This window comes from Chelon labrosus, assembly GCF_963514085.1.
Source record: "Chelon labrosus genome assembly, chromosome: 7".
In the NCBI taxonomy this organism is placed as follows: domain Eukaryota; kingdom Metazoa; phylum Chordata; class Actinopteri; order Mugiliformes; family Mugilidae; genus Chelon; species Chelon labrosus.
This window is the reverse complement of record NC_140343.1, coordinates 8,874,765-8,946,853: the sequence shown is the minus strand read 5'-3', so window position 1 is coordinate 8,946,853 and position 72,089 is coordinate 8,874,765. Positions and strand designations below refer to the sequence as shown.

General features: G+C 41.8%; 2 protein-coding genes across 2 annotated transcripts; one reads left to right on the top strand and one right to left on the bottom strand.

Moving 5' to 3' along the window:
• Positions 1 to 27,974: 27,974 nt before the first annotated feature.
• ebna1bp2 (EBNA1 binding protein 2) lies at positions 27,975 to 38,682 on the top strand. The gene is made up of 9 exons (XM_084547904.1): positions 27,975 to 28,163; positions 28,421 to 28,504; positions 28,603 to 28,775; positions 35,161 to 35,284; positions 37,069 to 37,158; positions 37,292 to 37,367; positions 37,566 to 37,656; positions 37,749 to 37,920; positions 38,028 to 38,682. The coding sequence occupies exons 1-9, from the start codon at positions 28,068 to 28,070 to the stop codon at positions 38,073 to 38,075; spliced, it is 954 nt and encodes a 317-aa protein (XP_084404030.1). The 5' UTR covers positions 27,975 to 28,067; the 3' UTR covers positions 38,076 to 38,682.
• A 5-nt stretch (positions 38,683 to 38,687) lies between these two features.
• On the bottom strand, positions 38,688 to 63,243 carry cfap144 (cilia and flagella associated protein 144; the record flags this gene model as incomplete). The annotated part of the gene is made up of 4 exons (XM_084547905.1): positions 38,688 to 38,796; positions 39,525 to 39,628; positions 39,748 to 39,807; positions 63,123 to 63,243. 4 exons carry the CDS (start codon positions 63,241 to 63,243, stop codon positions 38,701 to 38,703), a joined length of 381 nt encoding a protein of 126 aa, XP_084404031.1. The 3' UTR covers positions 38,688 to 38,700.
• Positions 63,244 to 72,089: the final 8,846 nt, after the last annotated feature.

Sequence of the window (72,089 nt, the reverse complement as noted above, 5' to 3'; positions counted from 1 at the left end):
CAGTAAAGTCGCTATCATTCTGTTTTTTTTCCCCTCTTCTGTGTTTTTTTTAAACCCTATTGGCCTCCTCTTGTGGGTTGAGAGGTGATATTCAGCATATACTAATTTGATATTGGCTGTCTGCTGATAATGATGTAATGAATGAGATGGCTGGCTCTGTGTCTTGCTGTCTGTCTCTCTTAACTGCAGCAGCATATTGTGGTTAACGGTAAGACTTTCCCTCTAAGGCCACCATGACAATGATATGGTTTCGAGTGAAATACAATTGCAAGCAACTGGACATCCATGAGTTCCTTGTAGATATTTCACATCATGTGAAGAAGAAGAAGCCTTTTGGATGAAAGTGAAAAGAAATCAATTAAGTCCTTTGTTTAAATACTTATATAAACTCGGCTACCATGATCTGGATGACTGGGAATCTTCACAGGCCGTCAAATAAAATTTTATTATTGACATGCTTTCTTGCTATAAGTGAGATTAACAGATTGACACCGCTGTGATTTTTGCAAGCTAATCTCGAAGCTTGGGCCAGCAGCTAGCTAAATTAGCTTAAAGTTGGAGCTTGAAGGTAACAAAATATGCACACCTGCACATTAGTGTTTAGCATATTAGTTCTTGCCTGCTTAAATGTTTTAAAACCTTTTTGAAGCATGTTAAACATCAACTGTTACTATACTACCTACTATACCTAAAATTGCAATGTTAGCATTGTATCTGGACAGATGCTAGCATGTTAAAGTTAGCATTTAGCCACAAAATAATCTCGCATAGTTGCTAATGTGGCTAAAGGCAACAGGGACTGTGATAGATATGTGGATATACGGTAAATGCAGAATGTTAAATCATCCTCAGACGATAGCCATTTGAAATTCAAGATTGTTGCTAATGCAAACCGAACGTTTCCTACCACTACAGCTTCATATTTAAAGCATTTAACGTCAAAACACAAGTTGACTTTTATCATGAAGTAGTGCGTTTGCCAGCAAGGTTAGCACATGCCACTATCATGCATCAAAAAGGTGATAACAAAACAAGAAGACTAACAGCTGATTCGTTTGATATTCTTTCAGGGAGTAACATAACAAGGAGTGTCCACAGTGAGCTGTTAGGTGAAGAGCTGCAGATAACCGACTCCTCTGCCAGGTAACCGACTCCCTTTCACTGCGGCCTGCTATTCACAGACTTGTGCCGTGTGCAGAATAAAAATCAAGCTGCTCGCAGAATGATGGGAAAAGGGGCAATTATCTGTCTCTTTTACTGATATGAAAATAGTTTGTTTGGATGCCTTCAACATTCTGAGAGCTGTGGCATTGAACTGCAAAATCAGCCGTCACTGAAATCCTTAAAGTTGCAATTAGCAATTTGAAATGAATAGAGAAGCCAGAATCATTTGTGTGAACACAAACAGGCTTGTCGGTGAACGTGCTTGTTGTCCAGGGGTGGACGCGCAGCTGCTACTGATGACACACTACATGCTTGACTTTGTGCATCTGCTGACTGTGAAAGAAAAAAAAAAAAAACAATCCTGTCGAGGACATTTAAAATTCTGTCCTACACTACTTCGGTGTGTGTCTGACGTCTGTCACACATACAAACACACACCTACACAGCTTTCATAACGCCACCACTTCGCACGGTTACCACGGCCTCAATCACTTTGTTTTCCTCCTCTTGTTCTTTCATTCTGCTCTCTGTGTTGACTTCATTGACTTCAGGCTCTTTTGTAACGAGGTCTATCACATGTTGTTTTCAGCCTGACTTGTTTTTTCTTGTTGTTGTTTTTTTTTGTTAGTTTTTTCATCTTAAAAGATCCTTAAAGTGGTTTTGGTGTATAGCCAGAAGTGACAGCATGTAACCTACTTCGGATGCCCCGTCACGATTCATGTCTGGTCTTTATTAGCCGTAGTTACGCCAGATCTATATGAGCAAAGCAACACGGAGAGAGGGCTGGGCAGCATACTGATTTGTTCCGCTCGCAATAACTTGAATACAGCTTCAACAATATTCCCATGCTATCAGAATCAGAAACAGAATACTCCACTAATCCTTCAAGGAAATTGTTTTGTTGCTGTTGCTCCCAAATATTGCACAAGTATTCACAATATACAGAGGTAAGTGGCTACAAATAAATTAAAAAGAGTCTGAAGTGTTATGAGTGTTAAGAGTGACAAGAGCTCATCAGAAGGAGTTATAAAGTTTGATGGCCACAAGCAGGAATGATCTCCTGTGGCGTTTCTGTGGTGCATTTGGGTATGATGAGTGGTGTGTGCGGTTTATGGATTTTCCACGCCGCAATAACTGATCTCTAAAGACAACAGCCCTGTAAATGTTTGTTTCCTACACTATCTGAGTTCTTTACCGTAACAAACCCTCCCTTGTAACCATGGGCCAACCCACTGGTGCAAAGGTTAAACAGAATAAAACAATGTTAACCTTTTTTATTTCCTCATTTTTCTGAGACATTTCATTCTTTTGGGAAAGTCCAGAACAGATAAACATTTTAACGCTGCATGCAGCTGTGGGAAAAGCAGGAACAACACCCAGACTCCAGTCTAATCCATAGAGAGGCAGTGATTTTTTTCTGCTGGAAGCCGCAGTCCTTAGTGCTTCTCCTTTTGATTTCATATTCAGTCAAAGGTTATGCTGCGTGAACAAATAGAGGCATTTGTGTTTGAAGAATATTAACTGATACTTACAGCAAGTCCTTACACAAAACAGAGGTTGCTTTTCATTTTGGTACTTTGGGTGACTTTGAAGATAGCAGAGTAATATTTAAAAAATGCAGTTTTGTTCATAATTAAAGATAATAAAAGCTTTAAAAGAAAATAAGAGGAAGGAAAGGTGCGTGTGATAATAACAATGACTGGTCAATCTAGACTATTCTACTGTTATTTTATTTGGGAAAAATTGAGAACATGGATAATTTGACGCTTATAATTCACTCATAAACAAGTTTAAATTGGAAGGAAGGATTGCGGATTTCAAAAGTTGCATTGGAGCAACTCCTTTCCGTCTGGGTCTTGTTTATCAGAAGCGTCTTACCTGTGCGCTCCAGATGACCAGACTGGATCCGGTCCTCTATTCCGCACCGCGCTGCTCCGTTCCGTCCTCAGTCCTTAATTCCCAGCCTGCGTCCGCGCTGACAAAGTCTCACACAAACCGCCTGTCGTTTGCATAGCTCCCTCTTTTAGATTTGAGGATCCGAAACATTTTGACTGGAGCCGCTGTAGGTGCTCCGCTTCCTGCCTCCTCTCTCTCTCTCTCTCTCTCTCTCTCTGCAGCCCCGCGGTCTCTCTGCCTCTCCGCCGGACGGACTTCCCCGGTTTAATGCAGGTGTGGCCGCGCACGGCGGCGGGGGGACGCCGAGGGGAGGGGACAGAGAGAGAGAGTCTCTGATCGACCTCCGCGCCGCCGTTGGACCCCCCGGGGGAATCCAGCGCATGACACGCGGTATGAGGGTCCCAGTGCATGAAAGTAGTGTGGTTGTGATATCAGGCGACGGGCTGGAGGGGTGTCAGGTGTACAGAGCTGAAGTAGTTTAACCCCTGCAGTCCTTAAGGAGGAAACATGTCTCTGCTAATCAATAAGATGATCAATAACAACTGTGCTCGTTATTAACCGATTAATGTTAATATAGTCGATTAACAATAAGGTCATGGGATGGAGTGACCTTACTGATTTGATTTTGTTGTTGTTTTTTGTTTGCCATTTGTCCCATAATGATCTTGCACTTTTTGTCTTCCTGAACAGTTGTTTGTCAAATTTTCATGAACCTGGGCAATTTTGGAGGTAGCCATGGCAACTGTATTAATGCTATTTCATCTTTATTACACAGATAATTATTATCTGGTTTATAAGTTCATCTTTCTGCTGTGTTTAACGTGTATCCAGTGTATTGACGCTTCACTGACTTTGTAAAATGTTCGTTTCATTTAGGTGAGAAGTAAATAACACTGACCATCTTGTGACACTTCAGTGTTCTGCTGGGAAACTTTTGAACCTGGCATTCATTCATATGGATGTTACTTAGACATGTAGCACCCACCTAGACCAGACCAGGCACCCCCAACCCATCCCAAGTATCTGTGGGATGCACTGGAACAAGACTGATGCACGGAGGCCCCTCCCCTCAACCCATAGGACCCAAAGGCCCCTACTAACAACATTGTGTTTTCAGACACCACAGGACACAATCAGAAGGTCCATGGGTCCATGTCCATTCTCTGATGAGCCACAACTGTTTTGGAGGCACAAGGGAGACCTACACAATATTAGGAAGGTGGTCATAATGTTATGCCGGATCGTGGTATATGCTAAAGTAAAAAAAATAACTGTTCCATCCATCCAGTTTCTAGTTTTTGTCAGATATGGTATGAAATCAAATGCTTAAACACAGTCACTACTACAGGAAAAGTTAATTCATGAATCATCGTGTGTTTAGAACAATGTGTACAGTAGGCATGCATCAGGAGCATTACATGCTGGAGTATTATTGCACAAACTTGCGCCCCTACTCGGAGTCTGGATCATATTCAGCACTTCAGCAGGTTTTCCTTCTCGCAGCGCAGCCTTCCAGCACTTCTTTTGCTTCTCCTTCTTCTTCTTCAGGTTCGATATTTTCATCCTCTTCAGGGCCGCGATCCAAAATTAGATCAAGTGCTTCATTCACTTCCTTATTGTGGTGCTACCACAGACTGGCATGTGCAGACAGAGGGGCTTTATTTATAGACCACAGCTGATCAGAGCTAAATGGGTACAATACTGTGTACGTGAGAGAGAGTGTGAACGGTGCGAGTGTTAGTGTAAGATCTTTGTTATCTTCTTATTTGTGCATTACACATGTCTGAACGACACTTTGTGCAGCTTAGTATGCATGTATTTCAACTTTTTTAGACATAAACACCTTCAGAGTCAATTGTTCCATCTAATAAATAATCTCTCTGTGATATCTCACATTGATCACAGCATCTCTGACACCAAGATTGATTTGATATGTCTGTGCCAATGAGTGCCTCACATTCATTTAGCTTCTCTTCAGCGCTGTGATGCATCATAACTCGACAAATGCAAAAATAACATTTTAAACTTCAGGTCAAGGAAGGTCACAAGGATAGGGTGAATGTGGTGGCATATGAAGAGTAGGGGATGGTCTTCAGATTGAGGAGCTCCTTGCTTTCCAGGTTCCTGTAATGAGAGGACGAAGAGAAGGAAAGAAAGGATTTTTTGGGGAAGGGATTTGGGAACAGAGTCAAACAGAGATAGGAGATAAGGTACAGGCCTGAATGTAGCGCCATCTGATGTCGCCTGCATCGCCAAAAAGTTGCACTTGAACGCACCACAAAGACGACCGCTAATGGCCAGATGGTACATACATTCTGCCCCTGTCCTATCAGGAGAGCAGCCAACTGCTGCTGATTCAACATGCTAAATTAGCAGAAAAGCTGCAAAGAGGGGTCCAACTAGGAACAAACTTGCAGGACGCACCGGAATAACTAGGGTCAACAATGCTCACCAATGACCAGAAAGTGGCCAACTGTTGGCTTGGTCAAACTACATGAGCCATAGACTTTATATAAAGCCGAATGACGTGACAGCACACCCAAAATACTCCCCATGCCTCCTCCTTGTCAGTGTTTTCCCTGTGAATACAAGTGATGACTATTTTTCCTGTAGACTTCGGAGATGCAGCTTTCACATTGCTGTGTCTAATAATCTGTTTCAAACTAACAAAAAAAGTTTTGCAGAGAACTGTACTGACCGAAGGGCGGCACAGTGGTGTGATGGTTAGCACTGATGCCTCACAGCAAGAAGGTACCGGGTTCATATCCAGGCCAACTGAGGCCTTTCTGTGGCTTCCTTCCACCGTCCAAAGACATGCGTGTTAGGTTAATTGGTGATTCTGTCTTGTCTGTCTCTCCGTGTTAGACTTTCAACCTGTCTAGGGTATACCCTACCTCTTGCCCAATGACAACCCTCCAGAGGGCAAGCAGACACAGAAAATGAATGAATGAATGTACTAAACAACATAAGAAATCTGCATTTGCTGAAAGATTGTTGTGTTTTTTCTGCAAGTCAAATTTGTGTTTTTAGTGTAATGGTGTTGTACAACAAACAATCTAAAATGTGGTCTGTAGCTAGCAGATACTAGATTGTTTTTTTTTTTAACTTTGGAAAATAATTAATGCAAAAATCTGAATGAACTTACTTGTACTGTGTGAACTATGATATACACAGTATTCTGTGTTTTAAGATTTGCAGTGTTTTAGTGTGAGGCTGTCTAAAAACATTACCTCAACATTTATTCCCATTCGGTCATGTCGACCTTTGTCATTGTCTCATTTGCGTCTGAGGTGTTGGACAGTGAGACCACACCCTCCCTCAGGATTAATCATTAAGCGTGGCTGTTTTCGACCAGTCATACACGTGTCCTCCGTCTGCGTCTCATCTGACTGTCTCTTTCACCACTGTGGTTTTGAGGAAGTTCTCAAGAGTCGCTTCCTCCTCAGAATTAATAGCTAAGCGTGATTTAATATCAGCCTTTATGAGTGTTTACATGCGCTGTCAATTTGCCTCGTCTCAGGAAAACCGAAGTAAAGCTAAACTATTTTTTGAAACGTGTCTTGCAAAAAGACATTTTGAAGCCGATGATCTCGTGTTTTTCATCTACTAATTCCTCTCAGCCTCACTGTGGCACAACGCTGTGTTGCTGATGATCACCCACTCGGGGAGGTAAAGGGGCACGGGTGGTGGTGGAGGGGGGCAGCTGACAAAAACAAAGACGGTCTATCATTTGGTTCCATTAGCAGCTCTCTTTTGTTTCTGTGATTTTTCATGAATGTTTTTCTTTTGCAGCTGCATTGTGTGGCCCCCTACTGAAGTAAACTAAATATCAACAATGACTGAGTTTAATGTGGCTGCCATCGAATGGCTCGAGAGATGGAAGCTGGAAAAAAAACAAAAATGTTTCTGATGTGTTCTCGCAGCAGAATACGTTACTACTCAAAGTCAAATTAAATTCCCAAAAGGTCAGATTTCCTTTAAACGGCTTCTCACACACCCAGCAGTATTCTGACACATTATATTGATCAAAGCCGTGGTCCTTCGATTGGTAATTGCTATTCAGAAGTCACTCATCCTGTGTGAAGGATTTGAAGCCATGCTCGTTTACTGACTGGCTTTTTTGACTGGCCAAATCCCTGCTGATTTGCTTACAGATAACCTGCCTCGATTAAGTTCAATATAATTTTATTTTTATGGCACCAATAAAAATCTTAATTGTCTAAAGAGGCTTTACAGAAGTGAGAGCATCCCAGAGCAAGCACTAGGGCGACAGTGGCAACGAAAACCTCATATTTTAACAGGAAGAAATCAGTGCTGTCTTTAGATACAACCTTGATAATTCAAACCCTCCTTAATGTGACTGATAGGGTTTTGAAGCTCAGTGTGGTGGCTCTGGACGTTGCCATCTTGGATGTGCCTGACTCTCAAAAGAGAATGGACATGGGCCTTCTGATCAGGCATAACATTATGACCACCTTCCTAATATTGTATAGGTCTCCCTTGTGCCTCCAAAACAGTTGTGACTCATCAGAGAATGGACATGGGCCTTCTGAGGGTGTCCTGTGGTGTCTGGCAACAGGATGTTGATAGTGGAGGGCCTTTGGGTCCTACGGGTTGAGGAGAGGGGCCTCTTGGGTCATCCCACAGATACTTGATCAGTTTGGGATCTAGTCAATTTGGAGGCCAGGTCAACACCTTGCGCTATTCTTCATGTTCTTTTGAGTTGTTCCTAAACTGTTTTTGTGTGTGTGCCTGTGTCAGGCTGCATCCTGCTGGGGATGACTGCTGCCATCAAGGAGTGTCATTGCTATGGGGTGGGGGTGTCTGGTCTGGTCTAGGTGGGTGGTACATTTCTAAGTAACATCCACACGAATGCCAGGTCCAAAAGCCTCCCAACAGAACACTGTAATGTCACAAGATGGTCAATGTTATTCAGGTCATATGTCAGTGGTCACAATGTTATGCCTGATTGGTGTATAGATGCCAAAACCAAATTTGTGCATCTCAACATGGATGTCTATGAATATTGACCCCCTTTTTTGAGCCGGCATCAAGTGGTCATTAGAGGGAACGTCAGTTTTTGGACGGTCGCCGCATGACAGGGACAAATTGTTCCTCGAAAAATGAAACTTACACGAAGGTCTTTTCACCGCTGCCTGCACACACACCTCACTGCATAGAGGTCGACATTCTGTGAGTCTCAATAACTTGTTTTTCATCATGTTCCTCTTCACAGCCACCGTTTCTCTCTCCAGGTGGTCCCCGCGGCAGGAAAACTCCATCTGTGTTTATTATGCCTCGAGCTTCACCTGGCAGAAAAGGGGAGTGTTCTCAGGAACAGATGTACTACAATCTGTTAATAGTGGTGACACTGGCACAAGAAAAACATCTCCGTCTTCCTCAGACGCAGACAGAAAATATACCTGCATCCCGAGAATAGTTGCATTTTATGGAAATGCGAATCGCAGTCGTACACGTTCGTCTTGGGCTTTGAGTCAAGTGGGTAATTTGGTTGATCATAACTTTGATTAGGAGATAAGATGGTGGAGAAGAAATCAGAGGAGAGACGGGGAGAGAATGGGAGATGACCGGGGACATTGCCACTGATATATGGAAGTAGTTAGGGATGCAGGCAGAAAGGAATGCAGTCACGCCTGAACGCACCGAGGATGAGATTCACACCTGCACACACTTTGCAAATTTTTAGCCAGTGGAAAATGACCCGACAAACACCCAATTTGTTTCCTCATTGAAATCGATGGCTTACATTTATTTCCCGTACGCTTAATCCAACCTTAAAGGGACATACACACGGGAAGATCATGGCATGTTGATGCAATTCAGTGAGTTGTAGTAACGTGGGGCTTGGGGCGTCAGATGAACCCAGACAGAGTGGCGACGTTGACGGTATTATCTTTTCAAATTGAGAATGGCAATAAGTACTTTATCCATCCATGCAATTGAAATAATTTTATGCTTTACTTGTTTCACTCTGGAGCATTTGAATGGGAAAAGTACAAGCGAGTCACCGAGGCAACATGGAGCTTTGGAGCATCCCCTAGCAACCAACCCCTACCCTAGCTACAAAGCAATGGACAATGAGCAAATTGCTTTATGTGTGGACAGGACTTAAATCAAAACCGCCGTAAGCCTCAACTCTGATCTAAACTACACAGATCAAGCATAACATTATGACCACCTGCCTAATACTGTGTCTGTCTCCCTTGTGCCTCCAAAATAGTTGTGACTCATCAGAGAATGGACATGGGCCTCCTGAGGGTGTCCTGTTGTGTTGTTAGTGGGGGGCCTTTGGCTCCTATGGGTTGTGAGGAGGGGCCTCTGTGGATCATCCCACAGATACTTGATCACTTTGGGATTTAGTGCATCCTGCTGGGGATGGCTGCTGCCATCAAGAAGTGTCATTGCTATGGGGTGGCGGTGCCTGGTCTGGTCTGGGTGGGTGATTATTGATTTCACTGTGGAAAAAAAGTGCAAACCTTACTTTATGGTGTAATTCATGATGCTTTATTTGACCTTACTCTGAGAAGCTACTGTATATTAACAGAAATACCTAACTCTACACAAACCTGAACCTAAAGCTTGTTTTTAATTTAACACTGAAACCGAGTCTTAACCATCAAACGCCGTGTTGGGAAGAGCGGCCCTCGCTTTCCAAGCATGCACCCGCCCTCAAGGTCTGAATCACACAAAGATCACGGTTCAAGTGCGCGCACACTCACCGACTGCATACCGAATGAGAGGAGAGGCCGATCGAGCACTGATCAGCCACCTGATCCTCGATCTTTACGAACCAGTGTCTCATTTCCATTTAAATTAAAGATAACCTGAGCTGGCAAGACGATACAAAGTATCACCAATAATGAGGCGGGCGTAAACTTTTCTTGCCCAATAAAAGCCGCAACATGAGCTCTCGTGATCAATAACAGTTTGTTCTTGCTCTGTCTAATGATCGGACGAGTGTTTGCCAAGAGTCTATCTGTTTTTCAGTTGTGGCAATGAAACATTCTTTATCAATTTTACAAGGAAAAAGCAACTATGGTGATGTGGCATAGCTTATATTATATCCAAAGAGGATGATGCAGCAAAAAAAACTTTGTGCAGTGTTGCCTGTAGCACAAATGTACACGGAAAAAGAAAACGTCTCTACACGAATTCCTGACATGTTACTGATACCTTTTTTCTAAAGAGCGAAAATTAAGTAGAAACCTAAAATTTCCATTTTCCATCTCTTATCTGGGTTTGCAGGTTAAACAATGAAGCTGACACATTCATGTCCTAGATGTGTCATCTTGCACTTTCTAGGGGGGAAGGAGTGTTAGCAGGCGAGACGGGACAGATAACCTCTCTGCAATATTAAGGGCATGCCTGTGGTCTCGTCCCGTTTGGACACCTCACACTGAGGTGTTAAGCAGATGCCAGTACCACCTCAAAGTTTAGAGTAGAACTGCTTGTTCTAGATCTCCATATTTAAGGTGGAAGTACACATACTGCTTTTCCGCAAATGTTCTACGAACCAGAACAGAAATCATTGTGTGTTGGTTGAAATACTCCTGCAGAGACTTGCCAGGAAGTTCTGACTCTTCCCACGTTTGACCTTTTTCGGGATGAACCTGCAAGGAAGTCTTTGTCTGCTCTGGACACCCATCAGCTATAGTCTGATGACTCTCGGGGTATTGGCAACCATTTTAGTGCTTCCAGTGCAGGCGACAGATAACCCAACCGAAACTTCATGTTGCGTAGACTGGTCATCTTTAAAGCCCGATTAGCTATATCAGACATGAGAATGAGCGAAAACGTCTATGAATGGACAGATTTAAAACCACAACGGTGGCTTTGTTTAAGGCAGGGGTGTCAAACTCATTTCAATTCAGGGGCCACATACAGTTCAATTTGATCTCAAGTGGGCCGGACCAGCAACATAACAGATATTTTATGTTCATTAGAGAGATTGATAGATGCTTTATTAATCCCAAACTAGGAGATTTCACTCTTACATTTAATGAACTATCCTTTCACAAAACATTTTATGAACAACATAAAATTTCTTAGGAAAAGTGCAATTACGTTTAGTTCTGGGTCTCAGTGTTGTTTTATATCAGCTGTTCTTACTAAAACAGCGTGACCCTTAGTGGACAAATTAGGAATAGGTGCCAATTTTATTTAAAAGTTGCAGTTAATGTAATATTTGCATTTTGCAAATTCAACCTGTGGGCCAGATTGGACCCTCTGGTTGGCCAATCTTGGCCTGAGTGCCATATGTTTGACACCCCTGGTTTAAGGTATGTGCACGACAGGCTGGCTTCCCAACATATCGTGACAGGATTTTCTGCCACTTTTGTTCTCCACACGGACCGTCTATCTGCTCGCAACCAACACCTACCCAAACTCTATTTGTTCTTGGACTACGAACGGAAACCAGAAAGCTTCTGGTGTCCATTCCTCAAGGATTCTACCACATATACAGTGAATATATGAAGATACTTGTTTGCAGAGCTTGGCATTTGGCAGTCATGGTAAATATAGCTTTTGCAGGGGTGCAATTTTTTCTCTTTACTGGAGATTCACTGGAAAAGTAACTGCCTGGATCGGTTATCAATTTTTCTTTACTCAGAATCCGTTGGGGTTGAAAGTGGATCGACGAGTTTTGACTTCAAGCTCAGCAACCCAGGGAAACTAAACACGTATTTATGAGATCATAAAGTCAGTAGGCCATTAAGCTAAACTGCAAGTAGCATTGTTCCATTTAAGCTTCAGAAAACATTCACACAAAGAGATTAATGTACCTTTTATCTTTTTTTTTAATCAGTGTTTCTTTGATGTGGCTCTCTTGGGGTCTTCTTTGGTTGTATGTTTTTTTTTTCGGTACTCCAGTAGAAAAAGTCCCGATCCCTTTTCCCTCATCACGACTCACATCAGACATCTCCTGCAGGAATAAGCCACAAACATCTGTCATTTCAGTGGCGTTCTGTCAGAAAGCTGTTCAGGTTTATTTTAAACAACTTGAGTACTGCATTTAAAGAAAATGCATTTATGAAAGGACATCACTTCTATCTTACTGACACGGCTCTCAGAAGGTCCAGATCCAGCGGTATCATCATATCCATCAGACGAAGCCCAGCTGAAATGTAAGCAGTGGTGTCCAAACGGAATATAATTAGAGAGAGCCGCAAACCAATCTGACAACAGAGCATGTGAACAGCAGCTGCTGCACTCCGAGCAAATCTTTATTCATGAGTCAGCTGTGGATGTACAAACTCTCGCTTTCTGACACACACGTACGCAGACATGCAGAAAAGACAGGCGTGCCTCCTCTTCGCATTCAAACCACAGAGACAGAGAGTCACATTTATTTATTAGTTTTTATCAGCATCAGCGAACACAACCTGGGAGTAAATCCTCCTGTACAGTAGCACGGGGGTAATGAAATATGGACTTGCTCTTTGAAAGGAGGGCAAATACCAGATTGTTGCACGCACACACAGCGACAACAGACAAAAGTGAGCTTTGTTACAGAGGATCTGACTTCTGCAAAGCCCCGTGATGAATGGATAAAGTTTTGGGACAATATTAATGAGCTGTATCGAGCTAGGAGTCTGCACAGCAGCGCCGCCTTGCTTAAAGAGGTTGATTAAATTGACTTTTCGTTGCCACAATCAATTTTAACCTTTTTTTTTATGTTTTTTTTTTTTCACCTGCACGTCAGATATCAGATCAAGAGGAGGAATTCAGATTAGGTTTAAAGCAGACATGGAAAACCAAAACCCAGGCTCGTTTTACATGCATTCCACCCCCTCTCCCCGTGTGTTTGTGTTGATTCAGTGTGATCATCCATGGCCCAGACTGCAGCTCAGTCACCTTGCCAGCTGTGATGTACGAGGACTGTGGCTCATTGAGCTCAAACAATGAGAAAACTTTATTGAGAATTTGGAAACGTATGCACAGATGAGATGGGCGATGATCTAATGAGATAAAATAGTAGTTTCTTATTTGTTTTTACTTTCATCCAAAGAGACTTTATTTAACACCGATTTCAAATTTCTAATATGGTTGGAAAGAAAATGAAAATGTGGTCAAACACTCCTCAGCCTCCACAGACATGCACATATGACACGATATTGGCAGTAACTCAGAGGTGCCGTTCACCGTGGTTCGTGCCTTGCAGCCAGTTACAGGCAGGTGTCCAGGTGATTCTGCAGAGTTCGTAAACTGAAGCCGTTGTCATAGAAGGTCTCATCTGTCCAAGTGATCTTTACCTTCAAAGTCCGGATCCTTCTCTCCTGAGATTTTCTGATATTTTCCCGCTTAGCCTTCATCTCGTCAGTTGTCACGTTCCAGTCCATTTCAGTCTGACGAACTGCAGCACGATCAAAGCCAGGATTCGGCCAAGAAAACTTGGCTCGTCGTGGGCAAAAGGAACATCCCAGCCTGTCAGGTTCAAAGAAGACCAGAGGTTTAACTGCACACAGGTTTAATTTGGGGTTAGTTAGTCTTAAACAATGCTGTAGCACCACCAAAGATGGCATTTCTGCTTGGCATTTACCTGGAACAAATAATTACACATATGGATTTTCTTCCAGTACTAACATTAATTCAGACTTCAGACAAAGTAAAAGACAAAGCACGTTCCTATTTGAAACACCAAAAAAAAAAAAAGAGCAAACAATAAGAACAGCCTGTACTCTCTCTATGTATAGATTACTTGTTTTGCAGCCACGTGTTTTCTAATCCACTGCATGCACAAGCTATTTCCTGCCGCCACAGAAATCTAAACACACTTTACATTTATTCAGCAACTTTGCCAAAGGCACCGGGGATTGATTCTGTCATTTGACACCGTTCTATCTGCTTGTTTGGCAGAAAAGTCTCAATCTCAATGACTGGTTATGAGACAGTGAGGAAAATATTAATTTGCTTTTGCCAACAATTTGTCCGTCAGCAGGCTGAGAGGGGAAAATAAAATCTGCATTACTGGCCAAATCAAGCAACAAAGGGGTCACTAGAGAGCTCATTGTCTCAGCGCTCAGATTAGATGCATACATATTAAGGATTTTAAATGTTACTCATGACTCCATGTTGTGCTAATGAGCTTGGAGCACCTGGCACACTCACACAGGTGTTTTCTATTCTGGGCTACTCAGACGTCTGATGATGATGAAGCTAGGTGGTGCTGTGCGGATAAAAAACAAAACAAAATAATGTCGGTATAAGTGATTCTGTCTCATTAGTCTCCTCGAAAAACCAGGTCGCTTGAGGGTCCAATCTGGCTCAAGTGTAAAATAAAATTACACAGAGGGCATTAACTGCAACTTTACAGTAAAATTGGTACCTATTCTTAATTTGTCCACTAGGGGCGCACTGGTTAAGTCAGAGCTGTAGATGGCAGCAATGCGCTGAAATTGCACTTATTTTTTTCAAAGAAATTCAGGTTGTTCATATAATGTTTCGTAAAAGGATATTTCATTAAATGTAAGCATTTCCATGATGTACTCTTCACTAAAACAAAGGGAAAAATCTGGAGTTAATTATAGGTGCCGGTCTGCATGTGGGCCCCCAAACTAAAATGAGTTTTACACCCCTGGATTAAATTTCTGCCTCTTGTCCACGATTAAGATGAAAAGCGGCAGCAGCAGAAATGTTTCTTTGAGCAATGAGACAGCTTGTGTTTCTAAGGTTGTGGACACATTGTGTCCAAGGGCGTGTACACCGATCAGCCAAAACATTATGACAGGTGAGGTGAATAACACTAATTATTTCCTTATCGTGGCACCCGTCAGTGGGTGGACAAGTGGTCATTTTGTCTTTAAAGTCGGTGCGTTAGAAGCGGGACACGTGGGCGTGTGGAGGGATTTGAGCGACAGCGAAAAGAGCTGGTTTAACGACTGGGTTAGAGCATCTCCGAGACTGCAGCTCTTGTGGTGTGTTCCCGGTCTGCAGTGGTCAGTGTCTATTAAAAGCAGTGAACCGGCCTAGGATCAAACATACACGTGGGGAGTAAAGGCCGATCCAGTAGACGAGCCACTGTAGCTCAAACTGCTGAAAAGGGTGAGCCGAGTTTGTTGAGTATGTGCATTCGGTGGGCATGTGAGCATCAGAACTGGATGAATGGGAGGTGGTGGCCTGGTCCATCATATGGATGGCCGGGTGCGTCACTCAGCTGAGCAACAAGTTCAAGATCTTGTCTCAGCTTTCAAATTTCAGATCTCGGTCCATTTGAGCATCTGTGGGATGTGTCGGACAAACAAGTCCGATCAAAGTTCGGACAAAAACCTTGCAACTTGCAGGACTTAAAGGATCTGCTTCTAGTGGAGTCCATATCTTGCCAGGTCAGGGCAAAAGGGAAGACCCACAAAATATTAGGCAGGTGGTCTTAATGTTATGGCTTATCGGTCTGTAAAACCTTGACATGAAAATAATGGCGGAATACAAAAGATCGTCAGTATAAAACTGGCTGGAGGCTTTACAAAAACAACAACAACAACACAGAAGGAGCGATAAGTTGTTGGGAGGCATGGAGGGGTGAAGAAACCCGATTTGCAGAGCGGTAATCAGAAAGATAGGGAGACGGGAGATAAATGAGTGGACAATGAGTCACTGAGGAAGGCAATTATTTAGGGGGAGGAACACACTGAAAGGAGGGGAGATGGATGGCGACGAGAGGGCGAGGAGAGGAGGACAGGCAGCGGTAGAGGAAGGCTGAAAACAAAGACGAAGGTGTTGCGTTGATAGGAAAATGTCATCAACAAATCCCACAACTGCCTCTGCTCCACAAACGCTATCTGACATATATTCTAACACGCAAAGACAAACTCACACACACACACACACACCTTACAGTCGGTGCTCTGGTGTGGCGTCCACGCGTGCGTTCGAGTCTGTGCCAGGACATGCATTCTAGTTATTCCCCACAAATGAGAGCGATCTATTTGCTGTTGTGAGAGAGTTAGAGGAGCACAGAAGGCCTAAGCGCGGCCAGATGGACTAACTGGCTGGCTGGCAGGAAGTAACAGGCTGCACGCTTCTTTTTGATTGGCTCTAATTATGATCTACTGCCGTGCCTCCCAGAGAATTGCTGACTGGGTGATGCATGTTGTGCGTGCGTGCAGGCTCTTCTGTGGCGAATCCAGAGTTTTCACGGCGGAAAAATAGAACAGGCTAAGGTGTTGAGCACGTCTGTGTTGACGTAGATTGGCCATATGGTGATATAACTAACTAGTGTCTGGGAGAAGAGGCGGTTGAACAGTTCCACAGTGATTTCTTTTGGTTTATTTAACAATCTCGTGATTGTCTAGAGCTGAACAACTCCAAGGAAAAGAAAAAATAAGATCATACACCCATCAGGCATAACATTATGACCACCTTCCTAATATTGTATAGGTCTCGCTTGTGCCTCCAAAACAGTTATGTCTAATCAGACAATGGACATGGGCCTTCTGACGATGTCCTGTGGTGTCTGGCTACAGGATGTTGTTAGTGGGGGGCCTTTGAGGGGAGGGGCCTCTGTGGATCATCCCACAGATACTTGATCAGTTTGGGATCTAGTGATTTTGGAGGCCAGGTCAACACCTTGAGCTGTTCTTCATGTTTTTTGAGTTGTTCTTAAACTGCTGCCATCAAGGAGTGTCATTGCTATGGGGTGGGGGTGCCTGGTCTGGTCTAGGTGGGCGCTACATGTCTAAGTAACATCCACACGAATGCCAGGTCCAAAAGTTTCCCAGCAGAACACTGTATTGTTACAAGACACTAACAAAACCCTGCAATTGTTTCTCTGATTTACTGTTTGCAAATTCATTTTTTCTAAAGACTTTAAAACCTGTACTGTACATCCAGGTTTATTTTTCTTCTTCCCTGTCTTTGCTGGCTCTTCTTTGTGTTCCCATGCACTTCCACGCCACCACCTTCCATCAGCAGTGATCCTAGACTACTCGTGGCCCTAGCCTAAGTAGAACTTGGCCTAGCAAACCAGTTTTCTTTGTTCGGCGCTCTAAGTGGGATACCTTCCACTACCATCTCATAGGTTAACTGGAAAGGGGGTTTTAAGGGATGCTGCGGTTCCCTGTAAAGCGCCTTTATGGGACGTTTAAGGGGTTTATAATTCATTTTAGATAGGTATAGAGGAAGACGAAGAACTTTACTGACTGAAAAACCAAGATCCACCCACTCTTTCAACATTGCTGCCTACACTGATCCCATCGTTTCCATCTGTTTGAGCAGCTGCTTTTTTTTTTTTTTGTGCTGCCGCCATGTTTCTGTCCATCCAGGAAACCTGTCAGGTCACTTGATGTTTACCCCACATGGAGCCGTCTTGGCCTGCAGTGCATAATAACTCACCTGTAGTGTTGTCACTAACAATTTTATTCATTTCCAAACTCTCATGTAACATGCATAAGCTATATCTTTTGCTTGTATCACAATTAGTGCCTTATGGACGCTTTAATCAGACGTACTGTATAATGCTGTTCCTCCTGCTGTCTCCTGTCTCTAACCGGCTGGCCTCAAACACATGGGTACCCCCATATCAGCTGGGTTCTTCTTCTTATTAAAAGGGAGTTTTTCTTTGCCGCCATGCTTTTTTTCCCACCATGCCTTATTGTCACTATGTGTGGGTTCTGTCCGGGTACTCCGGCTTCCTCCCACCGTCCAGAGACATGCTCGTTAGGTTAATTGGTGATTCTAAATTGGCCGTAGGTGTAAGTGAGTGAGAACGGTTGTTTGTCTTTCTGTGATAGACTGGCAACCTGTCCAGGGTGTACCCAGCTGGGATGGGCTACCAAAGATTTAGATAAACTCCATCTTATGCACTTTATTATCTTTGTTGTTGAGTCTGTTATTGACCTTGAGGACTGCCACTATGGCCAGAAGTGCTAACGACATTTTTAACTATTTCAAATTAACTTCAAACCCATCTGCTGCTCTCAAACATTAAACAGATCTTTGGCGTGGTTGTTGGATCAGATAGTTTCACTGGCTTTTGTACAAAAAAAAATCCTGTCGCTCCTTATTCCTCCCTGCTCCTCCCTTTGTTTATTATTCCCCTAAATTTCTTTTCCATCTTCTTCACCTTTTGGCCTCCACTTCCTCCTTCCTTTCCCTCTTTATCCTATACCCTTTTCCTCCCTCTGCTCCTCTTTTCCCTTCTTTCAGCTGGAGCTGCTCTGCATGCCAGGCGTCTCTCCTCGCCTTCTCTCCTCATCCAGCCTCTAATCAGATCAATTCACTATTCCATTCACAGGGATATAATAAGGTGATTATGCATGGGCCCTGTGCAGCTCCTGCCCATACTTTTCCCTTGCGCGCGCACACACACACACACACACACACACACACACACACTCCCTGCCCCCTTAGCGCTGATGGAAGTTGACGTTGCATTTCCCCTAAAAATTCTGTGGATGTCCTCCGTCAGAGAAAGCTAGCAACCTGGCGCTCCCCGATTAATTTGTCTCTTCGCTTCTAATCAGTGTCAGGGTGGAGGAAGAAGACAGAGAAGGAGGAAGGAGGAGGAGGAGGAGGAGGAGGAGGAGGAGGAGGAGGAGGAGGAGGCCAGGAAAGAGGAGAGCAAGCAAGGAAGGGTGGAAGGTGCCTCTAAACGTTTGATTAGAGTCCACCAGGAGACCTCTTCAGATCAAATCCCAAAAGCAGATGAATGAACATGATGAATAACCTTTTACTGCTGCACTTCAGCAGCCACCTCAGCTGATTTATATTACCGTCTAAAAAGAGTACGTCAGGTTTTGGAAGGCTTGTCTTTTTACCTGTGGTTCAGTGAGAACACAAAAAACAATAACCCTTCATTATCAGGCTGATTACTCCTTGCCTAATTTTAGCACAGAGGTTAATCGATAAAAGAGGATAAGGTAAAGCTGTGGAAGTGGTTATGTCACGCCGCCTGTGTCTGGAACAAAATTTTGCATTGAGCACACCACAAAGACCAGATGTCTGTGAAGGCTCTACGTCATCCAGTTCATGCTACACCGATCAGGCATAACATTATAACCACCTTCCTAATATTGTCTCCCTTGTGCCTCCAAAACAGTTGTGACTCATCAGAGAATGGACACGGGCCTTCTGAGGGTGTCCTCTGGTGTCTGGCAGCAGGATGTTGTTACGGGGAGGCTCTGGGTCCTATGAGTTGAGAGGAGGGGCCTCTCAGCTGTGGTTCCTGTAAATGAGTGGCTTCATAAATCTTGCCTGCTACTAAACGCAACTAAAACTGTATGATGTTCACAACGCAACCACTGTACATCAAACTCCATGGACATGCCACAGATGAAGTAAGCCTTGGTTCTCACTTCAGCTGGTTCCTGTAAATGAGTGGCTTTATAAATCTTGCCTGCGACAAAACACGACTGTGACTCACAAAGCGTTGGGCGTCGAACATTCATTTTTGGAAGGACAGGAAATAGAAATTGTTTCCGATTGTTTCACTATGTTTCAAGAGCCACATCAAAAGAATATCGAATAAAGTGAAATTCAGTTTGAACAATTTTGAACACGTATGACCTTTCATAACACTTGGTGCTGCTAGGATGTTTTTGTATTGAATGATTCTGTAACACATTGAATATTGTATTACATGTTGGTCGCTGGCAGGTGTAAACATCTGGTGTAAAAATCTTTAAAGGTCTTTGATAGAAAACCAGTGTCATTTCTACATTTTAAAAAAGCACAACTTACTGAGCAAATTTGCTTGTTTGATGTACAACGTGTTACATGGACTCGCCCCACATCCCATGTCTGACTTTCTTAAGACCAGGGCCTCCTCTAAAGGGGGCTGTGAGGTCCCACACAGAAAAACAGCCTTTGGACAAAATGCTCTATCTGTAAAGGCCAGTAAGATCTGGAACAGTCTTCCACTCTCTGTAAGGGAGTGTCCCGCATTACAAACCTTCAAAACTCACCTCAAGCAGTGGTTGAAAGCAAACCAGTCTTGTAACCACTGACCTTTATCTTCTTAGTAATGTACTGTCTCATGTTGTGCTCTTATTGTGATCTATTGTCCTGTCCTGTGTCTTATCAGTTACCCTAGTTACCTGACTAGGGACTGTGGATGCAACTTAGCATTGTTGCTATAATCCGGCATAGTTACGTCTATTGCTGTCTGAATAGATGTTCATTAATGTGCACTGTCCCTATCAAATAAATCTTGACAAATATTTTTTGCCATCGTCTTCTTTAACAAAATTAACTCTGTGTTCAAGTGGGAACATGGGAGCTTGGGAACACTGCTGCTATGCAACTGTTGGTGCCTAGAAGCTACCGAGGCTAACTGTTTAGCAAGCTGGTTAACTTGGAAATGCAAAAGAATAACGAAAGGATGAGACCACTGGGAATATCAACGTTATCCTCGTACATGTTATAAAATTATAAAGATTCTAAAGCTTAGTGACTAAATTACAATATATCAATTTACCATCCACCTCCCGCCATTTCTGAAAACATCATCAAACGTCACAACTCGAGAGATCTGACCACAAATCCCACTTACGAGGTTTTGAATGCCACATTCATAGAGTCCAAAGTTTACTCGTGGTCATGACCCCATTTGAAGGCAGACAAAGTTCAAGGTGCAATGAAGTGTCACCATCGTTTGTCACGGTTGTGTGCACATATGCTGCACGCGCCACTTGAACTCTGTGATCTGCAGTATGCGCTAAAACTGGCGTCTACTTTTTTTTTTCTAGCCTGTGGTCAGATGGAGATGACAACCTCCAGCACAAACACACAAGAATGAAGAAGATGCAGAAATTAAATAACCGGGGGTTGATTTCTGCTCACATACCTTGACCAGAGGGGCGAGTCTCTCAGCGGTAGTCACCTAACTGAAGCTCAATGGAGGCTTGTGTCTCACAATTGTGTTTTCTTTTGCACAGTGTTCAGTGTGTGCGTGTGTGTCCCGATTCAGTGATTCACCAGGGCACCGCAAGGCAAGCCTGCAGTTTTCACTTTGTTTAGACTTGGAGAAGGGCAGATGATGTGAGGAGGAGGATGAGGAGGAGGAAGAAGAGGACAAGGAGGAGGAGTGAGCAGAAAAAATTTGCAGAGAAGTGCTGATATGTAAAATGCTTCGGTCGGACGATGGAACACCTGGCTGTACGACGGAACGGCACACTAATTGGCTGGAGAGTCAAACGCTCCCATGAAGACAAGCCATGCAGCTTGTGGAGCTTATTGCTTCTCACTCTCAGCTCATAACAGAACTGTGCAACGTGGTATTGTGAGGAGCAAAAACATTTAGCTTACTTCCAGATAGGAAAAGTGCACGATCCTCAGCGTGTCAGTCTGCGTTTAAAGGCTGCACAGAACCTGCTGGTTTTTCTTTTCGAGTGGATCTCATGCTGTAAGAGAGGCTCACTGGTTATCGGTCTGCTCACGCGCCATTATCGCCTTTTGTCGAATTTCCATTATTGACTTAAAGGGTCGCGTGCATGCGGCGAGAAGACACCCAGAACGTCACACAGCACATACTAATTACTAGTGCCCTTTAAACGCAGTCATCATATATTAAAGGAAATAAATGAGTGAGTGGATAAGTTTCATGAAAGGAGCCCTGCTTTCTGTTTCCATATCTGTCATCGTCAGCGGCCTCAGATCAGAAGTCAGTGAACCAAAACACCCTAATTGGTCACTACCCTCTGCTATGATGCCACATGAGAGTGCAAGTAGCAGGAGATATGCCACAGATGAAGCCTCTGCTCTTACTTCAGCTATGGTTCCTGTAAATGAGTGGCTTTATAAATCTTGCCTGATACTAAACACGAATGTGACTCACAAAGAAACCGTTGAATATTAAACACTGGATTTTTGGGAGGACAGGAACTAGAAAATGTCTTGAGTTGAAGTACCTTGGTGCGACACTTGATCTCACACTGTGTTTCAAGAGCCACATCAAGAGAAAATATCGATCTCAGTGTGAACACGTGAAATCACAGAATCACTCAAACCAATCTCAGTTTTTACTTACTGAGCTTCCAGAATTGGCGTGACATGGACTTGCCCCACCTCCCATGTCTGACTTTCCTCACACAGGGGCTCACACAGCTGTCTCAGGACCAGGGCCTCCTCCACTAGAGGGGACTGCGAGGTCCCACACAGAAAAACAGCCTTTGGACAAAATGGTCTTTCTGTAAAGGCCAGATTTTTATCTTCTTAGTAATGTACTGTCCTGTGATGTGCTCTTGTTGTGATCTATTGTCCTGTCTTGTCATATGTTTGTGTTACCTGTCTAGGGACTGCAAATTAGCATTGCTGCTATAATCGGGCATAGTTACTTCTATTGCTGTCTGAATAGATGTTCATTAATGTGAACTGTGCCTAACAAATAAATAAATAAATAAATGAGCTATTATAAATTATCGTTGAGAGATAAAAATAAATAAATAAATCTGGTCTGGAGTTAAAGTCCGATGTTTTGTTGTCCTGTGTTCTGTGCAGACCTGCTGCCATAATTCTTGCAACCACTAGAGGGAGGTGTTACCTGGAAATTAAAACATAGACTAAAATTGACTAATGCTGTTCCATATGATTAAAATGTTGTTGTTGTTTTGTTTTTTTAAATGAGAGGGCAGTATTTTATCTTGATAGGAGGAATGAAAAAGTGCATAAATTTACAAAAACATCCTTTTTTTTTCATAACAGTTTGGAGCTGGTTGCTAAAATCGAGGATTTGGTCATTTGAGAGCGGCCTCAAAATGATTTTCTGCAATGAGACGATTTTAAGCCAGGGAAGCTGGACAGGACATCAAGATGAGACGGATAAGCTCTGGCTAAACACACCGCAGCCTCCTTCTTGCGGCTTTGGCTATAGTCACACATTACCTTTCTCCACTACGGCTGGTTCAGTGTTCAAACGTTTCAAACTGAACCGGCATGATGCAGACCTCATCAAAGCTTACTATCTTGTCTCTTTGGTCACCCTGATCACTCATTCTGTGCAGCGGGCAAAGGTGGCGTTTTAAGTCACTCACAAGTGGTTGCTCACATCTTAGACCCCTTGATCTCATCTTGACACTCTGTGGCTTTGTGGTCAAGAGCACTGTGTAAAGAGCGCCTGATGATCTATAGCCAGAATTATAAAGCACTTTGTCGCCTAGCCAGGATATTATGGCTAGGCGACATTAGGATATTATTTGGCCACTACTTGTGCTGCATTGAACTGGAAGTCAGCGCTCCAGTGACTTAGTAATTTGCACAGGTGCTTTTTTTTCTGCATTTCTTCACTCCAGACTTGTCAACTGGCTTAATGCATGGTTGGACGGCGTCAGCGTTTTAGACAAAACTCACACAGTCAGAGCTCAGGGTCAGAGCTGTCTGAAATTTCTGGTTTTCTGGTCCGGTTGTTTCTGGTGAGGATGCCGCTGACGGCACTTTTCCTCCATTTGCTGCAAAAAAATTCTTTGCGTCTGAACAGAAAACGTCCCTCACTCTTGTTGTGCTCCCTCAATTTGTCCCAGAATCAGCCGCAGTGTTTATCCCATTATTATTGTATGTATGAAACTTCACCTGTCGGTACAAGAGGGCTAAGAGATGTGGCTGAAAGCTCTCGAAACATCTGGTAAATAGACTCAGAGTTAAGAACCATAAGAGAAGCTGATTCACAGAGAATACATTTATCATGCATTGAGCAGATGAAGGACTGATAGCAGGAGATAAGCACATGAACGCTAACCTCCCTCTCTTGTCTCCTCCACTCATCTTCACTATTGTTCACTCGGTGTAGGCGGCACTATCAGAGGCTCGCGTGACCACAAACCTGTTCATGAATGCTGATTTGACTAATCACTAAAAACTAAACACTGTAAGGTAATAGCTACGAGAATGAACTGTACATTTTCCTGGCAAAATCTAAAAATACAGACGTGTAACGTGAAATGAAGCCACTTTCGCTTATGAGCGGCATTTTCGGGTTTGAATGAAGGGGAAACCTGGAAATTTCAGTGGTTCAGAGGTATTTCCTTTAGCACACCCACAAGTTTCGGTTTCTGAGGTTTTGAGTTACATGTCTCTGACAATAAACAGTATTGGATTTTGGTTTTGATCACATACCGGCCAAGCTAACCTCATTCCCATAAACCTATGGTTTGTTGAGTTTTGCATTGAGTTTTATTTATTCAAGTCAAATCATCTCTACTTAGTCACCCTTACAGCGTTAAAGAGAGAAACACAACGAGTCCCTCTTAACGGAACATCGTAGAACGTCAGCCCGTAGTGAGAGGAGAACGAGGAGAGAAAAGATGAACACTGAGCAGATTTCAGAGGCAAGCAAGTCAGAAATATGCAGCACTGGACCCAGAGGAATGCACGGGGACAAAGACAAGAGAGGGAAAAACAAATGTTAGCATGCTAAAATGCTATCTGATATCTTCATTTAGCTTAAAGTGTCTTAATACGGCCTCACAAAGACTACAACGTAGAGCGAAGGCCTATTCCTGCTTGTCGTGTATCTGCATATTATGTAATTTTGTCACTGTCATCTTTAGTGTTTTAAAAATTGTCTGTACCCGGCTGGCCTTAGGCAGATGGGTCCCTCCATATGAGCTGGGTTATGCTCTTTCTTCCTGTTAAAAGGGAGTTTTTCCTTGCCACCGTCACTTTCAGGCTTGCTCAGGGGGTTTCAGGTCGGGTTTTTGTAAAGCGTCTTGAGACGATTTGTATTGTTATTGACGCTATATAAATAAAATTGAATTGAATTGAATTTAGTTAACTGCAACGTCTGCAAAGATCTCTCTCTCTCTGGGTGTGCAGCTCAGTGAGAGACTATTGGGAGGTTTGTCATTTTCCACACCTTTGTAATTCACCATCAAGAGCACAGGGACACGCAGATGGCGCTTAACTCCTGCAGAAATCCTACGTCCGCTCGCCCTCTTTGAGACAGGAAGACAACTGGCTCCATCTGCAGTCTATTCTTCGGGGCTTGGCACACCATTGCGGAGTGCTTCAGGAAACGTTTGCAACTGACTGCTGTACTTCGCTGTTGCTTAAAAACCACAGAACCATCCACAGCCGCTCTCAGTTTTTTTGTTTTTTCTGTGTTGAATGTGAAGGGCAATGAGCCGCAGGATAATGCAATTAATTGAAGCGGGAACGGAAGCGCGTGCACATCTGCAGTCTGCGTACAAAGTCTGGATGAGCTTGTGGATGGAGGCCTTTGGTTAATTCCTTCGAGTGTGCCCTCTCACAAAAGAACCAAGTCAGCACGTCAAAAAATGTCAGTCACACCGTCCCGAAACGCAGCCGTGCATAAATAATATTCAAATGGTTCCCAGAGCAGCTGGTGGCAGCCCTGGTGTGAGCCTTTTGACCAGCGGCAGCCCTTGAAGGTAGAGGATATTGGATGCTTAATAGCTCTGCTGGTGGCAGGCAGAGATCAGCACCCAGCGAGAGTAATGCAAGGCCGAGTCTTCAGCAGTCGTCTCACGCATGTCGTGATGGAGGGAGAGGGAATGAACATCCACTCGAGACAGGACTGATCCGGGCAAAATGACCTAAAATAGTGTTCCCACTACACACATCCCCAAATCTCCTCATTCTGATTGAGTGCCATATGAGCTAAACCCCTCATCCAACTTAAGCCAAGACATTCAGGACTGTATTCTTTATTTTTCTTTATATTTCACCCAAAGCTTCAGCAGCCGGGAATAACTCTAAGAGAGGAGCTTGACAGAGTGAATCCAACTTATTTTCAATCTGCTGTCAGGAAGCTGCCCGGTCGCTCTGAGACGGAGAGTGACAGCGAGATGTGAATCCAATGGACTGCATTTCTGTCTGGCTCAAGCGATTATAATGACAGAAATGGAAATGATGGTATTCTTCCCTCCGAAGACGTCTCGGGCTCAGATGACACAGAAGAATGGATGAGCGGCGATGTACAAATCGTGACTATCGATTTCCATCAGAATAGGAAGAATGTCACTCTCGGCGGGCTCAGGCGGTTTTCTTGCCTTGAGGTCCGGGAGGATAAGCCTCTGAAAGAGACTGATGGAGTCTCAAATGAACAGCAGAAGCCCCCAGTCTTCTGTGTGTCCAGTGTCTATCTGGCATCAGATGGAGGAAAGTCTCATAGTTTGCTAAACTCTAAAATAAACCAAATTTGCATGTTGTGATAACAAAAAAAACAACCTAAATGTCTCATTAATATGCAGAGGGGAGATGGAAATAATGAGAGCTTTGCAAACAACAACTTTTTTAATGTCTGCACCATGCCATTTATGCTAGAATTACTGATTGCAACTCTACATAAATCAAAATAATATAAAATATATAAATAACAAATCAAAATGATATTAGTATAGTCTTTCTGCTGGGATTCTACAATGTTTTGATGGTGATGACTTTTTGATTTCTGAAGGAGCTGTCGCAAAAATTAGCCCGAAAATTAGGAAGACGCCTCCAAACCTGACTCCTGGTCACGGTGCTCCTTTTTTTTTTTCCTTTTGATTGTTAGTTAACTGAGTTTCTTTCTGAAATTCCAACAGTTTTATGTTTAAGTTTTATGTTTACTGTCATTCCACCTTGTTAAAAACACAAAGGATGGAAATGTGTGACCTAGGTCCAGCTGCGTAACAGGATAAAAACCTAAATACTCCATTCAAAACAAAAGCGAGCATTTTATCTTGGCATCAGCTGCAACTGATCGCCTGCTTTAATTCCTAGTTCCGAACAAGTTGCTGATCTGTCAACTATGTGGCTGAAATAAAGGTTTGCAGGTGTTTCATCCCTCCAGGGACGGAGCCTTGGTTTTAGTATGCACACTCTGATGCATGTCAGCCTCTGGGAGGGTCGAGATCCTTGCTTGACCAGTCGAGATGAATCTCTTTCAAGTGACATTTTGAGCAAGATCGAGGTACTTTCACGGTCAAAGGCGCGCCATTAGCATTCAGCACGAGCACACTCGAGCTCTCCCTCCACACACGACTGCTACGTGACTATAAAATAATACAAGCGGTCTTCCCTGATATAAAAGTGAAGGAGTGTGATTCACATTTCTGCCGATGGCCCGAGCATGTCTTCTTTGACTTTTCACAGGCAAACGATGCGTGTGATATCCACGCCAGACAACGGTGGATTGATGTCCTCCACTTTAGAGGTGACAGGCATTTCACTAGTTTTTATTGTCAGAGTTTATTGAAAAGTTTATAGGTTCAACATCACCCTGTAAAATCTGACACGACCTGTCAGTGGCCATTTTCATTCACAGGAGGAGAGGAAATTAGATCCTGGTAGAAAGGGACAAAGTCACATGTTGTCCAGTCTGCACCTTGACACAAATAAAAAGCAGTATCTGCAGCACATTTAGATGTGTGGCAGCAATGAACTCCCGTCTTGATTATCACACAAGCAGGCCCAGTGCCTACCGATACCGGCTCAACACCGCTGACACTTTCCTCAGTCGCCACAGGGACGGAAAATGACTCAGGAATCGAGAAATGGAAAAGTGATACCAACATCTCCTGATGATTTGGCACTTTCTGCCTACTGTATGTATCCCTACAATTTGCTCAGGCACACAACCGCTCCTCCAAGAGGATTGTGCCGGACATTACACTTTGCGGGGCACGTCTCTATTTTGTGCTCGGTGTGTTTTAAAACTGGGTCCGTTTTTCAGGCAGGCCAAAAAATGTAATCTTGAGGAGTCTTGATGAAAAATTTTAATATGATAAAAATTATCACAGTGGTAAAGTGGCATTAGAAAGCTACTTTTCTCACTCACCTTTCAATTAAATGTTCTTTCCTCTTTTTCATTTTGTTTTAATGTATATTATTATTATTATTATTATTATTATTATTATTATTATTACATTTATCCGTTTGTTTGTTTTTTCATGTAGGAACCTTTGTTCCTGCGCATTCCTCCACCGGCGGGTTGTGTTGGTAGAACGCTCCCCTGCGTCACTTCCTCCCCACGTGAAACACTGCTACATGTGAGGAGCAGTTCACCCGTACCGGATTCCTCAACAAATTGAGTCTTTCGTGTCCCATATTCTCGTCTTATGGTTGTCGACAGCAGGACCATGGAGTCATCAGAGGACGAGGTGCTGCTCGGCGAGGAGTCGGAGGAGGAATGCTCTGAATTATCAGACGGCGAGGTGAGTTTGCTTGCTAGCATGCTAGCATAAGCTAAGCTAACTTTATCCAGACTCCCGTTAAACCAAACGTTTTTTTTAATACTTGTATATCTTAATGGAAACTTTGTCAGATTAAATTGTGCACATGAGTCGTATTGTACATTTGTTTATAGTAGGTATGAAGAAAATCGTGTTTGTACCGCTGTTTAACTTTTCTTTAACATGTTGTGCCTTTGCAGTGTGTTTAACCAAGTTTTTTATTTTATTTTGTTGCCTAGCTTCAAGAGGCTTTCGCCAAAGGGTTGTTGAAACCTGGCATGAATGTTCAGGTGGATAAACGCAAACCGTGTGCAAACAATGTGGTAAGTGACTAAAAGCAGAGTTGTGGTGTACCTCTGTCAGTATTTGTACCAGCTCATGAGAAAACATAATAACTGTGTGTTGTGTCGTTGTCGTGCAGGAAGGTTTGAAACAGTGCCTTGACGACTTGCGTAAAGATCTTCCCTGGGCGGAGAGGCTGGACTTGACCAATCTGCCGGCCGAAGACATCCTGTCCAAAGTGGAGGGGAAAGTCTCAGCTGTGACCAATGGGCAAGTCAACGCAGACGACGACTTCCAGAGGGAGATGTTCTTGTGAGTGAGCGTTAGATTGCTTTATTGTCATTGAACAGTGCAAACATTCACAAAGTCACCAATATCCACATACATCATACATCCATGAGGGCGATAAATAATACATGATTTAATCAGAATCAGAATACTTTATTTATCTTTCAAGGAAATTGTTTTGTTGCTGTTGCTCCCATAAAGTGACAGTTGCAAGGTGACGGAGGAAATACAAATAGAAAAAAAAGTAATAAAAAATAAAAGCAAGATGCATGAAAAGTAAAAGAAACAATATAGCACAATTATTCACAATATACAGAGGTTTAAGGTTGCAAATAAATCAAAAGCGTCTGAAGTGTTAAAGGGGAACTACTGTTTTTTACAACATGGACCTTATTTCTGGCATAACATACGGTCGTTTACTCACACATATAACTTTTGTGTAATTTGCACTCGTTTAGGAAATAATTAGATCAGCGTATATCCATATAGCGGGAGTGACGGGGCACCAAGACGCAGCCTCGAAATAACGCATTATCTGCCGCGAAACTCGTTCATTTCGGCAATATTTTGATATGATACGCTAGTGCTATTCCCCGTTGAGTCCAGAGTTACCTGTAGGTCAATCTACAGAACCCGGACGATGTCTTCTGATGTGGACGATCTCATCTCTGAACGGCGTGCACACCCGCGACGGTCAGCTTGTTTACCTGTAATTTGCTACTGCAATGTTTTGCAACATGGCTGAATATTTTTCCTATTGTGAGGTTGTGGACGAACCATAGCAGTGGCAAAATGAACGGGATTCGCTGCAGCCCTGTCACTCCCGCTATATGGATATATACGTTGATCTAATTATTTCCTAAACGAGAGTAAACGGCCGTGTTTTACACCAGAAATGAGGTCCACGTTGTAAAAAAACAATAGTTCCCCTTTAAGAGTGACCAACACCCAGCAGAGGAGTTATAAAATTTAATGGCCACAGGCAGGAATGACCTCCTGTGGCGATCTGTGGTGCATTTTGGTAGGATGAGTCTGTTACTCCTTAGACTGGCCAGTGTGTTGTGGAGTGGGTGGCATGAGTTGTCCGGGATAGTCTTCGCTCTTGCCAACATCCTCCTCTCTGACACTGTGTTCAAAGAGTCCAGCTCCACCCCTACAACACCACTGGCCTTGCGGATCAGTTCGTTGAGTCTGTTAGCGTCTGCCACTCGCAGCCTGCTGCCCCAGCATGCAACGGCGTACAGGAGCGCACTGGCCACCACAGACTCGTAGAACATCCTCAACATTGTCCGGCAAATGTTGAGGATGTTCTCCTCAAAAAGTAGAGTCAACTCTGGCCCTTCTTGTAGAGTGCCTCAGTGTTCTTTGATCAGTCCAGTTTATTGTCGATGTACACTGCCAGCTATTTGTAGTCCTCCACGATGTCCACCTGGGCCCCATGTGTGGTAACAGGGGTTACCGGAGCCTTTTTTTCCTCCTCATGTCTACAACCAGTTCCTTTGTCTTTGTCACGTTAAGCTGCAGGAAGTTGTCCTCGCACCATGTGACTAAGTTTCCCACCACAGTTCTGTACTCAGCCTCCTCACCATAAGCAGTGTTTCCCACACATCGACGAATCTGTGGCGGTGCGCCACAGATTCAACTCCGACCGCCACAGATTCAACACAGACCCAAAAAAAAAAAAAAAAAAAAGATTCAACGCCGACCGTCACATATTGCGTTTCGTTATTCTTTTTTTACGCCATTTAAAACACGCAGCGTATTCGTTCAGCTGCATTTCCTTTCCCTGCTCTCTCTTCGTCTCTCTCTCACATACCGTAATTTCCGGACTATAAGCCGCTACTTTTGTCACTTGCTTTGGACCCTGCGGCTTATACAACGGATATATGGATTTTTACAGCTAACGGTCACCAGGGGCGCACTATCATGGAAGCGCTAGAGCGAGACAGACAGTTAGCGACAGGTAACGAGAGCAAAACAAACCAAGTGAGTCCAAATGCAGTACGAGAGCTGCTTTTAAGTTAAAGGCGATCGATCTGACTGACTTTTCTGGTATAGTAGGCTGGTTATTTTGATACAGTAAACGGCCGTGTTACTGCGCCTTTACTGCTGTGTTGGCTGTTTTCGAAAAAGATGCTGGTTATTTTGTTGAGCAGCCGGTTACTGCACTTTTGCTGCCGTGTTACAGGCAAGCACTTTTACGAACAAATTAAATTTAGCCATTTAACGTTATTGCCTCGTCAAGCGTTGTAAGCTTTGTTTTTTGTTATACTGCACTACTACGGTACTATGACTGCAGGAAGTGCGCTAGGAGCGCACCGTTGTATTATTTGTGCACTGCACGAATGCTGTTTGTAATGTCAAAGATGTGAAAGTTTGATCGATCGATTGATTGATTGATTGATTGATTGATTGAAAGATTTATTGTGTGGGTGCGGCTTATAGTCGGGTGCGGCTCATGGAACAATCTGTATTTTCCCCAAAATTTAGCTGGTGCGGCTTATATTCAGGTGCGCCTTACAGTCCGGAAATTACGGTATATATAGGGTGTTAAAATTAATGTAATAAAGTTCTGTGTAACCAATTATTAACAGTTTTTTTTAATTATTAACCTTTAGGAATTAGGAAATCCCTTTAGGAATCCACCACCCCCCCCCATCGGTCAGACACAGGGCACATACCCTATCCAATCGTTATTTTCACCCCCCCCCCCGGGCCAAACCTCCACCTCCAAACCCCCCCCCCACCACACATTGCTTTCAAATCTGTGGGAAACACTGATAAGTGATACATCCTACTACCGCAGAGTCATCGCAAAACTTCTGAAGGTGGTCCTCAATTGTGAATTGGCAGTATTTGCGATGTGAATGGCCCAATAGCTGTTGTCTAGAGTGCGCACTGTCCTTTTTACAGAGACACTGTGAGCTTGCAGCGTCCTCCAGAGAAGGCAAAGGACGTCTGATGAGTTTCTCAGCTGTTTTTATTGTTCTCTGAGGTGCTTTGGCCATGCGTAGTCAGTTAAATTAAAAGAATTCCAGTTAGCGAACGTCTTCTCAAATTAAGTTTTTGGAACATCGTTATGTTTAACTTGTTTTTTTACAGCAGCATCAGTATTTGGACCATTACAGTGGGTTTTATCAGATCTTTGGTTGGTGTTCAGGTGTTCAGGTCACGTTTGTTGTCTTATGGATTTTGGCCACCTTTTGGATTCGAGACTTTTTCTGTCACATGACCCTCATTGTCAACATGGTAAATGGGCAAATGTAAGTTTAATGATTGCTGGCTTGAACTAAATGATTTTGTTGATTGGCTGAAACGTGTGCCGGACAAGCCTTACGAGGCGTACTGCACATTGTCCAAGAGGACACTCAAACTCTGCAGCCTGAGTGTGAAGACAGTGGATTCTCACTTAAAAGCAGAGAAACACCAGACTCCTACAATCGCATGCGATCACCCCAGTTTTGTTTGTCGTTTCCGGGTTCAAGCAGGGATCCACCGATCCGATATTGGTATCGGTATCAGTATCAGTATTCAATAAAATTCTAGATTGGGTATCGGTGACAATGGGCCCGATCCATAGGGGTAGATCTATTCAGTGTAATTCTGTGCTGTGCCCTGTGAGTGGCGTCATGCGCTAGCGCAGAGAGAGATCGTCAGGTGTGCCGTGGGAAATTATCCAATTTCACCTAATTGGTATAAAAAACATTTTTTGAAAACAAACTAATTATTATCTGCAAATAATATGCCATTGTCAAGTGTCTGTGTGTATATATATCTGTCCTTTGTGTTTATTTGATTCCTGTTCAAGACACTTTGACAAGAATAACTTTATATTGTTATTGTGGTGGTGTGCCTTGTGATTTTTTTTCAATGAAAATAATGTACCTTGGCTCAAGAAAGGTTGAAAAACACTGCGCTAGTGACACGCCGTGCGGAGGCTCACATTGTTTTCATAACAGAGCGGGTGAAAGACTGAGTCATCTGGAGCGTTTTCACACTGCCTCACTTTGCCCTCGTGAAGGCAGTGAATGTTTCAAGGGCCGGTGGTAAAACACCTCCTAAAGAGCACGCTAAGTTCATTGAACTGAATAAACAAAAGAGCAGTGTGAAGCAGCTAACTTTGGAAGAAATGAGGCGTGAAAGGTTTCCCCCTAATAGTGTGCAGGCAACAAAAATCACTGACAGGATACTGAACTTTATTGTTATGGCTGGGCAGAGCTGATTGCTGTTTATTTTGAATGTCGACCAACCTAGCTAGTCAAGCTATTGTTTTGTTTTTTTCTCTCAATTTCAGCTCCTTTATAATTTATTTTACATCGGGTGTTATACTCCTAATTGCACAGACTGAACCAGGAGAAGTTTTGTTATATTTTTTTACATGTTTGCCCGAGCTTGTGAGGCTATTGGTTTATTTAAGATTTTGTACTGGTACATAGTTTAAATGAGTAAGTAAGTAATTCAGTACATTTATATCTATTTATTTGTTGTTGTTTTTTTAAAAATTAAGAAATAAATGCTTAAGTCAAGTCTGATGTTGCCTTGCACAAAAGAATGATCCCAGTCTTTTCCACACAATGAGAAATAATTCGTTGTTTCGCTGTTTTTCTGTATCGGTATCAGATCGGTATCGGCCAATACTATAAATTTTGTTATTTTGAAAGTAATTCTGGGTCTCAGATTTGCCTTATTTTTAGTACTTCAAGTAAGTCTTAAATTTAACCCATAACAGTCTTAAAAAGTTACACTTGTTCAAACCTGCAGAAACCCTGTAATAACAATACCACAATCTGTAGTTGTTAACCGTTAATTTGCATGCAGACCCGTAACATTATCCACAAAGATTTCCATTTATGATAAACCCCTAAATGGCTGCAAGCTACAGTGTATAGATGAATACACTGGTTATCTCATTATCACGGCACCTGTCAGTAAATGCAGTATTCAGTCAACTCAAGAGTGGTCCAAGGGAGGAAAAGCAGTGAGAATGTGACATGATCATTGATGCATGTAGCGAGTGAAGGCTGGGCTGTTCTGGTCCTTGATAGAAACATTTCAGAACGCACATCAGGGATCACAGTTTGTTTTGTGTGGGGCTGTGTAGCTGCAGACCAGTCAGCTGAAACTCGTCTGCTGAAATTCCCTACAACAAGCATGTGAGCATCACAAGTGATTTATTTAACGTTTTACTATCACGTGGATGTCTGCGTGGTTTTGTGTTGCCTTACCTGGGGAACACCAGGTTTCACAACGGGCAAGACAAGGCAGTGTGAGACCTCGAGGCCTGCCATTCCTGTGGTTGTTACTTGGGCATTGTTGCAGACTATTTACCCTTTCGTGGAAACCGCATAGTTCACCCCGCCTCACAGCAAAAACGGTTCATAGATGAGTCCTACATCTTCGGTGCATTTTCGTCTCACATGTGCCCTGAAGATGAATCATGCAAATGTTTGTATCTCCGAAACTTTTCAGTTGACCTTTCTTCGATGTGTTCCAACACGTCGTTATTGTATGCTAATTAATGACAATATATTAAACACATGTCCTAATAGTTCTACACCAAATAAAACTTAAAATAAAACTTTTTTGATGAACAGTACTGTTGGGTAAAGTCTGAAATGGTTTATTTATGCAACTCATGTTAAGATGTGTAAATATCAGAAAATAGAAAAGTAGAGTTTTTTTGAGAAGACGTTTCATCCGAGTAGTTTCTTCAGTTCTAAGGAACTGGTGAGTTTGAGTTGAACTATTGTCAGTCAGAAGCTCCACTCTCAAGGTGTGACTGTATGAGGCTGAAGGTTCTAAGGAATTTCTAAAGAAGTTCCAATCAGAGGATGTGGGAGAACTATAGGTTCTAAGGAACTTCAATTCCTTAGAACTTCCTTAGAAGTTCTAAACAGAGGAGGTGGGAGTGAGATATCTGCCATCACTTTACAATACAGTCATACATTCACGGAAATTCCTTAGAACAGAAGAACCTACTCGGATGAGTGGCAAAACATTTTCTCAAATAACTCCACAAGTCAACTACACAGATGGATCGATTGAAAGAGAGAATCTGAATGAACAAGTTTAGTTGCATGAATGGTCTCGTGTGACATTATTTACAACACGTGAGTGGTATATCAGTTTTTCTGAGCTGCTCACCTTGGATTTAGTCTGAAAGGATTCTCATTAAAGGCCACACAGGTTTAATGGTACTGTAATTCTTGTCAGCGTCCCAGATATTCAAATGACACTTCAGTATTCTGTTCTTTTACACATGCAGTATAATAATCCTGCTAAGTATTGATTTTTATTTCAAGTGACTTTTTTTTTTTTTTCAGTTTGTTTTGGCTAAAACACAGACACTCACTCTTGGGGAGTGATTTATCACACCTGCTTGACCGCATGCAAATTTATTGCGTTACAGTTACCGCCAGGCTCAAGCTGCAGTCCTCGAGGGCCTGCCCCTCCTGAGCCAACACGACATACCCACCAAGAGGCCAGATGATTACTTTGCAGAGATGGCCAAGTCAGATCAGCACATGCAGAAGGTGAGTTGGTTAGTCGTTACAAGATACAAGGGTCTGGTGTCTTACAGAAAGTAGGTCGGGTTTGGCATCTTGTCATTTATCATAACCGCATTCGCAAAACTTCATTCACATAAACAGGAGATTGTAGATGCACTTGTTTGTGTGTCTTTTGTCTCACATGTGCACCAAAGAAAAGTGTAGCAGCTCCCCCAAAAATAAAAACGACGATTAATTTCACATTTGCGTCTGCAAAAATTAAATGGCCATTTTCTCTTTGGTTCGACCCAGTTGTCTTTGGTGGCTGTCATAATGCTGTGTATGAACCATAAAAGTATGTGGGTAATTCAGTGTGTTTCACCAGTTATATAAAAAAAAAACACATAAAAATACTAGTCATTTGCATGATCCTTATACAATCCAAAACCCTCTGTTCCATCTGTTCTTTTGGAAATATTTCCGACACCAAACACAGTTGAGTAAGTACATGCTGATTAATGCAAATTTCCCCTTGATACGCTTTCTTGTGCCGGGGAATCTCTTCAACTTGAATTTCCTTAACGATGATGTAACCAGGCGGCAGCTCTAAGCATGACTGAGTGGGGAGTACAGAGGGGCTTCTTTTTGGTACATTTAGAATTTACATGAGTGCCATGTGTTGGTGTCGTCGAGACCTCGTCAGGAACTGGCTTAGATGAGCAGGGAAACGCCTCCAAAGCGAAGGGTTATTTAACCCTTAAGAGCAGTGAGTAATCGTCAGTTGCAGGTTTCAGGATGAGTCTGGATTTGCTTGTTGTCACAGAGGGTTGTGACCTGCTACCTTTGGTGATAAGTTCCAAAAATGGAATAGTAATATATAGAATTCTGATTGTCCAGGACGTGTCTTAAGCCCTTTTTCCACGGGACTAGTTTTACCTGGGGACCTCCGTCAGTTTGAATAACAGCCGAGGTCACCTGTGACCACGTCTGTAATTTAATTTGTAAAGTAAAAATCAAACCGCAAATCACCTATCCTATTTCTCGTAAAACAGAGATCCTGTGATAATACTAAACCAGTGCGAATCAGCATCTCTGTGTGTACTTGTTCAAGACTTTTGTTAGATTTGTGGCTTTTTCTGCCTCTTGTCACTTAAGAATTACGAAGGATGTGCTGTAAGTCAAAGTTTGGACAGATGTTGTTGTGCTATGTCGAGGTGTGGCTAAATCAGTGGTTCCCAAACTTTCTTTGCTGGGCCCCCCTTTGGTACATAAGAAAATAGTTTATGTCACACATTGTAATCAATACAAACCTCAACCTTTTTTGACCAAATAAAAGTAAACTTTACTGTGTAATTATGTTCAGTGTAAACTTGTCCATCTCATCGCTACCAGTGTCCTTTATTGATTCATTCATTCCATCTAGAGGGTAACGCGGGGATGCCATGCAGTGGGAGGAAGCGGAAAGTACCAGAGACATAAATATGCATAGTAACTCTGAGTAAAACGCAGAGTTTGCTTATCCCACACGAATGCGCCACATGAAACACAGACGTGGGGTGTATTTGGGGGGGGTCAACTAATCCCGTGCGACTCGGGCTTATATTAGAGTTTTGTTGTAACATATGCATTTCTAATTTCCACAGTATCAGAACGGACAGAGCGCCTCTTTGGTCTTTTGTGGCCCCTTTTAGTTTGCAGATTGTCATTTCCTATAATGCAGATACTCTTTATTCTTTTAACAATCACAGTTTTACAGTAACATTTCATTGGACATGTTTCAGGTTTAAACCCAAATATAAACTTTTCTTCCCCCTTCTGCCTCTGTGTAGATCAGGAAGAAGCTGATATCTAAGCAGTTGATTCTGGAGAAGTCAGAAAAGGCCAAGAAACTGCGTGAGCAACGGAAGTTTGGCAAAAAGGTCAGTCCCTGATTTCAGAAGTTCTTGTTATGCCTAATCGTATTTATGACACTTTACCCATACGTAAGCTAAGAGAGCCTAATGGAGACGTTTAACGATTGAAGAGGTGACATAAGTTTTGATTGTGTGGCAGGTCCAAGTGGAAGTGATCCAGAAGAGACAAAAGGAGAAGAAGGCCATGATGTCTGCTGTAAAGAAGTACCAGAAAGGTGGGTTTTTGTAGGTGTAACTTAGAAAACACAATTTCTTGTACAGGCTGTTGCATACTCAATGAGAAGTTTGTTCTTGTCGAGAACAACATGATGTCATTTTGCCTGACATGAGTGGGCCTGCGGTCGTGATTGCACCTGAAATGATGTGCATCATTCTAATCTCTCTTTAACATTTCTGAACATCGTCGCTTCTAGGCATGACCGACAAGCTGGATTTCTTGGAAGGAGACCAGAAGGCCGTTAAAGGTTCCTCTGAAGGCCCAAAGAAAGCCGTGACCAAGAAGGGGTAAGGCCTTTTCAGTCATCAGTTTCAGCCGTGCGTACTTTTGCCTCTTGACATTTGCGACACTAAATTTTGCTGTTATGGATTTTTTACAGCCCCAATGCTAAGAGGAAATACAAGGACAAGAAGTTCGGCTTTGGAGGCAAAAAGAGCGGGAAGAAGTGGAACACCAAGGAGAGCTTCAACGACGTCTCCGGTTTCCGTGCCAAAGTGGCTCATGCCAAGGGGGGCATGGGAGGGAAGAAAGGCAAGGGAGGCAAACAGAATGTGAGTCACGCGCCATTAAAAACATAAACTGATTTATTAAATGCAGAACATGGGGAGTGTTAAGTTGGTTAAAAAAAATGAACAAAACGGATTTCTTTCACTTCCAGAAACGTCCGGGGAAATCTGTGCGCAGGAAGATGAAGGGACGCTCGTAAAAATGGACGAGCCGGACAAGAGGCGGGACTCGGATGTTGCTCTTTGGCTGGATTTACTACACCTGCTCCCCAGTCTGACTCCAGTACATCTCGGGAGATGTGTTATGCTATGGACTCCTCTTCTACACTTTTAAGAAATGTGTCTGGATTCATTCGGAGGACGACATAAACCCCATTCAGTCCAAACAGAAAGAAAGGACTTGATTATTAAAGAGAAGACGGGACTGGACTACAAGCAGTTTCCCTGGGGACATGATCAGTTACCACTGATGTGTTTTTGTCTGTGGGAGTTATTACCTGAGCTTTTAATTCCCCTTTCTCAAGATCCACATCAACCTTCCTGCCGTTTAATTGACAACTGTTTTTAAACCCAGCTCCTTGACTGATTCTCTCCCATGCAACGTGACATTTTATAACATTAAGCAGCTGTCTGTTTTGCCCATTCATTACCATGATTAGTATGTGACGGGCGAGCGTGCTTTGTATAGAGCAAATGATTTCTCCTGCTAGTGTTTATTTCTTTTTTAAGTGTAAGATTGAAATAAGTTGTCTGCTTCTGTGCAGACACATGTTATGTTTGTATGATAAACACATCTAAAAGATCTGAGTTCATGCTTTCTGTGGTTTAATTTGAAGCCCGTCGGGCAAACTCTCTGTTTTTGGTAACATCCGTGGTGGCCCGGAAGAAGTTGAATCTTGGGTCATTTCGGTTCGATGGGACCTGGCAGGGTGAAAACAAAAAACAAATACAGAGTTAGAATTTAAGAAACTTGATGGTTTTTCCTTTTCTTTTTTAAAAGGAATATTGCAAAGGTCAGAAAATGGCAGCCTTTGCTGTGTGCAACTGCTGTGTGCAACTGAATGAGCATGAATTCGTGGGTGCATTTCAGGTAACTTGAACTTGTACACAGGGCCTGATGACTCAGGTCATGTTATGAGTTAGTCTGAGTTAGTTTCCACTACAGTGATTTATGGGCCATTGAGTAGTGAGGTTTTCTTGTAAATTCGTTGACATGCTTGATACCATTCCCCCACAAAGTCCTTTACTGTATACCATTTTTTCCATGCTAAGATGGGTTATGGGCAGATTAACCACAGTTCAGAACCAGGAAATGTGCTTGAACGCATCCAGTTGGTGTGCAAGCTCTCTTTTCAATTCAACTCAGTTTTATTTATATAGCGTCTAACAAGTCTCAAGAAGCTTTACAAAACCCTGCCTGAAATCCCCAGAGAAAGCCTGAAGGTGACAGTGGCAAGAAAGAAACTCCCTTTTAACAGGAAGAAACCTTGAGCAGAACCCAGCTCATGTGGAGGGACCCATGTGCCTAAGGCCAGCCGGGTACAGACAGAAGAAAGAGAGAAGAGAACAGCAAGATAAACATACATCTGTCATAGATACACATATCTGACTGATTGCTAAATACAGTGAATCCTCAGGGCTCTCCTCACCAGCGGAGTTGACATCCAGCCTATCTCCTGACTCTCGGTGAGTGGCGCTGAGTATTTCTTGGTGGGTTCCTCCTGGGCCTTGCGGTAAGCCTTGATGAATTCCGCTGCAAAATAGAGACGGTCAGTCACTATGTGTAATATCTTCACCCCCTGGGACCAGAGGATTGATTTAGTTAGGGTTGGGGTCTTTAAATGATAAACAGAAGAAAAGGACAAAACTTACAGTCCTCTGGAATTTCTTCTGTTGGTTTTCTACAAAGGGGTTTGTCTGGCAGGACATGCACTAAAAGGAAAAATAAAATGAATAATATAGATAGATAGATGTAGATGTATACTACCAGTCAAAAGTGTTTATTTTCATGACTATTTACATTGTAGATTCTCAGTGAAGGTATCAAAACTATATGAACACCTATGGAATGATGTAGTAAACACAAAAAATTGTGAAATAACTCCAAATATGATTCATATTCATATAGACGTTAGAGTCCTCAAAGTAGCCACCCTTTGCAAATCCTTGGACTTCTCTAGATGAGCTTCATCATGTGGTCACCTGAAATGGTTTCCACTTCATAGGTTTCCCTTGTCAGGGTTCATTTGAGGAATTTCTTCTTAATGGGGGACAACTGCAGCGTTAGCTAAAAGGTGACGGAGACAATGTATTGATGGAGAAGGGTCGAATTTGGGACAGAGACACGCACGGAGAACGTGAGTCCAATCCCTGGTCATACTTAGGGGACTTCTTTGAGCTCAAGTTCGCGAATGAGACCAATTTCATCATGCAATGTAAACTTTGTATGCCAAAAGAGACGCAGCAATCCACCTACAAAAACTCGGCTTCCAACCTGCGCAAGCATACAGGTAAAGGCAAGCCCTATTCGCACGGGACTAGTTTTACCTGGGCACCGGTAATTTGTAATAATAGCGGAGGTCGTCTGTGATCTTAATCCCGTGCGAATCGACCATGTCCGTAATTTGTAAAGTAAAAATTACACCGCAAATGACCTACCCTATTTCACGTAACACAGTCCTGTGATAATACTAATCCAGTGCGAATCAGCGTCTCTGTGATTTTGGGGAGTGTTTTTACTTTTTCAAGACTTTTGTTTGATTCGTTTGGTTTTTTTTTTCTGCCTGTCGTCATTTAATATGGAAGCCCATTTCCGCCACTTGATGAAAAAAAATTATGAGATAGCTAAGTCATAATTATGAGATACTAAGTCATAATTATGAGATACTAAGTCAAAATTATGAGATAGCTAAGTCATAATTATGAGATACTAAGTCAAAATTATGAGATACTAAGTCAAGATTATGAGATAGCTAAGTCATAATTATGAGATACTAAGTCAAAATTATGAGATACTAAGTCAAAATTATGAGATAGCTAAGTCATAATTATGAGATACTAAGTCAAAATTATGAGATACTAAGTCAAAATTATGAGATAGCTAAGTCATAATTGTGAGATACTAAGTCAAAATTATGAGATACTAAGTCAAAATTATGAGATAGCTAAGTCATAATTATGAGATACCAAGTCAAAATTATGAGATACTAAGTCAAAATTATGAGATAGCTAAGTCATAATTATGAGATACTAAGTCGAAATTATGAGATACTAAGTCGAAATTATGAGATAGCTAAGTCATAATTATGAGATAGCTAAGTCATAATTATGAGATAGCTACCGTAAATCCTCTAATATTGGCCTGTATTCCATTAGCGGCCGGGTCTCCAACATTGGCCGGTCGCTGTCAGCGGAGGTAAATAAAGGGCGGTCTCTAATAGTGGCTGGGGCTATTATTAGAACCATCTCGGCGGGTCAGGATTTCGGCGGCACGGTGTGCGGGACCTCTCCCCGGCGTCGGCCGGCCCCCGCCGGGCGCATTTCCTCCGTGGCGGTGCGCCGCGACCGGCTCTGGGTCGGCCTGGAAGTGCTCGGGGCGAAGGTGGCTCGCCGGCTCCGGCCGCGAGCTTTACAGCGACCTCCCGCATCTCACCTCGCCGCTTCCCTGTGGTCGTGGAATCAGTGCTCACTGCGCCCTCTCTCCCTGCGGGGAGGGACGGGGCCCCCTCGCTCCCGGCGCGACTGCCGACCGGCTGCGGACTGTCCTCAGTGCGCCCCGACCGCGTCGCGCCGCTCATTTGTTGTTAATGTTCTGTATGCATACCATGTTATGGTAACTGTACGTTTTCAATAAATGAACCTAGTATTTTATAGGTTCAAATAGACACAAAATCTTGTTTTTATTCATTCTACTGGTAGTTCGTTTTGCTCAAATAGAAACTGAGGCCTGCCTCTAATTCTGGCCTCCTTCCAATAAAGGCCTGGACCGCGATGCGCTTGAGTAAAATAAAGGCCCGGGCCTGTATTAGAGGATTTACGGTAAGTCAAAATTATGAGATACACTCTTGCTGTGTCTTAAAGTCATACTACATTTTGATGTGATGGGGTTTGTGTGAATCGGTCCAGCTCCTGTCATAATAAGTAAGTGGCCTAAGTGATAAATCAGTGGATCACACAATGTTGTTCGGGATGATTCACACAAACCCCATCACATCAAAATGTAGTATGACTTTAAGACACAGCAAGAGTGTATCTCATAATTTTGACTTAGTATCTCATAATTATGACTTAGCTATCTCATAATTATGACTTAGTATCTCATAATTATGACTTAGCTATCTCATAATTATGACTTAGTATCTCATAATTTCGATTTAGCTATCTCATAATTTCGACTTAGTATCTCATAATTATGACTTAGCTATCTCATAATTATGACTTAGCTATCTCATAATTTCGACTTAGTATCTCATAATTATGACTTAGTATCTCATAATTATGACTTAGTATCTCATAATTTCGACTTAGTATCTCATAATTATGACTTAGCTATCTCATAATTTCGACTTAGTATCTCATAATTATGACTTAGTATCTCATAATTATGACTTAGTATCTCATAATTTGGACTTAGTATCTCATAATTTCGACTTAGTATCTCATAATTATGACTTAGAATCTCATAATTTCGATTTAGTATCTCATAATTTCGATTTAGCTATCTCATAATTTCGATTTAGTATCTCATAATTTTGACTTATTATCTCATAATTATGACTTTGTGTCTCATATTTTTTTTTCATCAAGTGGCGGAAATGGGCTTCCATACATTTAAGAATTATGAAGGATGTGCTGTAAATCAAAGTCTGGGCAGCGGGAGAAAGTTATATTTTTTTTATTTATAGGCTAGTTAGAATTCGCAAAGTAACTAAAGCTGTCAAAATGTGTAAAATGTCCTCTGACATGCAGTGGAGAGAAGCGGAAAGTAGCAGAGACATAAATATGCATAGTAAATTAGAGTAGGCCTAAAACATAGAGTTTGCTTAATCTCTGCGAATGCGCCACATGAAACACAGACGTAGGGTCGTTTCTGAATCACATGACGTCCCCAGGTAAAACTAGTCCCGTGCGTGAAGCTAAATAACATGACCATGGATCCATGCAATTAATAACTTTACTCTATCATGGTATGCTGTTAGCAGTCAGCTTTATAGTGCTAGTTAACGTTAGCTAATTTGGTAAGCTAGTATGCTTCATTTTAAACAATCAAATTTGACTCATTCCTTAATTTCACACAAAATTATGCAAATATTGCTATGATATGCGTTTAAAATTGCTTATGAGTGTATTAACACATTGGAAAATGCACCAAAAAGTTATTAAGTTTTGGCTAAAATCTTCTAGTGTTGTTCTAATATTGGGTCTCTTTACAATTAAATTAAAGAGTATGGTCTAGACCTGCTCTGTGTAAAGTGCCTTGAGATGACTGTTGTTGTGATTTGGATATATATACAAGTTGATTGATTGATATATTGGTGAATGTTTTTCATTCAGTAATCTTATATGCAGGATAAAACAATGTGATCTGGGACCACACTTAAAGTCTGCCAGTGACCTATCCATGATATAGTCTACTCTTTCTACATGTCACTTACAGTTGTGTTCAAAATAATAGCAGTCCCACACCACTAGCAAGATAAATCACTGTTTTTGTTAGAATTTCAACTTCTACACTGCAATTAAGTTTTTAGAAGGTTTAGTAAAGGTATACAAAACCAACAGGCATGACGTGCATGCTGCTGATTCTGTGAAACTGAATCATTTACTGAAAGGGGCATGTTCAAAAAAATAGCAGTGCCTATTCAATTAGTGAGGTCATTGATTATGTGAAAAAAAATAGGTGTTAAACAGGTGGCCCTTATTTAAGGATCAAGGCAACTGACGCTGCATATGCTGGCTGTGCATTTGTCCTTGAAAAACAGAGTAAAATGGGTCGTTCAAGACACTGTTCAGAAGAAGAGCATTCTTTGATTAAGAAATTAATAAAAGAGGGGAAAACCTATAAAGAAGTGCAGAAAATGATGGGCTGTTCAGCTAAAATGATATCAAAAGCTTTAAAATGGCAGCCAAAACCAGAAAGACGAGGAAGAAAAAGAAAAACGACTATTCGAATGGATCAGAGAAGATCTAAGGTTGCCTGTGAGTACTGTAACAATCAGACGACGTCTATGTGAGGCCAAGCTACCAGCAAGAAACCCCCGCAAAGTACCATTGTTTAAAAAATAAAAAAAATACATGTGCTGAAGCGGTTACAATTTGCCAAAAAACACATTGACTGGCCTAAAAAGAAATGGCATAATATTTTGTGGACTGATGAGAGTAACATTGTTATTTTTGGGTCTAAGGGCCACAGACAGTTTGTCAGACATCCTGCAAACACTGAATTCAAGCCACAGTACACAGTGAAGACGGTGAAGCATGGTGGTGCAAGCGTCATGATATGGGGGTGTTTCTTGTACTATGGTGTTGGTCCTATTTATCGCGTAACAGGGATCATGGATCAGTTTAAGTACATCAGAATACTAGAAGAAGTCATGTTGCCATATGCTGAAGAGGAAATGCCCTTGAAATGAGTGTTTCAACAAGACAATGACCCCAAACACACCAGCAAGCGAGCAAAATCATGGTTCCAGACAAACAAAATTCAAGTAATGGAGTGGCCAGCACAATCCCCGCACCTTAACCCATAGAAAACTTGTGGGCTGACATAAAAAATGCTGTTCATGAGGCAAAACAAAGAAATGCAGAGGAATTGTGGAACGTAGTACAATTGTCCTGGGCTACAATACCTGTTGACCGGTGCCAGAAGTTGGTCGACTCCATGTACCACAGATGTGAAGCAGTTCTCAGAAACTGTGGTTATGCAACTAAATATTAGTTTATGATTCTCAGGAAAGTTGAATCTTCAAGCATCTCTTAGTTTATACAGTACATTTTTGAGTTTATAAAGAAAGATGTCAACACTGATATTTTTTTGAACATTATATTTCTTGACTTTCTGTAACATATTATCAAGTTCAATTACTTTTTCCAATTTTCTTGCTTTATGGAATGTGCAGTGTCCCCAATGCATTTGTGTTCATTAAAATACAATTTATTTGAAGAATTTTGAGGTTTACTCACCTTTTTAAACACACTGCTATTATTATGAACATAACTGAATGTGACATATGTGAAATATGAACCAATCTATTAATATAAAAATATTTTAACTGAATGTTTAATAAAAACATTGTACAGTATTGATTATTTATACGATGATGTTTGTTCTTTTATTCACAGAGGAAACATCCATCAAAGATGAAAGTCTACGCTGACCTCGTGGCAGGATGGAACCAGAAAAACCCCAAGCAAGCAAGCAAGCAAAAATATCTGACTTGGTGGCCGTGGGTGGCTTGTGCTTGTTGATTAACTTCATCTGTGGGCCTTCATCCATTTGCTGTGTTTGAACAACCTGCTTTTAGAGAAGAAAGGACCTTTAAAGAGGAACTGTAATCTGGATCTATCTGTGATCTGTGTGTTTTCTTTAATAAAAAAGTGAGTTTGAGCTTTGTGTATGTTATTGTACTTTTTTATTGCATGGGGAGAGATTATACACCTGTAATTTTTACTCTGAGTACATTTTAAATGAGATACTTTTTACTTTTACTTGAGTAGATTTTTATACCAGTACTTTTACTTAAGTAAAGTAATTTTTGTGGTACTTTTTCCACCCCTACAGCTAAGTAAAGAGAAACGACAGTCCCGTCATTACTTTAAGAGCTAAAGGTCAGTCAGTTCGGAAAACTGCAAAAACTTTTAATGTGTCCCCAGGTGCAACTGCAAAAACCATCAAGCGCTACGTCAACACTGCCTCACACGGGGACCGTCCCAGGAAAGGAAGACCAAGAGTCACCTCCACTGCAGAGGATAAGTTTGTCCGAGTCACTAGCCTCAGAAACCGCAAGTTAACAGCACCTCAGATTAGAGCCCAGATCGATGGCACACCGAGTTCTAGTAGCAGGCACATCTCTACATCAACTGTTCAAGGGAGACTGTGCCAGTCAGACCTTTATGGCCAAATAGCTGCTAGAAAACCACTACTAAGGAAAAGCAACGACCAGAAGAGATTTGTTTGGGCCACGAAACCCTAGGAATGGCCATTAGACCAGTGGAAATCTGTGCTTTGGTCTGATGAGTCAAAATTTGAGATCTTTGGTTGGCGACGCAGAAAAGGTGAACGGACGGTCTCTACATGAATGGTTCCAAACATGAAGCATGGAGGAGGAGGTGTGATGGTGTGGGGGTGCTTTGCTGGTGACACTGTTGGGGATTTATTCAAAATTGAATCATTTATTTTTTCAACAGGACAATGACCCCAAACACACCTCCAGGTTGTGTAAGGGCTATTTGACCAAGAAGGAGAATGATGGAGTGCTGCGCCAGATGACTTGGCCTCCACAGTCACCTGACCTAAACCCAGTCGAGATGGTTTGGGATGAGATGGACCGCAGAGTGAAGGCAATAGGGCCAACAATCATCTCTGGGAACTCCTTCAAGACTGTTGGGGAAACCATTTCAGGTGACTACCTCATGAAGCTCATTGAGAGAATGGCAAGACACAAAGCAGTAATCAAAGCAAAGGGTGGCTATTTTGAAGAATCTAAACTATGAATCATATTTGGAGTTAAAAAAATAGAAAAAACCTAGGCACTCATCCAATGAGAAAGTTAAAATGCCTTTATTTTATGGGCAAGTCATACTTAAAAGACCACTTCGACGCGTTTCGGCTCTCCAGGCAGCACTCCAACTCAACCTCTTTACTACATATTTGGAGTTATTTCACTTTTTTTGTTGATGCCTTCAGGGAGAATCTACAACGTAAATAATCATGATAGTGAAACATGTATGTTCTATCCGCATGGCTTAGGTTGTTGAAGTTGGACTTTATGTAATGATGAATATGGGTGTCTCCCCAGTGTGTTGGTCAGAACACAGGAAACTAGAAGCAAGTTTCGCTTAAATACTACAGTAAAAACAGACTTAACACTTAGTATTTGTACAGGGTTACTTACTTATTTTGGGCAATTACGCACAAAAAGCACACAAAGGTTTCTTCTACCAAGTCACTGCTGCATCTAACTTTTTATGGTACACTAATAAATGGGAATGTTCTAACTGGCGCATGCGCACAGGTGTGGCCTTTCTAACAATATATTTCCAAACAGCCATATCAACATGGAGACTCCACTACTGCTTTTCACTGAAATGAAGCAACGTCTCTTATTTTTAATCATTCAATCATTTCCAATAAAGTTGTGTTGCAGTGTAAAATAGTGTAGGATACTTTATTGATCCGGTGGACAATACGGTATCCAGCACGCATGATTACATTTAAAAAAAGGTCAAACAATACAAGTGAGGTAGAAGGTAAATACAGTAGTTCAAAAATAAACATGCCTATATATGAATAGGCATGTTCAGAAATTACATACACATACACACTCTGTATGTGTGTATGTGTACATACACACATCAAACGCAAAACATACTCTCACATACACACGTCAAACGCAAAACTCTTACACACGTCAAAATGCTCTCACATTAACATGTCAAACGCTCTCACATTAACATGTCAAACGCTCTCACATTTATATGTCAAATGCTATCACATATACATGTCAAAATGCTCTTACATATACATGTCAAAATGCTCTCACATTAACATGTCAAACGCTCTCACATTTATACATCAAATTCTCTCACATTAACGTCAAAATGCTCTCACATATACATGTCAAACACTCTCACATTTATACGTCAAATGCTCTCACATATACATGTCAAACACTCTCACATTAACATGTCAAACGCTCTCACATTTATACGTCAAATGCTCTCACATATACATGTCAAAATGCTCTCACATATACATGTCAAAATGCTCTCACATTAACATGTCAAACGCTCTCACATTAACATGTCAAACGCTCTCACATTTATACGTCAAATGGTCTCACATATACAGTACTGTGCAAAAGTTTTAGGCAGGTGTGAAAAAATGCTGTAAACTAAGAATGCTTTCAAAAATATAAATAGTGATTGTTTATTGCAAAGTGAGCGAACAAAGGAAAAACCTAAATCACATCAATATTTGGTGTTACTACCCTTTGCCTTCAAACCAGCATCAATTCGTATAGGTACACTTGCAAAAAGTCGGGGATTTTGTAGGATTGTAGTCGGTGTATGATCAACCAATTATACCAGACAGGTGCTAATGCTCATCAATGTCACATGTAGGATAAAGCACAGTCATTAACTGAAACAGAAACAGCTGTGTAGGAGGCTCAGAACTGGGTGAGGAACAGCCAAATTCTGCTACCAAGGTGAGGTTGTGGAAGACAGTTTAATGTCACAGGTCATACTATGGCAAGACTGAGCACAGCAATGAGACACAAGGTAGTTATACTGCATCAGCAAGGCCTCTCCCAGACAAATATTTCAAAGCAGACAGGTGTTTCCAGATGTGCTGTTCAAGCTCTTTTTAAGAAGCACAAAGAAACGGGCAACGTTGAGGATCGTAGACGCAGTGGCCGGCCAAGGAAACTTAGTGCAGCAGATGAAAAATACATCAAGCTTATTTCCCTTCGAAATCGGAAGATGTCCAGCAGTGGCATCAGCTCAGAACTGGCAGGAACCAGTGGGACCCAGGTACACCCATCTACTGTCCGGAGAAGTCTGGCCAGAAGTGGTCTTCATGGAAGAGTTGCAGCCAAAAAGCCATACCTCCGACATGGTAACAAGGCCAAGCGACTCAACTATGCACAAAAACATAGGAACTGGGGTGCAGAAAAATGGCAACAGGTGCTCTGGACTGATGAGTCAAAATTTGAAATATCTGGCTGTAGCAGAAGGCAGTTTGTTCGCCGAAGGGCTAGAGAGCGGTACAATAATGAGTGTCTGCAGGCAACAGTGAAGCATGGTGGAGGTTCCTTGCAAGTTTGGGGCTGCATTTCTGCAAATGGAGTTGGAGATTTGGTGAGGATTAATGGTACCCTCAATGCTGAGAAATACAGGCAGATACTTATCCATCATGCAATACCATCAGGGAGGCGTATGATTGGCCCCAAATTTATTCTGCAGCAGGACAACGACCCCAAACATACAGCCAAGGTCATTAAGAACTATCTTCAGCGTAAAGAAGAACAAGATGTCCTGGAAGTGATGGCATGGCCCCCACAGAGCCCTGATCTCAACATCATCGAGTGTGTCTGGGATTACATGAAGAGACAGAAGGATGTGAGGAAGCCTACATCCACAGAAGATCTGTGGTTAGTTCTCCAAGATGTTTGGAACAACCTACCAGCTGAGTTCCTTCAAAAACTGTGTGCAAGTGTACCTACAGTCCCTGACAAAAGTCTTGTCACTTATCCATTTTGTAGAAACAACAGTTTATAACCTGACTTTTAATTAATCCATTGGTTTTAGAAATGGCTCATTTGAAAGCTAAAACCCTCCCAAATTTTGTTTGATATACTAAAATAAATTTGCTTCACTGAAGAAAGATTGATCATTTAATGAACACAGAAAGGTCAGATTTTGGCAAGACAAAAGTCTTGTCGCTTGGGTACAAGTTGACCCTAAGTGCCCCTCAAATATATGTATTATCAATTTGTTTTACAAGCAATGGCTAATTACAATCCCAACAGCTTTTGAAATAATGTTTTGGTGCCAAACAAAACTGCTGAAAAGCATTCTAACGTTCACAGCTTGGTAAAGCCCACTGAGTCAGTTTTTGCAAAGACAAAAGTCTTGTCGATTGTCATATGATGCACCCAATCCTAGATTACAGCCTCAAAGAATAAGAAAAAGATTTGAAGAGACTGGAGATGTTTTTGACAAGCCCAGGTCCGGCAGACCCCGCAAGACAACTGCTCGGGAGGACCGTTTGTTGGCTCGAAAATCCAAGGCCAGCCCCTTTTCCACTGCAGCAGAGCTCCACCAGGCCTTGTCACCTCAAGTCCCCGTGTCAACCAGAACAGTTTGTAGAATTCTGTCTCGAAATGGCCTCCATGGTAGAATCAGTGCCCAGACACCAGCACTAAACAAAAGGCAATTAAAAAAACGTGTGGCATTTGCCAAGGCCCACAGCCTGCTAAAAGGATGGACGCTGGAAAAGTGGCAGAAGGTGGATTTCTCAGATGAATCTTCGGTTGAATTACATCACAGCCACCGCAAATATTGCAGGAGACCTACTGGAGCTCGCATGGATCCGAGATTCACCCAGAAAACAGTTAAATTTGGTGGCGGAAAAATCATGGTCTGGGGTTACATCCAGTATGGGGGTGTGCGAGAGATTTGCAGGGTGGAAGGCAATATCAATAGCGTAAAATATCAAGAAGTATTAGCTACCTCTTACATTCCCAACCATAAAAGGGGTCAAATTTTGCAGCAGGATGGTGCTCCATCGCATACTTCCATCTCTACATCAAAGTTCCTCAAGGCGAAGAAGCTCAAGGTGCTCCAGGACTGGCCAGCCCAGTCACCAGACATGAACATCATTGAGCATGTCTGGGGAAGAATGAAAGAGGAAGCATGGAAGACGAAACCAAAGCATCTTGATGAACTCTGGGAGGCATGTAAGACTGCTTTCTTTGCTATTCCTGATGACTTCATCAATAAATTGTATGAATCATTGTCGAACCGCATGGATGCAGTCCTTCAAGCTCATGGAAGTCATACAAGATATTAAATATGGATCTCACAGCACCAGTACTTCATTCACTGATGTTATGCATCATATTTTTGTGTTTGAAGTAAATGATTTGTTCAATTTTCACATTACTTTCTGTAGGCGACAAAACTTTTGTCTTGCCAAAATCTGACCTTTCTGTGTTCATTAAATGATCAATCTTTCTTCAGTGAAGCAAATTTATTTTAGTATATCAAACATAATTTGGGAGGGTTTTAGCTTTCATATGAGCCATTTCTAAAACCAATGGATTAATTAAAAGTCAGGTTATAAACTGTTGTTTCTACAAAATGGATAAGTGACAAGACTTTTGTCAGGGACTGTAGAAGAATTGATGCTGTCTTGAAGGCAAAGGGTGGTCACACCAAATATTGATGTGATTTAGGTTTTTCCTTTGTTCGCTCACTTTGCATTGTGTAAATTGATAAAAATAAACAATCACTATTTATATTTTTGAAAGCATTCTTAGTTTACAGCATTTTTTCACACCTGCCTAAAACTTTTGCACAGTACTGTACATGTCAAAATGCTCTCACATATACATGTCAAAATGCTCTCACATATACATGTCAAATGCTCTCACATTTATATGTCAAAATTGAATAAAAACGGAAGGCGTTTGAGTAGAAAAGGAAGGCGTTTGAGTAGAAACGTTCGAGTAAAAGCGGAAGTCGGGTGAAAGCGCGAAACAGACGCAAAATGGGTTAACTAACTGCAACTGTATTGGTGGTTTGCAGTCACGTGATTCCAATGATGCGCAAATTTCAGATGGGGGCAGGAAGTGGAGAACGGTAATTAGAAATGATGGAAACTCGAGTAGGGTGAGCCTGCATGTAACAGGTATTATGAAGAAGTAGAAAAATATGTAGGATATGACCCATACACACTAAAGGTGATTTTTCGTACCTGTTGTGGGACTTGCCTCGTATGGAGGCCATCGACATCACAAATTATTCATCCTCCCGACCTCTGACTACACCGTTAGCCAAATGAAGGCATACAAGTGATTGGGTCAGCGGCCTCGGATCCAAAGCACCACTGAATGACTCCTGGCTTATTTTTGCCCGGGTGAGTAAATGTAATTCACTCTCTTTACATTGCTGTTAAAACTTTAATGTAATGTTACATGAATGCACCACTGGCACCAGGCTACAAGCTAGCTGGCTAACTGTAGCTAACTGGTTTCTACCTAATGTTTCTAGGTCAACCATTGTCAGAGGTCTACTGAGACCGTTGAAAACGTGGGTCGTGGCTAAGGACAACGGAGAAGTTGTTACAGCACATTGCAATTGTATTGGTTGGGTAAGTCATAATAAATTAACACAAAATCAACATGTAAACATTCAAAATTAGGCCACCTTTACCCCTGCTTTAGTAATTTGTCCAGTTGTTTGAACATGACAATGTGACAGCAGAGCTATTGTGAGAACACTATTGTTTGTTTCCAGTGAGATATTAGCTTATTTTGACTTTAGTTTCTGTGGTAAACTGGCAATGTGTGATATATCGTATCATAGAGGACTGTCTGGTGTTCAAGAGTAAGTTCAGAAAGCAGATGCACACCTAAATTAGGTTCTCAGCAACGTAAACAAAGCAGTCTGTCAGTTGTTTGTTACTTAATAGTATCACTGTGCATGTCACTGTGAAAAACAGATTTGAAATAATTCTAATAACATAGAATAACTCTCTGACCGAAGACATGGACCAAAGAGGTTTTTCAGTCAAGTCCGTCGCCATTTTTGGTCAGTTTTTTAAATTGATCCCCTTTGTGGGTTACCACTTTGGGAATTTTAAAGACAGCTTTTTTGTTTTCCCCAGTTAGTACAGCCATATACTACACAAAACTTGAGCATTTTCCTGCCGTTGTCCTGCCGATATCCTGCCTACAAGACACTTCCGTCTGAAATTCGTCATTAGAATCACGTGACTGCAAACCACCAATACAGTTTCAGTTAGTTAACCCGTTTTGCGTCTGTTTCGCGCTTTCACCCGACTTCCGCTTTTACTCAAACAACTTCCTTTTCTACTCAAACGCCTTCTTTTTCTACTCAAACGCCTTCCGTTTTTATTCAATTTTGACATATAAATGTGAGAGCATTTGACATGTATATGTGAGAGCATTTTGACATGTTAATGTGAGAGCATTTTGACATGTATTTGTGAGAGCATTTGACGTATAAATGTGAGAGCGTTTGACATGTAAATGTGAGAGCGTATGACATGTTAATGTGAGAGCATTTTGACATGTATATGTGAGAGCATTTTGACATGTATATGTGAGAGCATTTGATGTATAAATGTGAGAGCATTTTGACATGTATATGTGAGAGTGTTTGACGTATAAATGTGAGAGCATTTGACGTATAAATGCGAGAGCGTTTGACATGTTAATGCGAGAGCGTTTGACATGTTAATGCGAGAGCATTTTGACATGTATATGTGAGAGCATTTTGACATGTATACGTGAGAGCGTTTGACGTGTTAATGTGAGAGCGTTTGATGTGTTTATGTGAGTGTTTTGCATTTGACGTTTGTATGTGAGAGCGTTTGACGTGTGTATGTTAGAGCGTTTGACGTGTGTGTGTAAGAGTTTTGCGTTTGACGTGTGTATGTGAGAGGCTAATTCTGAATAATGTCCCTAACGGCCCCTCATAAGAAATGGTCTTCTCTGCTAAAACATGTCAACATCAACTTCTTGGGCCAATGTTTCACACTTTGTGCAGATCTGTGAACAAAGAAGAGACATTCAGAAATGAATTTAGTGAAGTCTGAATGAAATTCAACAAATATCCTTACTTCTCCTTTCATTATTACTGTGGACAAGAAACATATACCAATTAGGCATAACATTATGACCACCTTCCTAATATTGTGTAAGTCTCCCTTGTGCCTTCAAAACAGTTGTGACTCTTCAGAGAATGGACATGGGCCTTCTGAGGGTGTCCTGTGGTGTCTGGCAACAGAATGTTGTTAGTGGGGGGCCTTTGAGGGGAAGAGAGGGGCAACTGTGGATCAGGCCTGTTCCAGTGCATCCCACAGATATTTCATCAGTTTGGGTTGTAGTGAATTTGGAGGCCAGGTCAACACCTTGTGCTGTTCTTTGTGTTTTTTTAGTTTGTCCTAAACAATCCCTGCCAGGGATGGCTGCTGTCATCAAGGAGTGTCATTGCTATGGTGTGGGGGTGCCTGGTCTGGTCTAGGTGGGTGGTACATGTCTAAGGAACATCCACAAGTACGTTGTATTGTCAACAGAGTCAACGTTTTTTACTTCTCAGTGGTCATTATATTGTGGCTGATTGGTGTAGTGAATTGAATTGCTTTTACTTTGATTTTTATAATCAATGTTATAACCAGACCACCTCCAAAACTTCCATTAATGTCAAACACCTACCCATCTACTGAGCGACACAGATCATGACGGCCACAGAGAAGAGAAACATCCCAAAAGCACTGGTAATGCTCAGCTGTCCTGAGTGTGCACCTGTCAGACAGAGGAGACAATAAGAGTGAGGCACAAAATGTAAAATACGTTCTGTGGAGGTTGTGTCTTTTATCTAAATCAGGGGTGCTTATTAGCTCATCACGGTAGATTGCAAAGGTAGTGTGGGTATATATTATTATTATTATCCATTGCAACTCCAAAACAAACAGCAAGACAAACGTTCATCTTTATTTATTTTTACTTTATAGTTGCAACATGCTCTCAGTTCAGCGGCAACAACTCAAGACTACCGTCTTTCTTAAAGAATATATATATATACGGGTAGACTTTGACTTGGTCATTGTAAAAGTAGCTCGCAAGCTTAGGCTGTTGGAAGTGATGAAGGTGTTAAGGCTGCAGCAGATGAGAAAGGAGTGATGACCAGTGTGGGGGAAATCTGAAGTGGGTCCATAATTCTCAGAAACAAGTGATTTGGTCTGATTTTAATTTCCACCCACTCTCCTCTAGACCCTAGAGGGTAACTCCCAGCTGTCATGGGGCCAGAGGTGGGGAATCACAGCCGCCAGTTTATCACAGAGCTAACACAGAGAGACAATTCATACTCACATCCACGCATTCCAGTTTAGAATAATCAACTAAACCAACTTGTAATTGGAATGAATGAATGCGGATAATCAGCTGTGAGTCCCACTTGAGTCTTGGTAAATGTTTGCATTTTTAACTGCAGACTAAATGGAATAAATTACATGGACTCTAACCCTAACCTTCTTAGCAAAAGGCTAAGTAGTCTGGTCATCACCAGCGATGGATGGAGTCCCTTTGTATTATTAAAAATAACAGTATTAAATATTAAGGTCATGACTAATTAATACACAAAGTTTTAATTTCTAGAATGCTGTTTTGTTTTTTCTTTACAACGGGGGCCTCAACACCTCTTAACACATTTCTAAAAGGGGGACGTCGAGGTGCTCTGGGCCGAGATTTCTCATAGCGTTCACAGACATTCCCTGGATGACTCCCTCATTGAGAAACACTGCTCTATGTAGATGTCACAGATCATTTGTTTGAGACTTTTGCTCCTTGCTTTTCTCAGTTCTTATTCTTGTGCGGTTCTATTCAGAATCTCAGTTCCTGGACCAACGCTGTCACCGATGTCAAGTTCATACTGGTATGAGGACTCTGCAGAAGTAAAGGGAATGACACTTACCGTTAGGGGGGAGAAACTGTGGGCAATCTGCAACAGAGAACAGACCAAGGTTAGTTGTCATGGATCATAGAATAACTACAGGTGATATATCTTCTTGAAAAATGACAGACTTACGCTTACATTCATATTTATACAATGATTTAGAATAGATTCAAACTCTAATAGTCACTTTGATGACCTTTTATTACAGAGTAATAGAGAGCAGCACATGTCTGAAGGTTTTCAATCATTCAGGTCATGGTATATCCAAAAAGCGTTTAGTCCAGTTGCCTTTTTTAAACGCCTTTTGGATAAAGAGCAGCACAGTTATTGGCTGCTGTAACCATCTCTGTAGTGAAGAGACACATTACTGGAATAAAAGTGTGTAAGAGGCTTCTTACTGCTTTCTGAGATGGCCACGTGAGTCACGCCAGCCTCCATAATGAGCAAATTCCTGTCCTTAATGTGCAAGTTGCTGCAAACTGCGAAGACATTCGCTTGCCCACACACGAAGCACCGGGAGTCACCTACAGGAGGTGATAATGAGGAGCAGTCTGGTAGCGCCACTTTAAGGTCGCGACGCGACCACAAATTATCAGAATCACGATCTGATCTATACAGCAGTGTGGCGTTCCACGCAAGTGCAACGGTGGCGAATAAGCACAACAAAGCCATCCTAAGACAATGAAGGAACTGCCGAAGAAAGAAGAACAAGGAGAAAAATCATTTAAAGTTCATTTAAAGGAGCTTTACATTTTTTTTCCAATAAAGTGCATCAATAAAAAGGTATTTGAGTACTTGTACACTCAAAAAAAAAAAGGAAATTGTCTGACCGTTATATTTACTAAAGTGTAACATGTAGTTTGAAAGAAATAATTTCATGTTTGCAAGATGAACGTGATTAAATCACGCATAATCAGCATGAAATCCAACGACTTTGCATTTATTAGATTCATTCACGTTGAAATAAACGGAGACGATCACTTTTCTACGTCATCGCGAGAAGTTATCGCGAGGCGAGAAGAGACCTGGGAGTTCATGGAAAAGGTAAGCAGAATTGTATTATCGTCCATCTGAATGTAAACGAAATGTTATGCAAAAATACTGTAAACACAGTCTTTTAGTTCACCATTTTCATATTTTTTTATTTAAGGGTATTTGATATTTATTTTTAATCAGACTTAAAATACCGACCGTCACCATGTGTATGGCTATAGCTAATCATCATGCGTGGAAGTAACGAATTATATTTGCCGTCATTATGGTAACGTCGTTTTGTCAATTTGTGGTTTTTTGAGTTTTTATTTTTTTGAATGGGTAATTTTACCTTAGAGCCCCAGAGAAGAGACGTTGCACTCAGCTGACGGAAAACGCACATGTTCAACGTTAACGTTTGCTGGTTGAGAGTCAGGTGTCTGTGTGTGGAGGGGTTGGGGTGCACGCGGACCAGGGTTAGCAGCTCGTCAACAGTGAAATAATAGACTAAAATGAAGGATGGCGTCCATATGGGTTACGGTTAAGGTTAGCGTGCCGTCGTGTCATCGTTACCATATACATGTTAAATGTAGGCCTACCAGTACACCCTGCGAGCACTTCAAGTGACCTAAATCAAACGCACCCACGATGGTGCATGCTGGATCTTGCTAACATGCTAAAACGTTAACGGTGGATATTCCGGATGACTTCAGAGTTTGGCCTGTGTGAGTAGTACTTTATGTCGTCTGTGGCAATAATCTCCGATGTGTCTGCAAGTGTTAAAAAAGTTTGGGGAGCGCGGTGTCAATGGGTGGAACAGAGAGGCCAAGGAGACAGGTTGTATGATGCATTCAGAGTGAATAAGCTGAACCAGATCACTGATATTAAAAACTGTCATTGACAACAGAATTTGGCATTGTAATAAAAACTTTTGGAATTGAAGATAAAATTTGAAAAATCTAATCAATGCCAAATTCTGTTTTCACTGCCAGTTTTTAATGTCAGTGATCTGGCTCCATATGAACCCAGAGGGGGGATGGAGGGCTTTGTGGTGCACATAGGGTGACCAGATCCCAATTCACCAGATGTGGGACAAAGGCTACGTTTGTGTGGGACAGTGTGGGACAATGTGAGATACCAGTGCATCAAGGTCCCCTAAAAGAACTAACAGAAAAAATAAACATTTCTATTCTGCCCCTTTGCTTATAACATTACTATGCTTTGCCATCTGATTGATTCAGTAGCACATAACAGCCTGCAAATGAAAACTTAAATATATTTTATAATATATGTATATATATATATATATATATATATATATATATATATATAAACTTATTTAAATGCAACTTTCCCAAGCTCCCAAGTTGAGCAACACGTTTTGTCTCGCATCGTCTGTGTCGTTTCACGTCGTATTCACCTCCGTGTGAAACGGAAAAATGACTCAAGCAAACTTCACAGCAAACTTTACCAGACTCTCCTTGCTCTGGTTTCACCCAGGGATAGATAGTGTCCCGGTCTTTATTATAGCTGCATTTCCTCTTCTCAGTCGTACGGGTCGTGCTTCCCTCCATGTCTCTCGCCGTTCTGATCTGATTTGTATTGTTTGTTGTTGGTGGGCGTGCCCTTAACCTGCGTCCGCGTCTCAGTTTGATTGACATGATCAAACAGCCCGCCCCGCCCCCTGATGACAGCCCTCACTGCTTTCTCCAAACAGCTATTTGATAAATGCCAGATTATAAAACACGCATGGAGTCTGACTGTCAATAACAATGCGGGACAACGTCTCAATTTGCAGGACGTGTGAAAAGTAATGAAAATGCGTGACTGTCCCGCACAAAGCGGGACATCTGGTCACCCTAGGTGCACAAGACTCAGTGTTGATTCTATTAGAAATGTCAGGCTATTCAATTTGCTTGTCTTAATAATGCCCAGCACCCAGTGAGTTGGCCATAGCTCTTATTTATGGTTAGTCATTTGTGTTCAGTTTGTTTTTTCTGGTTTTGCTACTGAGGCTACACTGAGGACAGCAGTTGTATTTATAACCGATAATAAATTGTTTGCCCGGCTGCAGTGTGCCATCTATAGAGATGGATCTTTACAAAAGTACTGTACTTAAGAACAAATCTGAGTATTTCTGTTTTTGGTTGCTGTATACCTCTACTTAACTTTTATCTCAGAGGCAAATATTGTACTTTCTACTCCACTGCATTTGTCTGATGGTTTTAGTTACTTGTTACTTTTCAACAGTATGTAATTAATATATCTATATAATATAAATCAGTAAATGAAAACTAGCTCCATTAACATGCATTAAATAATTATAATCCAGTATATATATTATTCTGAAATGGGTCGTTGTGCATGATGAGTACTTTAGAGTATATGTTGATGCTAACTTGCTTGCTTTTGTACTTTTACTTGAGTTAAATTTTCAGTGAAATTTCAATTGTAACAAGTATTGCTACAATGTAGAATTACTACTTGCAGTGCATGTTAAGCCCTTGTACACTTTTCCCATTTCTCTTGCACCCTCCTAGATCTCATCATCTTCTGCCTCTACTTTTAGGCCTCTGTGCTCTCTCTCCTCTGTGTGTTTGTCTACCAGCGTGCCAACTTATCATAAACATTTTCCACTACGTGAGAGTTTACAGGTCTGTCAATGATTATTTGCTAATTTAACCTTCATGGACATTAATTGATTAATCTCTTTTTTTCACAGTAATTTGTGACTGTAGAAGTGATCTGTGTCATTATCTCACCTTAAGAGTGTCTTGTGTGTCCTCACTGACTGCACCTGTGTCTGCCATCCAACTGCACCAGTGACTGACTGCAGGTTTGTTTTTATTTTATTTTCTGGCAGACCTTTTTCGCTCTACTTATTAGTCATTGAGAAAATTAAGGACAGCAACAGTTTCTGGTCTGCTAATTAGAGATGCACCGATTTATCGGCTGGTGACCGGAATCGGCCGATTTTCACGTGATCGGCCATGACCGGAGACCGGCCGGTCAGTCTGACATATGCCGATTTTTTGCCTGTCAAATGAACTCGGGCGCCGCATGATTTACATCGCGCAACATCAGGATCACACGCAGGCCAGCTGACAGTCTGCCCCCCCCCCCCCCCCGCGCGCTCCACTGTGACCCTCTCTCTCTAATCTCACCGGTAGCCTGACTCTGTCCCTCCGCTCCGAGACAGCGGGCCCCTCCCGCATCACTCTCTCTGTCACCTGACTGCAGCCGGATCTCTCTCTCTACCAAACTCAACTGTTTCTGTCAAAGATAACGTGTTGTGTCGGGCTTTTATACAAGCTAATGGACGTTAACATTAGAGCTAGCTTGTTAGGTTACGTTACAAGGCTGGTAAACGTTGGCTTCGCTGTTTCTAACCTACGTTCACTTCCCAGCTTCACCGTCACCACCTTTTTTTAAATATTTGTTAAGAAAAATCTTTAAGGCCTCTATTTTCTTCTCTTCTTCTCTTTTCTTTCCTTTTCTGAGCACCGGACTTATGCTGACCGGACATTTTGAGCGTACTGAACTTCAAATCAAACGGCAACATCAAATTTTGATCAGTGGCCAAACCATTTTTGTGTTGGGGTGGGGGGGTTCTTGACCACTATTTCAAGGACAATTAGGAAGAAAACAATTAAAAAGCTTTTATGTAACTCAAATATTACATATTTTTTTTCCACAAATAGGCCTATTTTTATTTATTTATTTTTTTCCCCACACCAGGAGTAATTTATATAGTTCTATTTTTATAGTGATGGCGATTATCTGTTCAAAAAAATGTTCTATTAAAGAAAAGATAATATTAATATTCTATTAAAGAAGAGAAAATAAATCTTTGTGTGTGTTGTAAAGTGGTTAGAAAAAATGAAATCGGAATCGGCTAAAATCGGTATCGGCAGGTCAAACTCAATGAAAAATCGGAAATCGGAATCGGCCGGGAAAATTGTAATCGGTGCATCTCTACTGCTAATCCTTCTGTTTACATCCATTGAATGATACTCTGTACTGGAGCTGTTGAGTTTTCATTCAAACTACTGTTCTTTTTGAGACTGATTGGGCTGTTCATCATATTTGAGATTTGATAGATGGAACATGGAGAAACTGGGCTTTTTGACTATACATGATTTTACCATTATCTATATTTCTGCTTGTCTGCATCAGTGCAGTGATGTCTGACTCATACTACTCTTTTTGATCTTTTTTTCACAGCAATTTGTGACTGCAGAAGTGTCCTGAGTTATTGTCCAACCTCAAGAGTGTCCTGTGTGACTGCATAGACTGCATCTGTGTCTGCTGTTCAACTGCACCAGTGCCTGACTCTAAAAGTACAAAGTACAGTGATCTTTCTGTTAGCACTTTAAAAAAATAATTGAAGCAGTTTGCTGTATTTTGTTGTCAGTTTTTCACAAAAGAGTGAAATTTTTATGTTTGCAAGCCAAATACCAGTTGATCATTGCCTCTTTGGGGAAATACAGTTTGATTTCAATATCATCCATTTGTTTTGTTATGTTTTCACCCTTGACAGCAAACAGGCTGTAGACTTTGTGAAAAAGTTATTTTTTGAGCGTACAATGAAAAAAGAGCAGCTCTGAGTCAGAAAAAAACTCCAGTAAAACTACACATTATAAAGCCACGTGCACAGAGTCCTGTGCTATAAATATATGCATATGTAGTTTTTGCATTAATGTAATGTGTAATGCAGTTTAACACAATTTAATAATATGTTCCACAGTTATTTATTATATCACATATTTAGAGCCCACAACTTTTTTTAAACTGATAGTAGCCTAGGCTATAGGCAATGCATTGGTTTTTTTTTTTTTTTTTCTGGTTTCAGTCTTACGCGCAAGAATTTCCCCGTTGCAGGTGCAGTTTAATTACCAACAACATGCCAATGCCGTTTTTTGATGACAGATCCATACTCATATTAAATACCTTTTTTTTTTTTTTTTTTTTTTTTTTTTTTTTATTATTCATTCCTGTTCGGAACAGCTACGAGGACGGGACACTTGGAAAGGTTCTCATGGCTAACGAACAGCGATGACTTAGGGGGGGCTTTTCTTGAGAAGTGATCTCAGATTACGAGAAATGCGTAATCTGAGATGGGATCACTCAGAAAACATCATTGGTTTTTTCCCATGGGCTTTAAGATGGTAACTGATTGACCGCGACGGGGGTTTAATGCAAGGTCTGAACGGGACCTGTTGCGCATCTCCGGCGTCAAGTGCGCACCACAACAGCCTGCTTAAACGAACCCTTTCGCACTTGGACACAAATGACAATCAGGTCGTTTGACTTTATCTACAGTCACACAATCCCAGATGCTCCAGAAAAGAAGATCAAAATCACACAGATCTTCTATATTAACAGTCAGATCCCAAACTATGGGAACTGTATCGTCCATTCTGAACCGAGATGCAGCCAGCAGAAGAGGGTGACTGTCCCGGGGCACCAAACACAGCCGATAGAGTACAAATCAAGAAACACGTGGCAGCGTCGTCTTCCGCGCTGCGGCTGACGGGCGCATATAGACCACAACCTTTTAATTATATTAATTATAAAAAATATATAGTATTTACTATTATTCAAGGCTTTTAATTGTCATTTGATTGTCGCGAAACGGAACGAATCTGCGCACTGAACTGTTGTTCAGTCCGTGAACGACAAGAGAATATATAAAATAAACGGTCTACGGTCTATTGAGCAGCAAGGATGAAAACGACATTGCGATTTAAAGTATTAATAGATTGAAATAATCGGATCTTGCAACGTGACAAATAAAAGAAACGTTGAACGGTGCCCAACGAATGGCAATAAACACACACACACACACACACACACACACGCACAATGAAAATGATAACAAAAAGTTTTCACTCACCTAATCACTTTGTTTTTTAAAATTGTTTCTTTAACTTTCTCTTCGCGCTGCTGGTGACAAGACCGGGGTTGCAGTGGTGAGAAGCAACTCGGAGAGAATCCGTGTGTGGAGCAGGTCAACCCCTCAATGCATATGTAGCCCATTTATTCACGCATGCGTGTCCGCATATTCATGGAGTGCACGTGTCGTGATTGGGTGATTGGGCAGATAAGAGAAGGTTGGCATACCTCCAGCCAGCCTCCGATGGAGATTTTTACTGTTGATAAAATACTATTAGGCCACGCCCCTTCCTCTCGGACCCGAGGTTGATAAAATACGATTAGGCCGCGCCCAACATTCATCTCGGACCCGAGGTGCATACTTTCTGTCATATCACTGTGTGGGGAATTGGCAAATTGGCACCCCCTGGCGCCCCTGCTTGCTGAGAAGGTGCCGTGCACAGAAGCTGTGTGTGAGAAAGGGGAAGGGGAGGAGGGCGCGGGGCACAGTTCACCTCTGGGTCTCTCCCAAATTGAATTAACGGAGTGGTCGTGAGTGACAGCGTTGGAGGATGGGAAATCTGTTGAGTTCCATAGAACCGCCACTGACATATACTGTTTTTGTACAGTAAACGCTATGCATTACTACTCTTAAGCCACCATAGCGTAACACTTCCAGATTTCAAATTAAAAGAGAGAGCATAACAAAGTAAGTTATGCTATTATGCGATTTAAAAGTAAAAAGGAAGTAAGGTGAGCCTACTAGTAAAGTCAAATGCAAATAACCAAAACGATCTTTACCGCCTAATAGCATAGCTACCGATGATGATCCGAACCGGGGGCCTTGAGTCATTCATGGCTTCTTGCACGCCCCAGCTGAAGTAGCCTACATTCATTTTTGACATAGAGTCTGCTTTAAATCAGTTTCTCTTTAAGTGTGGCCTACGCGAATGATCAAAACTGAACAGCTTACTCACATTTCCTGAACGGGTTGATGCTGAACTCCGTGTGGAGTTTCTGGAGCCTCTGCTCTTTCCGGACCCTCTCGGCGTGAATTGCGCACTGATGGACCAAATCCAGTTTCTCCCTTTCTGCCATTTCAAAGGAAAAAAAATGATCACCGGTGAAAGATAAAGCGTCCTCAGTGGGGGTCTATCGATTTACGTGGGACTAGCATGAAGGTTACCTAGCAACGGTAAACACACGCCAACTCCTACCTGCCACTGCAGCAGCGGGACTCGACCACACGATGGCGACATGCGATCAGAGTTGATCAACTGAACAATATAATTAAAAAAACAACAACACACAATTGAAGAGATACAGACCCTGAATAAACCCTATAATATCGAATGAAGCAGACTAATAAAGGATACTTGCTACTTATTTGTCCTATACAGTTAGATCAGTCACAATCTGTCTGAAATTTGCACTAAACAGATCATTTTTATGAATGTGAAGATTCTCACTAACTCAGGTCAGGTTATAGGCATATGCAAGGTGAGGAAGCAGAAATGAGTAATAATTGTTCTTGAAAAATAAAAAATAAATGCACCATTAATCTAAGTGGCTTCTTCAGTGGCCTTTGTTTTAACCTTTTCATGCATTTCTCATTCCTTCCCCTCCCCTCTTTTTTCTGTCTGCTCCAGAGTCTTCTGCACTGCCCTGTTCTGCTGCCCTCAACAGCAATACCTGATACCGGTTGCCCCAACAAAGAGACCGGTGCACATGTCAATCCTCAAGTGAGCAGGCCTCAAGTATCCTACACGCTCATCTCAGGATGGAGTGGACAACATTATCTGTCTGCTTCAATGAGCTCTTGGACAATAACCCATTAATTTAGCTGGAAATAAGACAAAAAAATTCAAAAACAGACAATTTTTTTTAAAGATTTTTTTATTTTTATTCCAGCAGAGTTGTTGGACACACAAATGGCTGCATAAAGGCCGAAAGGTTCACAGGTTCACACCATTGTGCAAACTAATAGATGGGTAAATGCAGAGAAAGAATTTCCTCCATTAGGAATCAATTGTTGAAAATGATTATGACTGTTAAAGATAGCGTAAAGTGCAAAGTGAAGTCAAAAAGTGAAATGGCATAGCATACAAAGTGCCACTGACCACAGATTTCAGACAAACCTCAGGCTAAAAACATTATTGAACGGCAGTGATCTTCAGGCCGTCAGCGTGTTCAGCAGGGGTGCCCACAATTTTGCAAGTGAGTATTCTACCCACATTACCCACATTTTTGGTTTTCTTACTTGGTTCAGCTTAGTCAGGCAGATCTGTTAACACCAAAGAGACATTCAGAAAATTCCAGTAGAAGGAAGTAAGTCTGATAACCATAGACCAATTTAACTTCCTCTACACAAGAACCATGCTAAAGCAACGTTGTGTACACTGTAGTTTCAATCGTGTGATTCGTTGTCTTTTTTTTTCATTGTCAATGTCTTTTTCTCAGAAACCAAAGTTCCCCTTGACACTACTTTTCCAACCTCACGTGGGACATAACATTATGTACAGTTTTGCAGACAGAAAGGTGCTCATCTTCACTGATATAAATGCAACACAAAACAACAAAATACAATCAGCTGAGGTCACTTCATTCAACAAGACTGCTGTGTGAGACTGACATTCATTTACACCTACCCTGCCACCACCTACTGAGTGGCCCAGATTATGACAGCCAAAGTGTTGGTAGCGCTCAGTTGTCCTGTGTGTGCACCTGTCAGACAGACAGCAACATACAGCAAGAGTGAGACATGAAGTGTAAGTGGCTCTTTACATTTGCACTGTTGGGGGTGATACAATGCTGTAGCAGGCAGCTGAGAAAGGAGTGATTAAGGGAAGTCTGAAGTGAGTCCAGTGTTATCAGACACAGGTGGTTGTTGGTTGGAGGGGGTGGGGTGGGGTGGCTTCATCACCAACGACACAGTAGTGTAGTAGGCGGCACTGACGCCTGCAGCAACACTGGTGTGCGGTTTTCACTTCATTCCTGTGGGGATCCCCCCCCCCCCCCCCAGGATGAGCAATTACAGATGAGGACTGAATGAAATGTCTGATCAAATGTTTATTCCACCACCACATTGTATATACAGAATGTCTTTATATTTCTCTATATATTTTTCGAAGCGTTGTTTTGTATATATTTGTCAGTTAGTACTTGTGTTTTTTTTCCCCCTGGTAATTTTCCCCTGTTGAAGTCGTCACTGTTTTTGTATATGTTTTTTGACAAATTCCTGCGCTACTGTGACAAGGTAATTTCCCATACGTGGGATCAATAAACATGTCTTATGTCTTATGTTTTCCACCTATACTTAAGTAAAGAATGTCATGTCTTGACCACCTCTGTCTGTAGTTCATACTGGTGAGAAAACAATAGTAAAGTGATTGCAGTTGTCTGCTATAACCGTCTCTGTGTAAAAGTAAAAGTGTGTAAGAGGCTTCTTACTGCTATTTGAGATGTCAAAATCAGACATCTTGCCTGCCTCCAATGTGAGCTTTACTCTGTCTTTCAAGTTGCTGCACACGGCGAAGACATTGTCCTTGATGTACACTAGGCAGCGTGCGTCAGGAGGTGGAAAGGATGACGAACAGCTAGGTAGGGGGACATTAAGATGGCCTGAGAAATGCAAAATAACAACAACTCAACTTTTGCAGAAATGTAATGTAATAATATGAGCCTATCACATATTTTGAGCCCCAAGCACAATAATTCTTTTCTTTTCTTCACAGTTTTGAAGAAGCCAGACAAGGGAAAGGTCTGTACTGTTGATATCATCTCCACTGTGGCATCAAGCCGTAGCCATGGCCAACCTGCATTCAGCTGTATAAGAAGATGAAACACTTTCTTCATCATACGATTTCACTGAAACGCTAAGTGTTTTTTTTCTTGTCTTGTTTGATGAGCGTTTTTTTTTTTTTGTATGAGACGGTTGTTACGGCATGCACAAGCATGTACAGGTCTACAGATTCCTTTCTCTTAGCTACTTCCTTCTTTTAGACGCCATTACAATCCTGAGTAAATTCTACTAATGTATAGATATTGGCGAATGGAGGAATAATTTTAAGTCAACTGACCTTAAATCTTTTGTCACACAACACCTCTTTTTCATATCCACAGAGTTATGAGAGGCACTCACAGTTGCAGAGTACTGGGCAGTCTGCTTCTAAAGCTTTAGGTAAGTTTTCTACTTCCTCCTTTTCTGTACCCGAGTCACATGCACACTGCAGTTACGTGGAATTCAACAATAAACGTCAAGATGTGGTGTGTCCAGTGTTGTGGAAACCAAAAAATGAATAATTAAAGGTTTAATTTTAATACACATAGACTTTTTTTATATATAGAGAGAGATTTTTTATTTTTATTCCAGCAAAGTTGTTGTAGGACACACAAATGGCTGCATAAAAGGCTGAAAGGTTCACAGGTTCACACCTCTGTGCAAACAAATATATGGGTAAAATGCAGAGAAATAATTTCCTCCATTAGGAATCAATAAGTGAAAATGATTATGACTGTTAAAGATGGCGTAAAGTGCAGAGTGAAGTCAGAAAGCGAAATAGCGTAGCATACAAAGTGCCACTGACCACAGATTTCAGACAAACCTTGGGCTAAAAACATTATTGAACAGCAGTGATCTTCAGGCCGTCAGTGTGTTCAGCAGGGGTGCCCTCAATTTTACAATGACCAAGTCGTGATTCATAAAAGGACTAGGTTAATTATTGAAATATTAGTTGCTGACTAATATTAATGGTGAGAAAAACGGGGTTTTGCAGTGGCAGCGTGGAGGGGGGTGACTCCAAGACGCTGGAATTCACCATTAAGCCTTCTCGAGGTGTCATGGGTCTAACTTAACGAAACATCAGCGAAGGGAGGTGCCCACTTGACAACCCCAGTGACATGCTGCATACTGCTGTTGACTAGGCTAGGTATCTGATGTCTTCATGTTGGCTGGTAGCGATATTTCTTTGTTTGGTTAGCTGTTGAGCGGGTCATACAAGCCAGCAGCATTAGGTTAGCTTATATTTCACAAGGTTTGAATTTATCCTCTGCTGCTCTGTGGGCCTACAAGCCAGCAGCATTTACTTAGTTCATTTAGATTGTAGGTTAATCTAGCCAGCAGCATTTGGTTAGCTTATATTTCACAAGGTTTGAATTATCCTCTGCTGCTGAGAGGGCCATACAAGCCAGCAGCATTTACTTAGTTCATTTAGATTGTAGGTTAATCATCATATCACATGACTGTAGGTTTGTTAGGGTTTCTCAGTTGGACAGGGCCTCTAAATGTGTTTTGCCTGGAATCTTGGCACAAGGGATTGTAACATCTAATCCTGTGTATTAATGAATGCAGTAAGTGTATATTCCTCCTCCCATCCCACATGAAAGTGGTAGGTTTCTGGTTTCTTACTTGGTCCAGCACTACCACTCATTTGTATACCCCTTCTTTACTCAATATAAATAAGAAAGCTAACTACTTAGGCCGCTAGAGTTTTGCAGGAGCTTGGGCGTTTGACAGCGCGCGTGTGGGGAGCTCTTGGACCGACCACTCGTCAACCTGTCATTGTAATGTACTCAACCAAGGGTCAGATACCATTGGGCACTCCTGGTGTACAGCATTACAAACAGTCCTTTTGTCTGATTTGTCAAGTAAGTACATACACGGGGTACAAAATACATGATCCCAGCTATAGAAATAATCTGATGTGACTGCTGTCATCTCTGTTGATCACATGATCTGGAACCAGCTTCTTGGGACGATGTTTCACACATCAGGCAGATCTGTTAACACCAAAGAGACATTCAGAAAATTACAGAAGAAGGAAGTCTGATAATAGTGATTGAAATTCAACAATGTATTCTCACTTCTCCTGACACCATTACCATGGACCACTTTCAACTCTCTCTACACAAGAACCATTCTAAAGCAACGTTGTGTACACTGTGGTTTCAGTCATGTGGTTCTTTGTCTTTGCTTTTCATTATCAACGTCTTTCTCAGAAACTAAAGTTCCTATTGACACTACTTTTCCGACCTCAAGTGGGAGGAAGTGCTGGCACATCATTATGTAGAGTTATGCACACAGGAGCCTATATTTTGTCAACATCTGTTTACGCTTGGTCAAACTGGATTAGCGCCGGTTTGCGGTGTACACATGTATGATGACGATGATCTACTATTTAGCTTATCTTCATTGATATAAATGCAACACAAAACAAAAAAATAGCATTGGCTGAGGTCATCTCATTCAACAAGACCGTCATTCATTGACATGCACCGTTTAAACTTTATTATTGTTTATAGTGATAAAATACCACTGACTGTAACGTCAGACACCTACCCTGCCACCACCTACTAAGCGGCCCAGATCATGACAGCCACAGTGAGGAGGAAAATCCCCAAAGTGCTGGTAGCGCTCCGTTGTAATGTGTGTGCACCTGTCGGACAGAGGAGACAACATACAGCAAGAGTGAGACATTAAGAAGCCTGGCCAAGAAGAGAGACCGCAGTGTACACAGTAAGAGCCACCCAGGCCAAATCTGTCTACTTAATTGATGTTCAGTTTCACTTTGAAAAATCAGAATTGTTGTGGGAATGATGCAGCAGTATGTGATGACAGATCAGACGTGCTGCAATGCATAGAAAGGCTCTCTATATTTTGGCAATAAGCAGCCGCAAGTCATCACACTGAATTTTTTATCTACGCTCACGTTTCAAAGGTTACTGATCATTTATTAGTACTTATGAGGAAACTTTTGAATGCAGAACTTTAACTTCTGGTGACGGATGGCACAGTGGTGTAGTGGGTAGCACTGACGCCTCACAGCAACGCTGGTGAAGAGTTTGCATGTCATTCCTGTACCGTGCATGGATTTTCTTTGGGTGCTCCAGCTTCCTCCCACCGTCCAAAGATGTGCTCGTTAGGTTAATTAGTGATTCTAAAACTGGCTGTAGGTGTGTATGCGAGTGTGAATGGCTGGTCATTTTTCTATCTTAGCCCTGGGATAGACTGGCGACCAGTCCAGGGTGTACCCCACCTCTTGCTCCCCAAGGATTAGCAATTACAGATAATGAATGAACGAACTTCTGATCAAATATTTCCACCTATGCTTAAGTAAAGGTCTTGAATTCATACTGTTAAGAAATGTCTAGTTCATACTGGTAAGAAAACAGAAGTAAAATGAATGACACTTACTGTCAGAGCGTAGTTGTGGACAAGCTGCAACAGAGAATAGATAAAGGTTAGCTGTCATGGATCATAGAATAACTACAGGTGATACATCTTGAAAAATGACAAACTTACACTGATGTTCTTATTTATACAATAATTTAGAACAGAACTACATCAGTCACTTTGATGACTTTGGTTTCTACCTTTTATTACAAAGCAACAGCACAGTTATTGGCTGCTATAACCACCTCTGTGTGTAAAAGTAAAAGTGTGTAAGAGGCTTCTTACTGCTATTTGAGATGTCAGAATCAGACTTCTTGCTAGCCTCCAATGTTAGCTTTACTCCGTCATTTAAGTTGCTGCACACAGCGTAAACATTGTCCTCCATGCACATTAGGCAGCGTTCATCAGGAGGTGGAAAGGATGACGAACAGCTAGGGAGGGGAACATTAAGAGACTCTCTCTTCCACAAATGACCGTCATCACTGTTAAAGTCATACAGCAGTGTGGCATTGCATGCAAATAGAGCAATGGACAGGAAACACTGCAAACCCATTTTGAGACACTGAAAGAACTGCAGAAAAAAGAAGAATGGGAGAAAAGTCACTTAAAGTTAACCTTAAAGGAGATTTACATTTTTCGAGGTCATCTTAATAAACAAGGTTTTAAGTAGGCTACTTGCATGGTGAAAAAAGAGCAACAATAAACAATAATATGTGAAAAACAATAATATGGTGAAAAAAGAGCAACAATAAAACTACAAATCACAAAACCACGTGACAAGTTAATATACCAAGATTTTATATTTTAACAGAACATTAATAAGAAAAATAATGACAACTCAACTTTTGCAGAAATGTAATGTAATAATATGAGCCTATCACATATTTTGAATAACAGAATTTTGAGTAGTTATTTTCTTCATAGTTTTGAAGAAGCCAGACGGGAAAGGTTTGTACTGATTGATATCAAATAATGCGCATGTTCAATTATTTTACAGTACAGTCAGTATAGGGTGGCCATGCCAGTGTCTTGTTTTTTAAGAGTTTTTTGGACGATCCATTTTGGCTCATAACATTGTTAATACACTCAACATGATAATAAAATGACTTCAGATTGTGCAGTGTTTATTGCACAATGATTCGTGGGTGAAGTAAATGTCATTTGTTCTTTTTACAAAAGTATTTTATTTTCAAGTAACACTGCAGCGTGCGGGGATCTTAGTCAGCTAAAGAGTCTTGGTCGATGACGATGGGGAACTTCTAGCCCAGAGGGAGCTTTTTGAAAGCTAATGTGCGTAGCGGAACATGTGCATGCGAGTGTATTTAAAGACATCGCGCTGCCGAGGAGAAGACAACTTTAAAATCGCCTCCTGGTCTGCTGCATGGTCCTGATCCCGGTCCTGCCAGTCACGTCCAGCCTCGAGTACCTCACGAAAAGACCCACCTAAAGACAAGTATCAAAACTACGCCACTTGGAGCTCCTTTGAAAATGTGAAGAGCTTTTCCACGCCCTAGATCTGATCTGTCCACCACAGTTCATAACATATTTTACGCAATCGGTGAAAATTTTCACACATCGTGCGTAATTTACAGTATAAATCATATGCATATATAAAACAACAGAAAACACCGCAGAAAAAAACAACTTTTACTCACCTGGTGTTGTCTTTGAATTTCCCTTTTGCAGCTGCTGACGGATGAAGGGCACAAGCATGGAGAATGAATGACAAAAATGTACGGCAAAATGTATGACAATGAAAAAGAGAAAGAGAGGGAGGGAGAGGGCGGAGGGAGCTAGAGAGAGTGGGAGGGGGGTTCAGCCAGGACGTGCACACTGTGCGGCACATATCTGCACTCGGTGCACAACCCGGAAAAAAAGATGCAATATGAGTTTTTCCAATGGTAACTGGATCTCTCATTAACTGACCGTGCCCCTTGGTGTGGTAGCAATATTAATGCGCCGCAAAAATAGTGCTTGAAATTTCGTCTTGATCTGATAATAAGGGTCTAATAATTATCATATAAGATCGTTTAAAATACTTCAGGAGCTTCACCTGGTTGCAGTTGCCAAATACCAGAGGAAGAGGAACATTTGTCAGCAAAATGAGGTCGGGACCGGGTGGTCGGATCTCTTTCCTGGGTGAGCTGCAGGTGCAGAAGAGAAATTGCCGGGGAGCAGGCGGACGTCGAGTGAATTAAGGTAAGTGGTTGCATTTATTCATTTATTTTCAAATTTTCATTTCAACACGACGATTGTAAATTGGCTATGAATAATCCAATTTCACGCGTTCCAACAGTTCTTAAAACGAAATAGTTAAACAGCAGCTTGTTGCCGGGAATAATGCTGGTTAATTTGAGCCTAACATTCGATGGCGTGCGTCCGACATTATGCCTAATTTAATTATGAGTTATGAAAATGGTCTTAGGCTACTCTATTTTCTTTTCTTGTCAAGGCACACACTGGCAGGCTGGACGACGTGATGAAGAGTATACACCTGGGCCTGCTGATCGCCTGCGAAAGGAGTGAAAGGGGGCCCGCCCATTCCACACAACATTTTGGTTTTGGTTGAGGAGACTGGTGTCGTCCACAACTTGACAGACATTGCACAAAGTTTTGCAGTGCTAGTGGGTGTAATATACTTCATTAATATCCTGATGCCATGAAATACTCACTGGAGTTCACTCAGAGAGTTGTGAAGTCAAAGCAGAGGAAGGCTCTGCAAGAACACATGGCTTATGAAACAGGAACTTTGACAAGGCCTTCCTCTGTCTCT

Excerpts from the sequence above, each read along its gene's own strand:
- ebna1bp2 (XM_084547904.1), top strand. The coding sequence starts at position 28,068 with ATGGTTGTCGACAGCAGGACCATGGAGTCATCAGAGGACGAGGTGCTG. Across the intron at positions 28,505-28,602 it reads AACCGTGTGCAAACAATGTG|GAAGGTTTGAAACAGTGCCT; the intron begins GTAAGTGACTAA and ends GTTGTCGTGCAG. Across the intron at positions 28,776-35,160 it reads TTCCAGAGGGAGATGTTCTT|TTACCGCCAGGCTCAAGCTG; the intron begins GTGAGTGAGCGT and ends ATTGCGTTACAG.